The sequence below is a fragment of the Capricornis sumatraensis genome, chromosome 17, assembly GCF_032405125.1.
Source record: "Capricornis sumatraensis isolate serow.1 chromosome 17, serow.2, whole genome shotgun sequence".
NCBI classification, from domain to species: domain Eukaryota; kingdom Metazoa; phylum Chordata; class Mammalia; order Artiodactyla; family Bovidae; genus Capricornis; species Capricornis sumatraensis.
Genome location: NC_091085.1, coordinates 73,868,362 through 73,939,810, shown reverse-complemented (window position 1 = coordinate 73,939,810; position 71,449 = coordinate 73,868,362).

The following is a 71,449-nucleotide window of genomic DNA, read 5'->3' as shown; positions in this document are numbered from 1 at the left end:
CGATTGGTGAAAAAGCTGCAGCCGCATATTGGGAAATAGATTTTTCTGCCCTCCAGACATTAGCTTGAAATTCTTTGAAATGAGGGACCACAATCTGTGTCAGAAATGAAAGATTAAGGAGGTTAATATGCTGGGCCTCCCCTCCTCCTTTTTAATTTCCACGTCCCGGGTGCCCTTGGCCTCCTGAGGAAGACACACGGGCTCCTTATACGCTTTCCACCCTTTCTCTCATTCCTCAGGGGCTCACAGAAGGACAGACGCCCCATCACCTGCTCCTGGGGCTGCCTGCAGATGGGAAGACGAGGTTGGCTGGCCTGTGTTCCTGGGGGTGGACTTGGGATCTCCAGATTCGGAGAGCCGGGAGCCGATGGCTGGGCCCTTGTTGGGATTCCAGCTCCTCCCAATCCTCCAGGGTCTCTGGGCTCTTGGCAGCCCTAGAGCAAGCCCTGGGGAGGCCCTGTGCTGAGGACAAGCCTCCCTCCAACCCCCCAATTTTATGCTACAGATGGGCATGCATGATATGCAATTCAAATGTGTGAAAACTGAGCAATAAACTCGTATGTTATACAAAGGTGAAGATTTTATTCCCTGAGAGCTAAACTGAATTACTAAATCCCTGAGAGGACCATGTTTAGGCAAAGTCACTAATGGCCCTTTTTCAGGATTTTATAAGATCCACTTAGCTTTTGCGCCTCACAGTTCAACACATAGCCAGCCCACTTTTAATCCAGTAAGCAGCTGATGGAGGTGAGAGATTTGTCACTTAAAAAAAAAAATTTTTTTTAAAAACATTTTTATTTTTTGGCCATGCCACATGGCATGGGGGATTCCTTGATCAGAATTCGAACCCATGACCCTGCCTTGGAGACTCAGAGTCTTAACCATGGGACTGCCAGGCAAGTCCTGATTTGTCACTTTTGGCCTCTTCCATGGGGTTTCCTTCTGGGGTTTCCAAGAATGCCAGCTTTACAAGATCGTCCCTTCTCAGCCCTCAGACCAGCCCTTTCAGGTGCCTGCCCCCCATTCATTCTAAGGCCTTTACAAAGTCAAGGGCAATGTCACAGTCAACCAATCATGCAGAAAGCTTCACAGAGCACCAGCGAATAGAGAGAGAGAGGTTTCAGGGAACCCAGGGGCCCCAACCAGCCAAGGCAGCCACGTAGGGGTGGGCAAAGAGGTACACGAGGAAGAAATTCAGCTCTTGGCGTGCACAACCAGACACACGGGGGCTATGACACTTCCTCCGGTGGCCCAGGGAAAGGGCAATTCTGTCTTGGGTTATAGATCCAGGAAGCACCAAGACCAGCCTTGCTTTTCACTCTGTCCCCTGACCTGCAGCCACTGAACCTGTCCAGGGTGACATCTCCCAGTTCAGCAAGTTCCTCAACTCCAGGGTGGCTGCAGCAGCCAGGGGGAGAGGAGGACCAGCCCACGGATGCAGAAACAGGCAGGAACTGCCGGCTTCAGGCTGGTTCTGGGCATCCACCAGGATGAAGGGTCCGTGCACAGGAATGTCTCCCCTTCAAGTGCACCCCAGGGCAGACTGAGAAGTCAGAGAGACCGAGGCAGAGGATCCTTCCCCTCCACAGGCCAGGTCAAGCCCCCAGGGCTCTCACTAGTAGCTCTGGCACCGTCTACATAGCGCATACCACTTGGCAGCATCTCTTGGTGTCTTTCCTGGGTGGCATCCAGACCGGAAGCTCCGCCTGGGCAAGGCTGATGTCTGTTGTAACCCTCCACCTGGCTCTCTTGTTCATTATCATGCAGCGACACGCAGTAGATGGTAGAGGGAGGAGCAGGCGCATGGAGTCACCGTGAAGAGTGACAGCGGTAATGCCAGCAGTCATTTATTTAATGCTTACTGTGTACCAGGCTCTCACCCAGACACTTCCCTGGACTGACTCCTGGAGAAAGAAACCAGCACAGGGAAGGTGCTCAAAGCGTCCTGGTGCTGCCTTAGGGGCTAAACTTCTCTGGGGGCCCTGGAGGGACCCCAGGGCTGCCTCCAAACTTCCAGGCCTGCTGGATTCCAAGTAGAGCCCTGTGTGGGGTCATCCTCAGCAAATGGGTTCAATTTCCCCTTGCTCTGCAGGGCTGAGAGCTGTTCCTGTAAGCACCTCTTGGGGAAGCCCAGGTCTCTGGGGTTACTTTGACCTGGGGTCCAGAGGCCCCAGAAGCTCTGTCTGTCCCTGGGTCTGCCCCATTTCAGCTTGGAACTCTGGCCTTCTGTCATTCTGGCAGTGTGGATAAAATGGGACAGATTCCCTGGACATGCAGGACTTGGAATTTTATATCAGATCTTGAACTGAAAGATACATGAAAGATCATTCATTCATTCAGCTGCTCAGTTCTCTTACTCAGATTCTAGGTAACCAGCTGCCCATCTGAAACTTGAATCCTCTTCAAATGTCTCTGTCAAGTTGGCTTTGCTTGTCTGCCTCCAGTGACAGGGAGCTCACCCCTTAACGAGGCAGGCGATTGCATCTCTGCCCAGTTCTGATGGTTCCAAATCTTTCCTTAGATTGCTTCCTGGGGACTTTCACTTTCATTTGGTGGCCCTGGGTGTAAGTAGGGAAGTCACTCCCTTCTGTCTAATGGAAACAGGGTGGCTCCTGGGTGCCAGGTGTCAGGGACAGAAAAGAGAATAAAACATGCCCTTGCTGGCAAGTAGCGCAGGGTCTTTTAGAAGAAGTGAGACACACTTAGATTTCACATGGCATGTTATCAACACGCTATAAAACTAATTTGTAAATGCCAGGTTGCCTAAAATATGGTTTGTTGTTGTTCGGTTGCTAAGCTGTATATGACTCTGCGACCCCATGGACTGCAGCACACCAGGCTCCCTTGTCCTCCAATAACTCCCGGAGTTTGCTCAAATTCGTGTCCATTGAATTGATGATTCTATCTAATCATCTCATCCTCTGCTGCCTGCGTCTCCTTTTGCCTTCGGTCTTTCCCATCAGAGTCTCTTCCAGTGAGTCAACTCTTTGCATCAGATGGCCAAAGCATTGGAGATTGAGCTTCAGCAACAGTCCTTCCAATGAATATTCAGGGTTGATTTCGTTTAGGTTTCATCTCCTTGCAGTCCAAGGGACTCTCAAGAGAAGGGAGGAAGTAGAGGAACCATTCTTATTTGGGCAAACCTAGAAGGGCATCCTGGAGGAAGAGGTATTTCCGTTGACTGGAGGGCAGAGAAACTCAGATGAACTGGGGTGGGGTGGGGTCTCCTCCCTGAGAGGAGATGGTGGGCAGGCAGTTTGGCCGAGGGTGAGCTCCAGCTCTGTGTGGGAACTGTCAGGGTGATGCTTCAATACGTGAACCAATGTCTCCCTTGCTCCCCACCCATCCTTCCTCTATTTCAGGCTGCCACAGGACATTCTGTATTTTCTGCCTAAGTAGTGGATGTAACAGCAAAGAAAAATAGAAGAGTTAAGTTTGTGGCTTAAAATATTAAAAAAAACTTTTTTTTAGCTGTCTGGGTCTCTGTTGCTGCATGGGCTTCCCTCTAGCTGTGGAGGAGGGGCTGCTGTCCGGTTGCGACGTGCAGGCTTCTCAGCTGGTGGCTTCTGTTGTCCAGAGCACAGGCCAGGTAGCTGTGGCCGTGGGCTTGGTTGCCCCGTGGCGTATGCGATCTTCCCAGATAAGGGATCGAACCTGTGTCTCCTTCATTGACAGGCAGATTCTTAATCACTGAGACACTAGGGAAGCCCAAGTCTGTGGCTTTTTGATTTCAAAAGTCTGTCTTAAGTTACTAGAACCCGGCTTTTGAGCTTCAGTAGGCTAAGCCTTGAAGGACCCAGGGCGCAAAATTCCCAATTGACAATGTGGAAGAGTCTTCAGGCAAAAGTGGTTATTGTCCTCCCAGAAGAAAGGGCAGGAACTGGCCTGGGGGCAGAGGGAAATGAGATGGTGCCCCATGGAGGACAATGGGAACCTTGTCTAGTAAGCAGAAGTCATGGGCCTGTAGACAAACTTATTGTCTTTTGAGAGGTTGCAAAGATAGACGAGGGTGAAAAAAGCAATGGCGAATATCTCACAAATATCTTGTTACATGAGTCTGGGGATTTGTTTCCACCTCGTCATAGCCTTGTTGCTAATCAGAATTTTCTCATGTCAGTCCAGGGCATATGGAAAGATGTTCCTCTCTTCCACTGGATTTGCTAAGCTACCCTAAGGGGAGTTTGCCTGAGAACAAAGTCAATCAAAAGGAGAGTTGACTGGAGAGACAGACAGCCACTTACACAATGTTACATGTCAATGATGTCTCAATAAAACTGGAAAATAATGAAAGAAAAGAAAAAAGAGAGAGAGGAAGGTTCTTGTTGGCATTGTTGAAACCCTGGATCCAACCATACCTGAAGGTGTAGTTTCAGAAATTTTTCAGATATGTGTGAGAAAATAAATTATTCTCATTTGCTTATTTCTTAAGTTACTGTGAGTTGAGTTTCTGTCACTTGCAACCAGCAGTCCTGGTAATACCATTTATCAGTAAGGAGTTGAGTGGAGGGGGAGGGTGGCCAGGTATGGAGCCGGGCAGGACACGTTCTCATTCAAGTTTCCCCTCTGCTCTGTAAACTTGAGGAAGGCTCTTATTTTGTAGACAGGATGGCTGAAACTCAGAGAAGGCATGGCTCAAGCCCAGGACTCACGGCGCTGTTGTGGCACAGCCAAGGTTTGAACACGCTTGGGTTTATAATTCAGATCCTCTTGATACCCTGATGTGACCCTCCTGTGGGCTGCCCCGCTGCTGATGGTGCGGAGAGAAGATGGGGAAAGGGGGTGTCTGGGGTATGCATGGAGTCTTGGAAGTGAGCCACTCTGCCGCTCACATCTGGATGGGAGAGAGGAGCAGATGGCCCATCTGACTCCACCACATCATGTAACTTTATGGCGTCGGCAGGTTCTCCTCCCCGCTGCGTTTATAGGGATGTCTTCAGGATTTCCTTTTTGATATATGAGAGAGGCTCATCGGCTGGGCGCTGCCCCCGCCTCCCCCCCCCCACCCCCGCCCCCAGCCCCGAACCCCGTCGGAAGGTAATCTGTGAGTAAATCACATCAAACCAGCAGCAAGTGTTTGCACGGGACCCGTGCCCTGTGCGTGCTTTGGGATAAATCTTCCGAGTAACGTGCTTACACGGATGACCCTGGGGACCAAGTAGCATGAAAAGGTCAAGTGCAAGGGGCAAAAGGGAACTTGTCCTTTGTTCCTGCTCTGAACCAGAAGACAGAGTAGGAAGCAGATGGGAGGAGGGTATGTGTATTCATTTCCCAAAGATGCTGAGGCTGAGTACCCCAAATTGGAGAGTGTCAAACAACAGAAATTTGTTCTCTTATGATTCTGGAGGCTAGAAGTTCGACATCAAGGTGCCCATGGGGCTGTGCTCCCTCTGAAAGCTCTAGGGGGAGAGAATCCTTCCTTGTTTCTTCTAGCTTTTGGTGGTTGCTGGGACCCTTGTTTCTTGGCTTATAGACCCATCACTCCAATCTCTGCTTCCGGGCATTCCCTTGGTGTGCCTCTGCCAACCCCGCGTCTCTTCTCAGGACACTGATCACCGAATAAGAGCCTTGTCTTAACTTGATTACATCTGCAAAGGCTCTATTTCCAAGCAGAGCTGTATTCTGAGGTTCTGGGTGGACCTGAATTTTGAGGAGGGGGCACTAGTCAATCCAGTCCAGAGGGTGACAGGGCAGTTCTTGCATGAGGAAGGAGCTTGTCTGGAGGTGGGGAGGACTTCAGGCACACGCCCCTTTAAGGGATTTCCTGAAGATAAATCTCATAGCAGCTTCTGCTCATCTGGACAAATATATAGGCTGAATGAAAGCTCTCTCCATAACCCAGCACCTTCACCCCTAGGAACATCCCCACTCGGGATGAGTCCTGCGGTCATCAGAAGACAAGCACAGAGTGTTCACAATGGAGTTATTTATCTCGGCTGAAAACTGAAAATGACCAAATGCCTGCTTCAGTTGACTGCAAAAACAGCTTCAATTCTCGGCAGCCTATTCCGTTTAGAGGCAGGCTGTTTGTCCTCCCTCTGCACTGGGACTGGTCCCGTGGTATGCTGTGGCCAGTAGCGTGTGGCAGGATGTGCATTTCTTTCGAGCCCAGATTTCCGGGGGCCTTACACTTTTCTCCTTGTTCTGTCATCACCACGTGAAAAGTCCAGGCCAGTGGTCTGGAGGATGAGAGATGGGTGGAGCAGAGATACTCTTTCCCAGCTGACATCATCCTAGACCTGCCAGCCCCAGCTGCAGATGGCAGACACGTGAGTGAACATGTGAGCGAACCCAGCTGAGATCAGCCCAGCCCAGCCCAGCCCAGAAGAACAACCCAGCAGATTCCAGTCCAAATCAACCGACAGAAGCATTTGCTAATTAGGTGGCTATTGTTTTAAGACACTAAGCTTTGGGATGCTTTGTTACACAGCAGTAGCTAATTGATATATTGAACTGTGGTGTTGGAGAAGACTCTTGAGAGTCCCTTGGACTGCAAGGAGATCCAACCAGTCCATTCTAAAGGAGATCAGTCCTGGGTGTTCTTTGGAAGGACTGATGCTAAAGCTGGAACTCCAATACTTTGGCCATTTCATGCAAAAAGTTGACTCATTGGAAAAGACTCTGATGCTGGGAGGGATTGGGGGCAGGAGGAGAAGGGGACGACAGAGGATGAGATGGCTGGATGGCATCACTGACTCAATGGACATGAATCTGAGTGAACTCCAGGAGTTGGTGATGGGCAGGGAGGCCTGGTGTGCTGCAATTCATGGGGTCGCAAAGAGTCGGACGCGACTGAGCAACTGAACTGAACTGAACTGAACGCAGGATGTAGAGAGACCTCAGATACCATGCAGAGCAAAAGAAACTCAACCAAGAAGAATGCATGCTCTATGGTTCCATTTATACATAGAGTACAAAAATAGGTAAAAGTAATCTATGATGAGATAAGTCAGGAGAGTGCCTGCCCTAGCGGGATAGTGACTAGGAGGAGGTGTGAGGGGGACTTCTGGGGCTGGTCACCTGGGAATGTCCACCAGGGGAAACTTTGTTGAGCTGTGTGCTTGCAACGTGTGCATTGCTATGTAGGTTATACCTTGGTGGAGAGGAAGAAAAATGCCAATTCTCTTGCTTCTTTTCTCATTGCCAGTGAGCCAATGGGATTGCATCTCATGTAGAGGACAAGTGTGCAAGGGGAAAATCAGGCATAGTTTCAACGCCCTTGAAAGTTCTTTGGGAAGCCATCATGTTAGAGCCCATTGCCATCTCTCAATAAATCCAACACGGCTAGTTTTTCCTCCTGTGTGAAGACAGATCACGCTTTTTCTTGTTCAGACTCCACATAAAGAAGAAGTTTGTGAGGGTCACAGAGAGCCAGAGTCATTGGTGCTCACACCCAGAGGGATGTGTGGGACCGGAGGTGAGATCATGGCTCGCGGAAGACACACCTCAAAGCCAGGGGTGTGGGGAATCCCTCACCCTATAAACCTCCCCCACCTTGGGAGGAAGGGCGGCCAATGTGTTTCGATGTTGACCTTAACCAAACTGAACTAAAATCAGTTAAATGTACCTAGGATGCAAGGCCAAACATATGAAGGACTTAACTCTTGATTAACCAATTCTTCATTTATGCTCCCAACACCCCCTGTACCATCCAGAGCATCAGGGTTGTGTCAAAAAAATCTGAATGGTGATCCTAATGTGATTCCAGGCAGGTCATCTTATTTTTCTGGGTTTTGGGTTGTCATCTGTAGTCATCATTTGTAACATCATCTGTAGGGGAGGGGCATGGACTTGAATAAAATGGATGCCCTTTGAGAGTCTGGGGTTCTAGGCTGCCTTTGAGAGAGAAAACCACCCATGATCCAGGTCGTAAGGGCTGCCGTAGACTTTCAGGGCGGTTCTGGACCAGTGCTTCCTTGCGGGCCCATCTCCCTATCTGTGCAGTGGGTGGCTTGGTCCTGTGGGTGTTTTATTTTTGTGGCAGTGGACAGGGGTGGGGGCCAGGGCTCAGAAAAGGACGGCTGATGGCCAGGTCTGGGGGAGGGATTGGTCGGAATGAAGGCAGTGGCTGTTCTTCTGCAAGGTGGAAGTCCAGGTGCAGGCAGCGTGCTAACGGCTTCAGGGTGGGGGCGGGGAGGGGCAGCTTCTCCAGCCAATCGGCTCTCTCCTCGGCCCTGACCTTCCTTTCTGACCCCACTGTTGTTGTTGTTCAGTTGCTCAGTCGTGTCGGACTCTTTGTGACCCCATGGACTGCAGCACGCCAAGCCTCTCTGTCTATCACCAACTCCTGGAGTTTACTCAAACTCATGTCCATTGAGTCGGTGATGCCATCCAACCGTCTCATCCTCTGTTATCCCCTTCTCCCACCTTCAATCTTTCCCAGCATCAGGGTCTTTTCCAATGAGTCAGTTCTTCGCATCAGGTGGCCAAAGTATTGGAGTTTCAGCTTCAGCATCAGTTCTCCCAGTGAATCTCCAGGACTGATTTCCTTTAGGATGGACTGGTTGGATCTCCTGGCTGTCCAAGGGACTCTCATAGTAGCCCCCACACGGCTGGAGATGGAGCAGTGGTCCCAACTACTGCTGGTGGACTCAAGCGGGGCTCCCAAGCCTGGCTGCTCACCAGAAGTGCCTGGGAGACCCTCGAGGAGAACTGCCGAGCCCTGGGCCCCGTCTCTGGCAATTCAGTTGCAAGGCTGCAGTCCGGGGACCGGGAAACTGTATTTAAGCAGCTGTGGCCTCTGGGGCTGAGCGGACATGGGAACCCAGGTGGTGGACACGTGTCCCCGGGGGGCCTCCCCGGGGGCTCCTGCTGCTGTCACAGCCACACACGTCCTTTAGCAAACACACACGGCCCATGATTGATTCCCTCACAGCCCAGCGGGTCTGACTGAATGGCTGACGTGCTGCCCAAACACCCCACTGGAACCGCTTCCCTGCCCTCTGCCCCGGAAGTCGTTTGTTTGTTTTTAGACACAGCCTTTATGTCCAGCTGAAAGGCCCCCGGGGGCCTCCCCGGAGCCGCCCATCCAAGCTGGAGGGAGGCTGAAGGTTGTGCCGGGGCTGGGGGTGCTGCCTGGGGTCTGTGACCCCCAGGCGGGGCTGCTCACACTCATAGGTGGTCAGTCTGGGAGCCCAGGGGTCCACCCCATGCTCCTGCATCGAGGCAGCCCTGGGCTTGTCCACGCGAGGGCCCTTCCATCCACCCTCCACTGTGAACAACTCGTGGGCAGCCGTCTCACCCTTTCTCCTCCCTTCCTTCCTCTAACCGCCGTGTGTTAAGAACCTACTACAAGCCAGGTGCTTGCAGTGCCCGCGTCTTTGTTCTCTATGGGCACCCTTTTGTTGTTAAAAGACCAGGCTCTGAAATTCAGCAGGCTTGGGGTTGAATCCCAGTCCCACTCCTGCCCTAGCACTTGCGCTTCCTTATCTGCTAAATGGGGATGATAAAATCAGCCTCCAGGGGTGGCTGGGAGAGGTCTCAACATCCCGGATGAGAGAGAACTGGCCTGGCACACAGCAGGCGCTGAGAATCTCTTCCTCTCTCCCCAGACCCACCTCCATCTCCCCTGGTCTCTGTCACGCAGGCTTCTCCCCACCTGGACCTGCGCTGTAGAGAGGGGAGCATGGCGTCAGGAGTCCAGAACCCTGGGTCCTCATTCTCACTTTGCTGTGCCCTGCTGTGTGACCTTGGGCGAATATCTGTCCCTCTCTGATCTGACCAGGTCATCTCAAAGGCCCGTTCTCGAGCTGCAGGTCTAGGTTGTGAGTTCTTGGGAAAACTGGACTCAGTTCTATCTTTCTATCTTATCTAATGTGTAGAAGGTACTCCGGAAAGGAACGTGGAAATGAGGTGAGTGGGTTGTTAGTCAGCTATGTCTGCGTCCCAAACTGTGCAGATCTGGTTGGAGGGCTCTGGCTGTCCGAGTGGAGCTCATTCTCCTGGGAGAGCTGGGCCAGGGTCGGGGGTGGAAGGGGAGAGATGGTTGCACTTCTTATTTTCATGGAAACACGTTGGCCCCAGAATCTGCCACCGGTGAGGCAAAAATGGAGATAGGGTGGGATTGGGGGGCCAGTTCTGCTTCAGAGACCTCCCCTGACAACCTTTTGGTGGATTGGAGAGGTAACCAGCCCTCCCCTTCCCTTCACACCCATGAGACTTTACTGCCTTCCTTCCTTCTCAGGAAATAGGGTCCTGCAATTCACCTGTTACTTCATCCACTCATCCATCCATCCATACACCCATCCATCCATACATCTACCCACCTATTCACCCATCCACCCATCCATCCATCCACACCATCCACTCATCCACCCGCCCACCCATCCATCCATCTGTTCATCTGTCTATCCACCCATCCACTCATCCATCCATCCATCTATCCATCCATCCATTTATCCATTCATCCATCCATCTACCTGTCTGTCCATCCATCCATCCATCCATCTGTCCATCTATCCATCCATTCATCCACCCATCCACCCATCCACTCATCCATCCATCCATCCATCCATCCATCCATCCATCCATCCATCCATCCATTTATCCATTCATCCATCCATCCACCTGTCTGTCCATCCATCCATCCATCCATCTGTCCATCTATCCATCCACTCATCCATCCATCCACCCATCCACTCATCCATCCATTCACCCATCCATCCCCCCTCCATCCATCCACCCATCCATCCCCCCTCCATCCACCCACCCACCCATCCATGTATCCACCCACCCATCCATCCACCCATCCATCCATCCATCCACCCACCTATTCACCCATCCACCCATCTATCCATCCACACCATCCACTCATCCACCCGCCCACCCATCCATCCATCTGTTCATCTATCTATCCACCCATCCACTCATCCATCCATTTATCCATTCATCCATCCATCTAACTGTCCATCCATCCACTGTCTGTCCACCCATCCATCCATCCATCTGTCCATCTATCCATCCACCCATCCACCCATCCACCCATCCATCCCTCTGTCCATCCATCTTTTGATCCATCCATCTACTCATCCACCCATCCACTCATCCATCCATCCACCCATCCATCCCCCCTCCATCCATCCATCCATCCCTCCCCCCTCCATCCACCCACCCACCCATCCATGTATTCACCCACCCATCTATCCATGCGTTTGCCCACCCAGTTATTCATCATTCGTATATCCATCCATCCAACCACACCTCATCTACCTCACAACACTGACGGAGCTGGGCCAGGCCGGTGCCAGGTTCTGGGAATTGAACAGGGAACAGAACAGTTGTGCTTTCGCCCTTGAGAGCCTGGGGTGACAGTAGGTCCACAGATAGGATAATTCAGGACACTGGGGGCTGTGTCGGGGATGCACAGGGTGTGTGGGAGCCCACAGGAGGCCTGTAAATGTCAGGACAGGCTGCCTGGAGGAGGGGGTGTCTAGGGAAACACCTGCGGGAGTGAAGCGGGGGAGGGTGGAAGGGTGGAAGGGAGTGGATATGCAAAGCTCTGAGAGTGGACGGAAACCAGCTTAGAAGTAAGCGGAGATGGGAAATCAGCAATAACAACAATAATCCCCTTCCCCATACGCATCATCTCTCCGAGCCCTCCCAGACATCCTCCCCCATTTTACAGACGAGGCACCAGAGGCCCAGAGGGGAGGAGACCTGTGGAGGGACCCAGGCCTCAGCCACATGAGCCCAGCCCCTCACCAGGATGACCAGTGCAGCCCTAGTGGGGGCAGGCGAGGCCCAAGGCCCTGGACAGGCTTCCTCCCAGACCTCCCCCGGGCTAGGCTGGAGGCCCCGGGGAGGCCCCGCGGGTGGGGGCAGGGCGTGGGAAGGCTGCAAACTGGTTTGGGGCGGTAGGGCTTTCCTGTCGCTGCCGGTGGCCCCCGCCTTTGTCCTCATGTGTCACTGAGGAATGCAGCTACAGTCTGGATAAAGGCAGCTTTGTTTGGAGGCCTCAGAGGGGGTAGGGGGAGGAGGGTGGGAGGGAGGAGCATGGCCAGGAAAGGGTTACTGTCCCTCCCTTCTGGCTGGCCCTGGCCTCAGCCCTGGGCAGGAAGCACCTATGCCCTGTGGACACCCACATCCTCTGCTGCGCCCTGAATGTACTTCCTGACCTCGGGCGAGTAGCTTCCCTTTCTCTGAGCCTCAGTTTCCACATCTGGATAATGGGAAACATCACCCACCAATCTTTATGGATGGTTTTGAGGCTCCATCTAGACGAGTCACATGGTTGACTGCATCTGCAAGCCTCTTGATGAAGGAGAAAAGGGCAGTCCAGAGAGGCAGAGTGACTTGCCCAAGGTCACACAGCTTAGCCTTGAAGTGGGGAAGAAATCAGGTGCTCGTGAACGGCTGGCCAGGCAGGGAGACAGGCACCCGTTTGTCTCCAGCTACAAGGGCCTGGGTAGAGGCAGGCCCTTTGTCTTGGTGAGGAAGGGTGACTGGGTCACTTGCATGAGTGTGCTGGCCTCTAGACACCTTTTGAGGGTGATGGGTGCTGCTTCTGCCCTGGGTCCCCTCTCCCCTGCCAGTGTCTGCACAAGGTGGGCAGGAAAGCCCAGTTGTTCCAGCCACAGCCTCTGTCTGACCTCAGAATGGTCCCAACTCCTCTGCACATCTCAGTTTGCCCCCTCTGTGAAATGGGTCTAATATGAGCACGCACATCCCAAGGTTGGGTTGAGGGGAACGGAGTTCAAGGAGGTAACACACACAGCATTGGCTAAGAACCTGGCATTGGCCAGTGGGATGAGAGGCACAGCGGGTACCTGGTGACTGGCTGCACTGAGGATTTTCTCAAGGTCCTGGCCGAGGGTGAGCTGCGACCAGCCCAGAGCTCCTGCTCGCCCTTCCTGCCCAGGAAGGAAGGATGGGAGCCCTGGAGGGGCTGTGGTCATGCGGTGGGATGGCTGAGAAGCCGGCAGCCTGAACCACCCAGCTCTACCCTCTTGGGAGGAGGTGTCCTGCGGGGCTGGAGCTCAGGGATGCCACCTTCCACCCCTCCCTGCGGTGACGGATGGGGACAGACAGATGGGACAGGGCTGGGCACGCTTAGTCATGGCCCAGATATAACCTTGGCCCCAGGAGGCAGTATCTCTGTCTAGCTTCCTCCCAAGCAGCTGCGGCCAATCCCAGTGAATCTGAGGCTTCACTTTGCTCAGTGAGGGGTTCTGAGCTCACTCTCTTTGGACGTGAGAGGAAATGGAAGTCCAGAGATGGGCAGTGACTTACCTAAAGCTACACAGCAAACAAGGGGCAGAATCATTTACTTACTCACCATTTTGGCAAATATTGTTGGGCAGGTTAAGCCTTTCAGGAAGGGCATTTCCAGAGGAAGGCTTGACTGGTACTAAGGCACCGGGGAGGAGTTCTATGACGGCTAAGGGAGTGGGTGCTGGGCTGGTGCATGGGGTCGAACCCTGGCTCTGCCGCTTGCTGTGTGACCTGGAGCACGTGGAGGAGCTGCTCTGTACATGCCTCACCTGTAAGCCGAAGATGTCATGGTGCTTATATCCTGAGATGACGACGAGGTAATCCATGTAGGGGGCTTAGCTAATCCACAAGACCGGGTACACAGTAGATACTCAATAAAACATGCATGGTTGAGAGGGTGTGGGAAGTACAAGACACGTGGAACTTGGCACCTGCCAGCCGGTGGTTGGCGGGAACATCTAAAGCCCAGAATGGGAGGTGGTCGGCCTGGTTTGGGAGCCTGGGGAGCCAGGGAAGGGTCTGGGGGGCTGACTTGTCCCTGGGAGGTGAGCATGTGGGGATGGGTGCGGTCAGGCGGAGACCATCCAGGGGTGTGATACTGGGGGACTAGATCCGAGCAGGGGCGGCTGCGAGGAAGAGAAGTGGGGGGCGTGGAAGGACTCAGCTCTGGTCTGGATGTGGCCAGAGAAGAGGGGGCATTGTCCAGAATAATACAGGTTCCGATGAAGGTGAGGAGCCAAGTCAGATGAGGAAGGGGGAGATGGGGGCCTTGCCTGGTGCAGCGAGCCTTGTAGGTACAAGACAAGCCTGGGAGAGATCGTCATGCCCAGGGCCAGCTAAGTAATTTGCAGGGCCCAGTGGAAAATAAAGATGCAGGGCTTGGAATTCCCTGGTGGTCTAGTGGTTAAGAATCTGACTTTCAATGCAGGGGACACAAGTTCGATCCCTAGCCGGGAAACTAAGATCCCACATGCCAAGGAACAACGAAGCCCTCATGCAGCAGCAAAGAGAGAAAACCCGTGCACCGATGTAGCCAGGGAAGTAAATAAATATTTTTTAAAAAAACACAGGGCTCCTTGTTCAAACAGCAGGAGGTGTGCCCATAGAGGTACTGAAATAGAAAGCCTGCCTTTTCTTTCGCTCATGCCTACCCTCTACTGTCTCATTGGACTTCACTTTCAAAACACAGGTTCTAAGATAAAACTGTAATGAATTCCGAGACAATGTCAGCAAAATGTGAAAGCTGGTGTGGAGCCCTTCTGACCACAGAGACTGCACATGTCTAAAGCAGATCCTGATCACACCCATTTCACAGATGAGAAATCGTGAGGCTCCAGGGAGTGACATGATAGGGACTAGAGCCCTGGTATGCTCACTCCAGAGCGCGCTCTATTTTTCCCCAGCTGTGTCCACTCAGCTGATTTTTAGCTGCCAAACTCCAAAAACATGTTTGAGGCCGTGCTCCCCACGGGGGCTGTTTACACGGACACAGACCTGACCTAGGAGCTTTGCGACCTCGGACAGGATACGCAGGAACTCTGTGCCCATGTCTATTGGGAGAGACAGGCGTAGAGCCCAGAACTCCTGCCTGCTACCCCCAATCAGCAAGGCCTGTATCCCCCTCTGTGTCTGAGGCTTGACGCCGTCATAAAAAATTAAACCGCAGTCCCCCAATGTTCTTGCCGGCTTCTCGGGTCTTATTTTTTTTGGCCGCTAAGGAGACTAATAGATGGCTTGCCACTTGACGTAATCATTAAGGGCTCCACTGAGCTGTGGGCAGCATTTCCTCCCCTCCTTGGCCGGGCCTGGGGCGTCCAGCCTCTGAGGGTGACAGTGATGGATGGTGTCATCATGGGGCTTGCCCCGGGGGGAGTGTGGGCAGGGGGAGGGCACAGCTCTCTCTCCTGCAGGCTCCTGGGCTATTCATTATGGGAAGGAGGAGCTGATGTGTGGGGATGACGGCTGGTTTCCAGAAGGGGCACGAGCAGGACTTCCAAGGGGACCATGGGCCAAGGTGGATGTAAAGGCTAGTGTTTGGGTGCAAGGAATCAATCTCCCCCCAGTAAGCAGATGGGAGGGGAAAAAAAGGTCATCACAGCAGTAGGTGATCCAAAAATACACCTTAAAACAAAAAATTTTAAGTTACAAAATTGGTAGAAATTAAAAAATTTAGATGATTAAAAAAATATGATAAATTGGTTGCAAAAATATTCTCAGTTCTCCGGTGCTCCCTGTATCTATCCCTTTGGCAGTGAGCTTTGTAGTTCTTCCCATCAAGAGACAGAGTCTATTTCTCACCCTCTGAATCAGACTCGGTCATGTGACTTGTTTGGGCCAATAGGATGTGGCGGACATGATGCAGTGCCCATTCTGAGCCCAGGCCTCAGGAGGCCTTGCAACTTCTGCTTGGTCTCTTGGAACCCTGCTGCCACACTGTGAACAAGCCTGGGCTAGCCTCCTGGAGGATGAGGGACCATGTGGAGCAGAACCAAGCTCCAGACAAAGCTTATAGAGCCAACCGATAGTGCAGAAGTGGGCCTGGCAGAGCTGCCTAACTGACCTGTAGGTACAAGAGCAGTACGAAATGCTTACTGTTTTAAGCCATTGAGTTTTGTGGTGGTTTGTTACACAGCAATAGCTAACTGACAGAAATCAAGGCAGTGGCACCCCACTCCAGTACTCTTGCCTGGAAAATCTCACGGACGGAGGAGCCTGGTGGGCTGCAGTCCACGGGGTTGGTGGGAGTCGGACACGACTGAGAGACTTCCCTTTCACTTTTCACTTTCATGCTTTGGAGAAGGAAATGGCAACCCACTCCATTGTTCTTGCCTGGAGAATCCCAGGGACGGGGGAGCCTGGTGGGCTGCCGTCTATGGGGTCGCACAGAGTCGGACACGACTGAAGTGGCTTAGTAGCAGCAGCAGCAGCAAGCAATGGGTAGTGGTGGGGACAAAGAGGCTTTATCACATATAACTGTCAGGGGAGCAGTTAGCTAATATTTTGTATACCCATTAAAGTAACTAAACATGAACAGGCTTTATAAGTGCAAGGTGATATTGTAATCTTGTGGGCCTCAGTTTCCTAATCTGGAAAATGTGGGTGTTAGTCACTCAGTCGTGTCCAGCGCTTTGTGACCGCATGGACTGTGGTCTGCCAGGCCCCTCTGGCCACGGGATTTCCCAGGCGAGAATACTGGAGTGTGTTGCCATTTCCCTCTCCAGGGCATCTTCCTGACCCAGGGACTGAACGTGGGTTTCCTGCATTGCAGGCAGATTCTTTACCATCTGAGCCACTAGGGAAGCCCTAAAATGGGGAAAATGGGGGTAAGAGTACCCATCTCACAGGTTGTTATGGAGACTCAATGACTGGTCAGATGCAAAACATAACACTTGCTACTTAAAAAATGACCCAAAAGATTGCTCGCCTTCTCTGTTAGCATATCCTGGGGACAACACTCGGGAAAGCTGCTTTGTAGTCTCAGCTCTGAGGATTCGTTATCTCTGGAAATCCTAAAGCATTTCTTTCTCGTAGACAAAGATTTATCAACAAGTAGCCCATTGTTTATACTGCACAAGTGGGAACAAACTAAAAGATGAATACAAAAGAAACCATGGTCGCTTATTTGCTGCTTATTGACCATTTCTTACTGCTGACTAATTGTGACTAGTATCGCTTGAATGCATTATGATATGGCTGCATGCTGAAATGTTGTTCAGCGGTGGAAATCAGCTTTCAAAGAGAATGTACTGACATGATGACTCCCAGGTTGTTAAATGAAAAAAGGACCCAATGACAGAACAGAACTCTCCCATGATCCAATTGTTGTACAGCTTCATTTTACATCTCTATAAATCTGTGCAGAGAAAACCTATCTGGAAGGAAGCAGGCCAAAACATCGTCCAGATTTGTCCCTGATAGTGAAGCTGTGTGTCTCTCTTTTGTCTTCTTCACATTAACACATTTATTTTGAGTTTCTTCAGTGTCCTGGTGGCTCAGACGGTAAAAGCATCTGCCTACAACTCAGGAGACCTGGGTTTCACCCCTGGGTTGGGAAGATCCCCCTGGAGAAGGAAATGGCACCCCACTCCAGTAGTCTTACCTTGAAAATCCCATGGATGGAGGAGCCTGGTAGGCTACAGTCCATGGGATCGCAAAGAGTCGGACACGGCTGAGTGACATCACTTTCACTTTTCAGTGCCAGGTACCAGGCAGCTATCTGGATCTTTAGCTCTCACAGTGAACCATAGAGGTGGGTGCTAGGAATATACCCATTTCTCAGATGGCAATGTTAAGGTCAGGAGGCACTCCATGCATGTGAGTTAAGGGAGAAAATGAGTGAATGGATGAATGAATAAAACCAGAAAAGCCCGCGGGCAAGATGAGGGGAGAGTTCCACAGACCTCGAATGCGAAATAATAAAGGAGCATGATGTGTTGATGTCTGTCCCACCAGGCTGTCGTACTCCCTGAAATTTCCCCATCTGTGTTTCATCTGTTTTGAAAAAGACAAAGGTCCCTCCTGCCCACCCCCCCCCCCCCGTTTTTTTTCAGTTTCTCACAGCCTTTTCTAGACCTGGAGGAACCTTGAGACATTATCTGGCTCTACATTCTCAGATGACTTTTTAGAGTTTTTCCTTTAAATAATCGTTTATCTCTGATAAACAAAGAACTATTCATTGTGGGAAAATGAAAAAATGATCAAAGTATGAAGGAAGAGAAACCGCTACCCCCATATTTCTACCATCAGAATAATCAACATTGGCGTTTGGGTGTATTTTGCTCTCCATATTTCTCTTTACATGGTTGGCCTCATCCTGAATGTACAATCTGGTACTCTGCTAGTTTTACGTCATATCGATTAAAGTCCCTGCGGTTCCTAACTCGGCACTGGGATATTCCAAGTGCGGGGATCTCCGATGGATAGGATCCATCCCTGAGGTTCGAGAAGTCCCACAGTTTTGTAGGGAAGGATGGCAAAGGAGGGACTGGGCACCTGAGGCCCCAGACCCCCCTCCCAACTCTGAGCCCAAACAATTGTCTCTGACTGCTTTTGATATTGTGGGGCCCCCCAGAATTTTGATCAAAAGGGAGAATTCCTTGGCTTCAAAAAGGCCAGGCCTGTCATCTAGAGAGGAGGCGTGACTTGTTCAATGTTTCTCAGCAAATTAGGAGCAGCCCAGAGGCTGGGACCCAGGCTGCTTGCCTCACACATTCTTTGGACAATCATTAGTGGGTACCAGCTCTATGCCAGCAACTGGGCTGGGTCCTGCAGGATCAGGGCTGAACCAGACTCGGTCTCTGCTCTCCCGAAGCTTCTGTTCCACGAGGGCAGCTGCAAAACGCCGGTTATCAGATGAAGGCCTGAGCAGTTGGAGCTTGTGACTGGAGGGAGGGGAACTGAAGACAGAGTCAGGTGGAGAAGAGAGAGTGCTGGGGCAGATGGTCTCTCTGGGAGGTGACCCCTGAGCTGGGGCAGAGGGATGGAAGCAGTGAGAAAGTTGGAGGGACCCGCAAGGGTAAAGGCCTGGAGGCTGGCTCGGCTGGGTAAGGGCAAGGGCAGGAGGAGACGGGGTCAGATTTCTGGGCACGGCCAGGACACGCAGGCCACCGTCAGAGGTGAGCAGAGGGTTTCAGTAGGGGAGGGACGTGACCAGATCCACGTTCTGAAAGGTCCTTGGCTGCCGTGGGGCTGTGGCTGGCAGTCTGCCGGCCTCCTGATGCAAGGACCCTCCTCCGTGCCCTCCCTTCTGGCATCCTTGGGGTGGGGGGAGTGCCCCATATGTGGGTCCATCAGCTGGGCCACTTGTTGGGGTGGGGGACTGCCTGCCCCCACTGCAGGGAGTTGGGAACAGCAAATCCCTTCCTTGGCCAAGCCAAGGCCCTGCCCGCCTTCAAGGCCCTGTGTCACCCCCACGCCTGGGCATCACCCAGAGCCAGGCTGGCCGTATCCTGCTTTGCTTGGCCTCCCAGCGAACCTGTGACCTCAGCGCCAAGCAGGAGGAGGCCTAAGAACCACTGCCCACTGGGCACTGGTCGGTGAGCCTTCTTCTCACCAGCTCACATGTGCCCCCCATGCTCAGACTCAGCAGACCCTCGGGGCTACGAGGTCACTCGCCCAGGACATCACACAGCCCAGCAGCTGGTTGTCACAACAGGTCTCTACAGACCCCACATGCCCTACCTGAGGCTCTGCTTCTCAGTCCCCAGGGAATGTCACTATTGGTCAGAGGAAGGGAGATGGGGAAGGGTGTTTCCACCAGTGGGAATGGCATATGTGAAGTCCTAGGTAGGAGAGGACATAAATACATGGGTTTTTAAATTTGTGTTGTTTAGTTGGCTGTATGGAGTCTTAGTTGTGTCATGCGGGGTGCTTCCTTGCGGACTCTCTAGCTGTGGTACACAGGCTTAGTTGCCCTGTGGCATGTAGGATCTTAGTTCCGCCACCAGGGATCGAACCCAGGTCCCCTGCGTTGCAAGGTGGATTCTTAACCACAGAACCAGCAGGCAAGATCCAACGTGTGGGTTTTTATTGTAATTCCTTGATTGAGATATAACTCACAAACCACGCAGTTCACCCATTTGAAGTGTACAATTCAACGGTATGTTCATTTCCCTGGTGGCTCAGATAGTAAAGAGTCCTCTCACAAGGAGACCTGGGGTCAATCTCCGGGTCAGGAAGATCCCCTGGAGAAAGGAATGGCAACCTACTCCAGTATGCTTGCCTGGAGAATTCCAGGGACAGAGGAGCCTGGCGGGCTACAGGCCGTGGGGTAGCATAGCGTCAGACACGACTGGGCAAGTAGCACTTGGTGTGCTCAAGAAGGATGCGGTCATTGCCACAGTGAACCTCAGAACATTTTCATCAAAAAGAAACTGTGTACCCCCAGCTCTCCCTACTCCGTTCATTCCTTCCTCCCCCAACCCCTGGCAACGGGTCATCAACTTTGTCTCTATAGACTCGCCTCTTCTGGATATTTCCTATAAATGAAACCACGCAACATGATCTTCTGTGTCTGGTTACGTTCATGCAGCAGAAGGTTTTCCCGGTTCATCCAAACTGTAGCACGCGTCAGTACATCCTTCCTGTTTGTAGCTGAATAATAGTCCATCCTATGGATCCACATCGCGTTTAGTTTAGTATTCTTTCAGTGATGGACATATGGCTTATTTCTACCTTTTGACTATTATGAGTAATGCTGCCTTCAACGTTCATGTACATTTTTCTGTGTCCATGTGTTTTCATTTCCCTTGGGTGGATGCCCAGTCGAGGAATTGCTGGGTCCTTCGGTAAATCTAAGCTGAACTTTTTGTCGATTGTTTTCTGACTTTTGGACTGTATGAGAGAAGGTGAGGCTGGGATGATTTGAGAGAATAGCATTGAGACGTGTATATGTAACATATGTTTTCTGAACTTTCTTTAAAAAAGATTTTTTTAAAGTGTATTCAATTGAATTTTTATAATATTGTTTCTGTTTTATGGTTTGGTGTTTTGGCCTCCAGGCATGTGAGATCCTAGCTTCTCTACCAGGGATTGAACTCTTGCCCCCCTACATTGAAAGGCGAAGTCTTAACCCCTGGACCCCCAGGGAAGCTCCTGAGCTTCGTTTGTAATGGTAGGAAATGTGTTTGTGTATAGACATTTGCATTTGTACATGTGTGCTACATATATAAATATATTTGTATATGTGTTTGAGATGAATTGTCCTTGTGTGTGTGTGCTGAGTCGCTTCAGTTATTTCTGACTCTTTGCGATGCTATGGACTGTAGCGCCCCTAGCATCTTCTGTCCATGGGATTCTCCAGGCAAGAATACTGGAATGGGTTGCCATACGGTCCTCCAAGGGATCTTCCCGACCTGTGTTTCTTAAGTCTCCTGCATTTGCAGGCTGGTTCTTTACCACTAGCATCACCTGGGATGGCAGCTAGTGTGATAGTTTCTGTCCTGTGTCCATAGAGGTGTGTGGGTTGGGCATTCCTGGCAAGGGGATCAAATGGGCACAAGCTGGGAGGTGGGAGTGAGAGGTCTTTGGAAAGCGCTGGGAAGGGGCTGGGTCTATTCACAGCAGTCCCCCACATTGGATCTCACGTCTTCCTATCACCCTCCCAGCCAGGACTGCCAGACCCACAGTGGCTCATACGAACCTTATGCAAATCTACCCCCTGCTCCCATCAGCCCTGCGGCCCCCAGAGGAGTGGGAAATATTCTCGCCTGGGTCTTTGCCTTCATTAATTTCTGAGCCGTAGTACATTACTCATGGATAATTAAGAGTGAGCTATTAATACAACATTTAATATTCAAGTGCAGTGAAGAGGAGAGAACTGTAAGTCATAGAATCTTGTTCGACGAGACTTTGCATTTTCACGAGGAGTTTTTTTTTTTTCCTCCACCTTCCAGAGGCTCAGGAGTGCGTACATCAAAATGTGGGCCCGAGAACTTCGTTTATTGATAGAATATGAACAAGACTTTAAGTCACCGGGAGAACCACTGGCAGAGCCCAGTGGAGGTGGTCGGGCAGTAATTCCACCCCAAAGTGTAACTGTCTCCATGGGGCACGTTCAGAGGCGGGGCAGGGCACGCCCGCGCTGTCCCGTGGCTGGCAGGGGGATTGATGGCACGAGGGCTGGGCAGAGATAGAGACAAAGGGGGAAACGTGTGTCCCTCCACTTGTGGGCAGGGGAGGGAGTGAGACGTGGAGCAGCTGCCTTCCGGCTGCTGGCAAGCCTTCTTCATCCTGGCCAGAGGCTAAGGCAGCCTCGACTGTCCCTACTCCCTCCCTGCACGTGACCTTGAGAGTAAGCCTCCTCCTGTGTTTCCAGGACCTGGACTGGTGCTCAGTGCAGATGCTTCAGGAGGGCTTGGTGGATAATTGGGGGAATATCAGGGAAGGATGTGAAGCTTCCGCATCCACCCACCCATCCATCCACCCATCCACCTGTGGACTGAACACCTGTATCCCCCCAAATCCATACACTGAAGCTCTAAACTTCAGTGTGGCTGTATTTGGTGATGGGGCCTCTAAGGAAGTAACACAGGGCTTCCCTAGTGGCTCAGATGGTAAAGATTCAGTATGCAATGTGGGAAACCTGAGTTCGATCCCTGGGTTGAGAAGATCCCCTGGAGGAGGGCGTAGCAACTCACTCCAGTATTCTTGCCTGGAGAATCCCCATGGACAGAGGAGCCTGGCGGGCTACAGTCCATGGGGTTGCAAAGAGTCAGACACAACTGAGTGCCTAAGCACAACACAGCACGGAAGTAATAAGTTTAAATGAGATAATGAGGATGGGGCCTGATTCAATAGGATTGGAGTCCTTCTAACACGAGAGCCCAGAGAGCTCCCTCTGCCCCTGTATGCACAGAGGAAAGGTCCTCCAAGCGCCCAGCGAGGAGAAGAGTATAAACCAAGGCCTCGCCAGATGCTGAATCGGCTGGAACCTTGATCTTAGACTTCTAGCTTCCAGAGTGATGAGGAAATACATTTCTGTCGTTCAGGCCACCCAGTCTGTAGTATTTTGTCAGCCCAAGCTGACGGCACACCTTCCAATCCCTTTTCCTTCTTTCCTCTTTTCTTTCTTTCTCTCCACCTGCCTGTCCTTCCATCATTTCATTCTTCCATCCATCGTCCATCCATCATCTACACATCCAGCCATCACCCATCCATCCATATCCATCCATCCATCCATCTGTCCACCTGTTATCCACCCATCCATCCATCCGTCCATCCATCCGTCCATCCATCCGTCCACTCATTAGCCATCCATCCATCCATTACCTTTATTCTTTCCTCCCTCCCTCCCTCCCTCCTTTCCTTTTCCTTTCTCCATCCAGGAATATCTTGTTAATCATCCCAAACTTACACTCCAAACTTGATTAAAAAAAAAAATTAAACCAGCTATGTGTTTGCACCATGAGATAGCAAACAGAAATTTAGTTTCAATTATCCAAAGAGAAATGATTAAACCCCAGCAGCTGTCCAGGTATCTCGCGCTGCAGAGGCCGGGGCATTGAGGGAGACCTCCCGGCGGGGAGGTGGGCCTGGAGAAGCCTGGTACCTGGGGGAAGGGCCGCCAGGAGGTCTTCCCCGAAGCCTCTCCACCTGCTCCACCTCAGCCCCGCCCTGGCTGCCTCGATGCAAATCACCCAGGAGCCTCATTTGCATACCCACCAGCTCATTTCCATTTCCCCCAGCTCTGGGTGACAGCAGCCACTTTTGTTCTCAGATCCATCCTGGGAGTTGCTCCTTCATCCTTCGAACTGGGGAGAGGGGAGGCGGAAAAGAAAGCGGAGGGAAAAAAAGGGAAGGGAGAAAACCCCTCAAGACAAAGAGAAGGCACCATCTGGGTAGCAGGAAGAAAATGGCACTGTCTGGGGTTGGAACCCGGGGCGGGGGGCTGCAAGCAGGAACGGGGCACGGGGCCTCGGGGCTGGTTGGAGCCAGAGATGCTAGACCTGCCAGCCTCCTTGTTTACTTGGCTCTGGCACCCTGGGTGGGCGACTCTGAGGTTCGTGCTTTTGTTTCCCCGTCAGAGAAGTGACAGCCTCACACCAGTGTGTTGATGTGGTGGTATGTGACGGTACTGGTCGGTGGCCTGGGGGTTGGGGACCCCGGTCCTAGAGGACTTTTCCCTCCCCACCTGCAGGGCTGCCCCGGGAGCCCCCTGCCATGACTTACTGGGAGCCGGTGGGAAGCCGGCAGTGCCAAGGGCCGGGGGCTGGGGCTGCCCTTTCTCGGTGAGGGGGGCCATGCCCATAGAGCCCTTGTTTAGGTAGGGCAGGCCTGGTGGGCTGCAGTCCATGGGGTCACAGAGAACAGGGTCATGCTACTGAGAATGGTATTTGGTCCATGAGAAAGTGAAAGTGCCAGTCACTCTTAGGGGTGTCCGAATCTTTGCGACCCCGTGGGCTATATAGCCTGCCAGGCTTCTGTCCATGGAATTCTCCAGGCAAGAAAACTAGAGTGGGTAGCCATTCACTTTTCTAGGGGTCTTCCCAACCCAGGGATTGAACCTGCATCTCAGGCATTTCAGGCAGATTCTTTCCTGTCTGAGCCACCAGGGAAGCCCATTTGGTCCATAGTTAGCTCTACATGAATTACCTACGATGTTGATGGAGAGAGAGAGAGAGAGAGAGAGTGTGTGTGTGTGTGTGTGTGCAGAAAATTGGGTCCAGAATCTTATATGAGTACATATGTTGTGCTTATCACCTTTGCATGTTCATGTGTACCACATGGGTGAGTGTCTGTACACACATAAGCAAGACACACATGGGCACGTCCTTTTTTTATGTATTTGTGGACATTACATGTGAAATGTATGTTCATGATGAGTAGGTCAAACCTAGTAGATATTTGTAAGGTATAGATTTGTGCTTGCTCTGAACATTTCATATCAGTACTCATGAACTTAATATTTTAATTCGTGTGGAGACATTTGTAGGGAGAGATGCTCCTTTTACATTGCTTCAAGGGCCAGTAAAGAGGGTCTTTCTCTCTCTTCTTCCCTCTTCGAATCAGAAACAAGGACCTCCAGGCAGGAGCCAGAGAGCAGAGAGTAGCTCCGGTGACCAGGACAGGCTTGCAAAGCCCTTCGGACTGGGCGGGCTGGTAACTCTCCAACTGTCTGCAAGGCTGGCTTTGAGAGCCTCTCTCCGGGCCCAACTGGGAACTGCCTCGCTCTGCCGGACTCAGAGGGCCTGGAGAGGTGTCTGAAGTTCTCCCTTTGGCCCCAGATTTTTCCCCCAAGTGTTTTTACTGTGTCCTGAGGTTCACATTGCAGTTGTAAATTTAGCAACTGGCAAAGCCTTGTGTAACCCTGACCGATTCATCTTTCCAACCCTGGCTCTCGTGTGGGAACTGGGGAGTTCTCAGATCCTTTTTGGAAGGGATAGAATTGGCATAGTCAGGAGGGGGCGTTTCAGAGGAGGCAAGAGACTCTCAAGCCCTCCATCAGACACACCCAGAACACATTCCATTTCTTAGTCTATTCTCTGCCCACGAGCCTCCAGCTCACGCGGTCACTTGCCTCTCTCATGGTTAGATAAAGCGGATACCAAGCCTGACACTTCAGGAACAGCTGTAAGAGGCAGGTGCGATATGTATGCAACCTGGGGAGGAACTTCCAGCTCTGAGCACCTCAATTTCCTCACGTCTCCCTGGTTGTCCTGGGGGTAACATGAAGGTGAGATGAAAGAAGGGATGTGTGTGGTCTGAGACGATCTATGCTTTCACTTGGGTTTCCCCAGAAGCCCTCGCTCTGGAAATCTTTCTTGATTCATCTGTTTCTGGGTAGGATATTGGTGGCGGTGGGGGGGGGGGGGGTAGTCTAACAAGAAGGATCTCTTTTGTTCCCACTGAGTCTGGCACACAGAAGGTGCTGTGTGAACACAGGTCAACAGATGACACCTAAGGGTGATCTTTCCTGGAACGGGGCCCGCCCAAGGTCACGCAGTTGGCGAGGGCCAGCTGGGTAGCTGCTGTCTCTTCTCTGAGGGCATGACCTCTGGGGGTGTCCTGGGCCACCATTGTGTAAGTCCCGGGTGCGCCCGTCCAGGAGAAGGCCGGGGTGGGGGAGGGATTAGCACCCAGAGCACCGGCCGCTCGGGAAGGTCGCCTGCACTCTGAGCGGCCTGGCGCCATGAACACGGGGCCAGCTGGTTGCTGGGGCGGAGGGACTGGGGGAACCTGACACCGCCGGACACTTGGTCCTGTCACTCCCAGGGGATTTGGTGAGCTGGTGGGAACTTGGTCGGGTACACGATGTGCTGCGTGGCCGGGAGGTGGGGGAGTTGGTACATTCTCTCTGTGAGTCCAGTGCATGACCAGGCACATAGTAGGTGCCCCATCGAGCATTTCTCTACAGATGGAGGGAGAGGAGAGCGCTGGGCATCCCATCTGCAATCCCAGCCAGGCTTCCCCAGCCCCATCTCGGCTCCCACCACACTCTCAGAGCTGGAATCCAGAAGACTTGAGAGTCATCCCTGCTTCCAGCACTGGCCGCTCTCCATAGGTCACCCATCGCCAAGACCTGATGGGTCCCCCTCCAAACAGGCCCGAGCCCGCGCTCGGCCACCTCCCTGCCTCGCCACCCTCTCTCTCTTCTGCCTCTCTTGTTCCCAACCCTGCCCCTCCTCCCCCGGGAGCAACCGTGAGCTGGGTGCTGAGTCAGTGGTCGGGTCAGCCCCCTGTCTGAAACCCGTGGCATCCATCCCAGTGCAAACTCCGCCCGCGAGGCCCTCTTTTTCTCCTTCCTGCAGAGCCTCAGTCCCACGGCTCTCAGTTCTGCTCCTTAAATACCCTGAGTGCCGCTGAGTTCCTGCTTCAGGTCTATGCTTAAGCCACTCATTCCTCTTTATGTTCTCGAGGCTGGTTTCCTCTCATCTGGCAGGTCTCACCAGTATTTGAAGCTTTGTTCTTATCTCCTTGCAGTTCTTTCTTGCAGTCATTAGCTTGATGTTATGTTATAGGGATGTGTCTTGGACAGAATCGGGATGAAGAAGCTGGTGGATGATTGGAAGCTTTTGGAAGAGGGGAGGGGCACTCTTCATGAAAACTGTTTGCCAAGTAGTCATCCATTAAACTATCCTGTCTCTCTCCTTCTCATTCTTCCATCCTCACTACCCATCCACTCATCCATCTGCCTATCCTTCCATCCACTCATCCGTCCATGCACTGCCCACCACCCTTCCATCCATCTACCTGTCTGTCTATCCAGTCTTACACTCATCCATCCATCCACATTCTTAGAGTCTCCGAGCAACTGTGTACACTTCTGAGCCACTGAAGGCCTTAGGGACAGAGAAGCCTGGCATCAGAGAACCACAGAGCCAAGATCCTGGGTTCCCGCACCTAGGGCTCCTGAATCTGAGTCCATTAAATCCCGGACAGCAACAGAATATCAGGGTCGGAGGGTTTTAGAATTGCACGCAAAGGGGCTGGCTGTGCACGTTTTCAGTACCCAGCTCCTGTATGGCCACTGCCTTCATTTCACAGTGATTCATTGAGCATCTACTGAGTGCTGAGCACTAGGCCACTCGGGAGAGACCCCTGAACTAAGCCGGCAGCGATCCCTGCCCCAGGGAGGAGGCAGAGGCAGTGCCAAAGGAGCTGACGTGGCAGGAGAGGAGGCCAGGTCCGCAGATTTGACTCATTATCACCTGCATTACTTACCTAACAGTTTCTTTAAGTTGACTCACTTCAAACACATGAAGAGATTTCTTAAAAGGGAAGCTTTATCTCGCTGCACATAACAGGAAACCGATATCAGTGGCTGCCAACAGAAGGTGTCTTCAAAAATAAACACAGTGGGAAGAAAGTGCTGTCATGAGAAGCCTGCCTGGACGGCGCTCCCTGCTCTTCCTCGACATCTCTCGGGGTCTGCACCCCCGTTGTTGTGAAGGGTGGTGGGAGCTGCCAAAGACAGGAAGTTGTCAGGATATAGAGAGGGTGGAGAGGAAAAAGTTACTGTTTAAACTTCCTCTCCCCATACCAGACCATCCTCAGGCCTGGCCTCCGTTCGCCTCTTCTGCCCTGCTCAGCTGTGTGACGTGGGGCAAGGTCCTGAACTTCTCTGAGCCTCAAATCTGGAAATGGGCATGATGAAGGCACTTTCCTCCTGGGGCTGTTGTAGGGATTAGTTAAAGTAGGTGCTTCAGAGGGGCTGAAGGCGCAAAAGGGTTTGTAACTCTTCCCCCTGCCCCACCCCAACCCGAAATGTTCCAGGCCTATCCTATCTGGACAGTCTTCCATGCTCCTTGGGAGAGGGTCGGCCTCCCCGCAGCCCCCGCCATGGGAGCGGCTCAGGAAGCCTCCTCTGGGCTGAGCCTCTAGGGCAGCAGCTCCAGGCAATTTATGAGGCTGCAGCTCCCTGCTCCTTGGTTCCTCCCAGCAGCGCGGCTCTCGCCCACTCCTGGCTGTATTTCATGCCCATCACGATTTAGGGTTCCACCATTTTCCTGTAGGGAAATCAGGCTGAGGGGAATTTTAATGCAGTTTTATCAGCTATATCATGCTCACTTTACTTGGCGGGGGAATTACAGGTGGGGTTGGACAAGTGCTCGGAACAGGCGATAAACTCCTTACGTCTTTATTCCCTGCAAGAAGGGGCTGTGGGGCCAGGCGGACCCCCCGGGAGGCCTCGAGTTCAGATGGCTTTGAATCCCTGCGACTAGACCTTCCAAAGGATCCTGAGGCTTAAATCCAGGTGGTTTCTTCATTTGTGTACTCATCCACCCATCCACCCATCCATCCATTCATTCAGCAGGTATGTAACCAACGCCTTCCCCGGGCCCAGTACTGGGGGTGCAGTGATGCACAGAACATGGTTTCTGTCCCACTGCAGCTCACTCTTCTGAGTGCAACAGGAAACCCAGGGTGCTGGCAGAGTCCCAGAGAGGGTCTTCACCTAGGCTGGGAAGTCTAGGAAGGCTTCCTGATGGAGGTGGTGGGGCGTGTGCTTATAAGCTGAGTTATTGAAGACGGAGGAACGTTCAGTGGCCGGGGGTTTGGTGGGGGGTGTGTTGGGGGGAAGGAGGGAAGGGGCCGGTGTGTACAAAGTGGGAGGGGACCTCGGGGGAAGCGGCTGAAGCAGAGTGTGGGTGGGGGGTGGCAGGGATGACTCTGGGGAGCTGCAGGCAGGGCCTCTGGCTGCGGCGGAGACCGTGCCCCGAGTTCTGTGAGGCCCATGGAGGCTGGGCCAGGTGAGGGGACCTGGTCAACTGTGAGGAGAGGGCTGGGAGGGGTCAGAGGGGGTCTTAGGGAGATGAGCCAGGAGGCCGCAGTAGGGTCCGGCAGAGAGGGGGGCCGGGAATGGAGAAAGCCGGACACACCTGGTGAAAATTATTAGAGGGCGGGACCCTGGGGACCTGGGTTTGGGGGCACAGGGTGTCTGGCTTGGCGGGTTTAAGTCTGGTGGGACGTCTTGACCTCAGGCCATCGGGGGAGGCCATGGTGGCAAAGAACACGGTCATTCAGGGCATCTGTGTCTCTTGGGCCACCCTGACTCGGAGATGATGAACCTCTCCTACACCAGACAGGCAGACTCCCTGTGGCGCAGTGGACCCTGTCTCCTGTCTACTTTCCCAGCAGAGGAGAGAGAGGGCTCACTTCAGGCTCCCATCCCCCCAGCTCCAGGGAGAATGTCAGGTGCATGGGGACCCCTGAGCCACGGGGTTGGGGTGGCTGGAATCCCCGAAGGCAGAGGTAATAGAGGGGGTGGTCTTTCTCCATTTCCTCAAGCCACCCTCTGACTGCACCTGGGGTCCTGATGTTTTCCTTTGTATAAGGAAGTTGTGTGTGTGTGTGTGTGTGTTGCTCAGTCGTGTCCGACTCTTTGTGACCCCGTGGACTATAGCCCATCAGGCTACTCTGCCATGGGATTTCCCAGGCAAGAATACTCGAGTGGGTTTCCATTCCCTTCTCCAGGGGATCTTCCCAACCCAGGGATCAAATCCAGGTCTCCTGCACTGCAGGGAGATGCTTTACCATCTGAGCCTCCAGGGGAGTCTTGCATAGGAAGGCCTTGTGTTTCTCTCTGCAATGCTAATTTACTCCTTCCGGTGCTTCTTTCCTTTCCTCCCTCCTGCCCATTGAATACACACTTACAGAGAGCACCATTCTAGGCTCTGGGGACGCAGCACGGACCTAATCAGGCCAAGATCCCTGGCCTCATGGAGCTTCCATTCTAGTAAGGAACACTAACGACAAACAAGAAAGGTTACGATAACATGTCAGATAATCATAAAAATGCAGCAGAGGATGCTGGAAGGGAGCCCTGGGGTTTGGCCAGTCCCCCAGCGCTGCCCCCCACCCCCCACGTGGGAGAACTGCGCTCCTGAGTCGGTGTCATCACTCCCCCACCCCGCTGGCTTCTCCACCACCTACGTGCATATCCACACGTGGTCTACAGCGCAGCTTGGCATGTTTTAAAACTTTCTCTACATGCAAGCATCCCATATGTATTTTCGGTGATTGCTTTTTTGGCTCAGCATCCTCGTTTGAGACTGATCCTTGTTGATACGTGACGCTCCAGTTGCCACACTGTCACTGCGATAGACTCGTCCGCGGTACGAGGATGTCACTATTCATTGAGTCATCCTCCTGCTGATGGACATTTAGGCTGTTTCCAATTTTTTTTTTTTTCCTTCCTCTTACCACCCAAGCTGTAGGAACTCTCTCGTACCAGTCGACATCCCTGGCCTCCAGTGTTCTCTAAAAGAGAAGCACCTGGCGACAGAAAGCCGATATGATCTGTCAAAGCGCTCAGCGTGCTGCACAATGGCGAGGATGACAATGATGCAAAATAGCTCCCAGATCCTGAGTGTCTATTTCATGCAAGGCCATTCTGAGCCCTTTAGCCCGCCGCCTCTCTTCCTCCTTGTACTCCATGAGGCAGATCCCAGCGTGGAGCTCAAGGAACAGACAGAGCTGTGGAGAACCAGAGAGGCCAAGCAGCTTCCCAAAGACACCCAGCAAAGCCAGTCCCTTTGCAATGCCTAGCCTGCCTCCCTCCATCACTCCCCTCCACCATATCCCTCAAACACCAGCCCCCCTCCCCTAGCTTGATCCTAACTCTGAGCATCCACACCGCCTGTTCCCTCTGCCCAGAATGCTCTTCCAGGCTCATCTCCAACCCTGCCTCTCAGGACCCTTCCTGGACTCTTCACTCTTTCCTTCCCAGGAATTAACTAGTCATTTGGCTGATGGTCTGTGTCTGTAAGATTCAGGCCAGGCACTGGGCTGAGTGTTTTACAATGATGATCTCATTTTAGAGAAGTGAGTGGATGGTCTTCAGTTTACAGGCAGGAAGGAGAAGGTGGATTGCAAGCACTGAGTACCTTGCCTGGGATCTCACCTCAGGGGCAAGCGGACATGGGATTTGGTATCAGATCATCCAGCTCACATCATTCCCACCTTCACTTGTCTCCCCAAACCCTTGAGCACCACAGAATTCACCCACTGAAGCTGGATGTGACACCTTCATTTCACAAAAGGGGAAACTGAGTCCCCGAGAGGGATCAAGACTTGCCCAGGGTCCCACAGGGGGCTGGCATCAAGCAAGGCCAAGCTCTGGTCAACTCCCGGACTCCCAGGCCCCTGGGCACACCAGCTCAGGCTGCCCAGCCCCGTCGGAATGTCACATCTCTCTCTTCACACGGCGGGCTGGTGGCCGGGGCTGTGGCTGAGACAGTAACGCTCAGTGGCAGAGTGTGAGAGGCCTGGATCAGAGATGTGTCTGTCACTGTGGCCGGACGCTCAAGGCGGCTCCATTATTCAGGCCATCAGACTGCAGCCACCGGGTGGGAGGGGGTGGGGGTGGCCCGTGCAGCCGGGATGGTCAGCTGGCTGGGCTGCAGGGGGCCTCGGGGCCCCGGGAGCTGTCACTGCTGACTGATGGATGGGGACAGCTTCCAGTTGCCGGCCATCCCCGCCACGAGCCCCGTGGCCATCTCTACGGCCGCCCACGCTGGCCTCCCGCCCGGTTCCTTGCTTTGAACGTCCACAAGGCCTTTTGTTCTTGCAGCGGGGGCTGGGCCGGCAGTGTTGAGGGGCCCCTTTCAGAGGAAGGAGCTGCCTGCTGGGGCTTCCCCCTGCCCTCGACCCCCACCGCGTTCCTCTAATTACCTGTGGGCAGGAGGGGTCGGCGAGGGGGTCCAGCTGAGCTATTAGGAATCTGCTCGGAGGTAGGGGGGTGGTGGCGGCGGCTGGAGAAGCCTCAAATTCCAGCCCCTAGATCACAGATGGGAAACTGAGGCTCAGAGAGGGCAACAGCCTTGCTCGAGGTCACACAGGGAGTTAGAGGTAGGGCTTGGGCTTGACCTGGGCTTCCTTGGTGTCTCAGACAGTAAAGAATACGCCTGCAATGCAGAAGCCCTGGGTTCAATCCCTGGGTCAGGAAGATCCCCTGGAGAAGGGAATGGCCACCCACTCCAGTATTCTTGCCTAGAGAAGTCCATGGACAGAGGAGCCTGGCGGGCTACAGTCCATGGGGTTGCAAAGAGTTGGACACGACTGAGCAACTTACACACACTTGGGTTGGACCCAGGGGCATTTAGGATCCCAAGGCAAGGGATGGGAGAGAAACTGGCACTTAATATGTTTTGAACACCAGTTATGTGCCAGGCACTTGACACCCGCTCTCTTCTTGAATTAGAAGTTAACCCATTTTGGGTTACGCTCGCTTCCCAGCTCGGTGTCCTCAGGCAGGTCAGTTTCCTTCTCTTGAGTCCCCTTTCTTCATCCGTGAAATATATTTATTTATTGAGCACCTCCTACACTGAGGACCATGAGCAGACATGACAGGCGAGTCAGTAGGAAGCCCAGGGCACCTGATCAGTGCTGTGGTGGTATAGATGCCAAGGTGGGACATTGAGGGGGGACCCCCACCCAGCCTGGAGTCAGGAGGGCTCCATGTAAGCCATCACGTCCGAAGATTTTATCCAGAGAGCCATGGGGAGCCACGCATGGGTTCTGAGAGTTTGGAGAGGATCTCTCAGGCAGGAGGAGCTAAGGCAGAGGCAGGGGTAGCAAGGAGTCTCCTGGGAGGTCCAGACGAGAGGTGACCAGCTCTGGGCCCCAGTCCCTACATCTTTGTATGGGCTGGACCCCAAGCCAGGGGGCTGCGGACTCCTGGTACAGCCGTAGTTTGGTGGGTCCTCAAAAGGGAACCTGGAGTCACCCTGTGACCCAGCAATTCCTCGCCTGGGTACTCGCTCACCCAAAGGACTCGTAAACAGAGACTCCAGCAGGGTTCACTCACGTTCACAGCAACATTATTCACAGGAGCAAAGAGGCGGAAGCGGCCCAGGTGCCCATCACAGATGAAAACAGCACAATATGGCCTGTTCTTCCAACGGAGTTTGACTCAGCCTTCAAAAGAAATGAAATACTGACACAGATGACAATGTGGATGAACGTGGAAAACCCAAAGTGAAAGAAGCCAGACACAGAAGGACAAGTACCGTGTGCTTCCACTTAAATGTGCTCATTCATAGAGAGAGGGGTAGAAGCTAACAGGGGCTGTGGGGAGGAGGGGTGGGGCTAATCGCTTGATGGGAACAGTTTCTGTTTGGGGTGTTGAAAACATTTTGGAATTAGCGGTGATGGTTGCACAAGGTTATGACATTGTGAATGTACTTAATGTTACTGAATTGTTCACTTAAAATGGTTTTAAATGGTGATCTTAACCCTACATATATTTTACAGCAATTTAAAAATCATATAATATACCAAGACTTGTTGAGTCTACACTTCAAATGGGTGAACTGTGTCATATGTGAATGAAAAGCAAAACAAAATGAGTGGGAGCCATTCTCGGGGGTGGGGTCCCCGGACTCCCAGGGAAATAGGTAGAGGGAAGAGCTGCCCACGGGGAGACAAAGGCCACTCAGACTACACCCAGGTTGGCAAACAGTAGCCGGCTGCTACCTCTGAGCCCTTCCCTGTGGACGTATCATTTTCCCAGAGCCTTTTGAGTGATTCCAGCGCCACTCCTGTGCTGACTCGCTGTGTGCCCTTTGGCAAGTCACACAACCTCTCTGGGCCTCAGCTGCCTCAGCTCCAAATCAACCCCGTTTGCTGGGGGCTGACTATGTGCTGGGCACAGGGTCAGGTTTGGCCGTGAGCTATCTCTTGCAGTCCTCTCTGTCTTTGCAAGGAGGATGTGGAGGCCCAGAGAGGGTGGGAGCCTTGCCCCGGGGCTCCCGGCCTTGGAGCCTGGTCTGGGGCTGGCCCAGAGCTGGCCCGGGCCCCTCTCTCATTGGCCTCCCCCACCCCCACCCCCACCTCGTGCTCCCTGGCCAGCCCACCCCCCACTCCACTTTCCCTCCCCTCCGCTGGTCACGGATTCGGTCCTGTCTGCAAATGATCTCCATGTGTCCGGGATTGGGTTTCCCCTCGTCTGGCTCTGTCCCTCTGGGGACCGAGGCCCCCCGCGGTCCGATGCTGCCAGGGCGGGGCCTCCGCAGCAGCCCCGTGGCTCCTCCTGACCCGGGATGGGGCCCAGGCGGGACGAGGTCTGGGCATCTGGTTTAACCATCAGAGCGGGGGCTTGTTTCGGTTTCAGTGACCCATGGAGCCCCCGGGAGAGGGAGAGAGAGCCGACTGGCAAACGGGGAGCCAGGAGGCAGCAGGGGGCTGGGGAGGGCCGGAATAGAGCAAACAAATACCGGAGCGCTGATGGGGGATCCGCGGCAGGGAGAACGCGCTCCGGCTCACATGCACGCACAGGCACGGATGAAAAGCCACCTTTCACACACCTATTTGCAGACCTTCACACACCCTTAGCTCCAGCCGTCCAAACGCCTGGCTGTTCTCTACGCATGCCTCTCCCCGCGGCCTAACCTCTAGCCTCCACCCCACCGCCCTTTTTTAATGCCTTCTTTCTTAAAAAAAATTATTTGTTTATTTTTGGCTGTGCTGGGTCTTCGTTGCTGTGCGTGGGCTTTCTCTCGCTGCGGCGAGCGGGGGCTACTCTCTGATGCCGCGCACCGGCTTCTCACGGAGCTGGCTTCTCTTGCTGCGAAACGCGGGCTTTAGAGCCAGGGCTTCAGTAGCTGTGGCACAGGGGCTTCGTTTCTCCGCAGCATGTGAACCCTCGGTTCCCGGGCCAGAGACGGAGCCTGTGTCCCCTGCGTTGGCAGGCAGATTCTTAACCACTGGACCACTAGGGAAATCCCCTCCAGGCCTTTGCCTGTCCGGCTTCCTCCACCCAAGTGCTATTCTGGGTCATTCCTGCCAATGCCAGCCCTGCAATTTCCAGCACCCAGCCTACCGGGGGCCCTTCCTTGATCCTCATCTTCCCTACCCCGTCCTCCTGAGACCCATGGGCTGGGTGTGTTAGTCACTCCTTGCAAACCCATGGACTGTAACCCACCAGGCTCCTCTGTCCATGGAATTTCCCAGGCAAGAATGCTGAAGTGGGGGCCATTTCCTTGACTCCCCCTTAACTGTCACTGTGACAGTGGCATATAAAAATTTGTAAGGGCCCACTTGATCCCTGCCCAGCTAGGAGCCTCGGGCATCTCCCAGTCGCTCTCTGCTCAGCCTCCTGGTCTGCAGCCTGGGAAGTGTTTTCCCACTTGCTTGATCCAGTCCTCTATGCTGGGGGGTACATGGGGTGGGAAGAGACACTCTCACTTCTCAGAAGGGGAAACTGAGGCCCAGAAAGGCCAGAAATCTTTCTCTTTCTTCTTGATGTGGACATTTTGAAAGTCTTTATTGAATGTGTTGCAATATTACTTCTGTTTTATGTTTTGGCTTTTTGGCCATGAGGCACGTGGGATCTTAGCCCCCCAGTCTGCACCCCTTGCATTGGAAGGTGAAGTCTTAACCACGAGACTGCCCCGGAAGTCCCAAGGCCAGAGACCTTTCTAAAGGAACAACAGCCAGGCCAGAGCAGGGCTAGGATTCAAACTCAGGCTTCCAGTTTTGCCTATCGACCCCCACTGCCAGCTCCCACGTGGCAGGTATAACCAAGGCCTGGAGGATGCTGTATATCTTGTGTCTTGTTAACCTACTCTCGGGCCTCTGCCTCAAGGACCCATCAGAGAAGGCATTAGGGCTGGGAGGGTTTGGGGAGGTGGTCTGGGGAGGGAAAAGGTCACGGAAAGTCAGGGCTCCATAGATCCTCCGCCTGACTTCCGAGTTGGGTGGTGGCTTTATTTCATCTATCAAATGGGCATCCTATCAGTACCTGCTTTGTAGGTGGTTAGGAGGATGGAAGAAAACAAGATCCTTACAAAGTGTACTCAGTGCTTAGAACAAGGCCATGTGAACTCTGGATGTCACAATTATTATTAATCACCAGCTTGGAGTGGTGGTAGTTAGGCACCGATGTTGCCTTTTAAGCAAGAATCTAGTTCATTGTCACAGGATTTAGGGTTGAGTGTGCCTAAGATGCTGGCCTTGGACTCTCCAAGCCTCAGTTTCTGCATCTGTGAAATGGGGATGATGTCATCTGCCTCCCCATTCTTTTGCAACCAAGGAGTTTCAAGTTATTTGGCCCAGGTGACAGGTATGAGCTGACATGGGCTCTTCTAGCCCATCACTCACTGGAAAGCCCCCACCCCAGGCTTAGGGGGACCATCGTCTCCAGGGAGGGTGAAGGGTGGGGAGTTGTATTCGATTTCAGCACCTGGTTTCTCTTCTTGCAGGGCTGGCCAGCTAGGACGAGCCTGACCCTCCATCCGGACTGAAAATACCCGTGCAAATCCCCGTTGTAAAACATCCAACCTCCTCCCGTTGGGCCTCCCTGGGACACACCAGAGGCTAAAATAAGACCTGAAGTCAGCAGGAGCTGGTCCTGCCTGCCAGCGGGTCAGCTCAGCCCCTTGGGGGCTCAATGTTCCTGGCATGGTGGGTTCTGAAATGACAGTCAGCAGGCTAGTGCCAGGCTGAGCCCTCTCCCACCTCTGAGGGGTTTTAGGATCCAGGTTCTCTGCCCTGACCCCGAGAGGCAGAGTCAGTGACCCAAGGCGGGGCCTGGCAATCTGTTTGTTTCAAGGCTCCAAGTGATTCTGTGACCAGCTTGCACTGGGTGGCCACCTTCTATCACCCTGGACACCGATTTACATTTGTTTATGCTCACCTGTCTCCTTTGCAGCAACATGGAGACAGGTGAGTGCTGGGCTGGGCCTGAGTTACCTCTACCTGTCTTACCACTTGGGAGAATGAGTGAATGAATGAATGAGAGTATCAGCTTACCAGAGGAATCTGGACTTTCCTTGCCCAAACATCAGGGAGAACTTTGGGACCAATATTGCCCTTGACACCCGAGCTCAGTTTAGAAGTACAAGGAGGCATTTTCTAGATTGCTTGGAGCCCCCTCCTCCAGGCAGTCTTCCCTAATGCCGTTCCCACTGGCTCTCCCCATGACCCCTGGGCTTCCCTCTCCTGTCTCACGTGTTCCTTTGTCTGTTTCCCTGTTTCAAGCTCCCAGTTGGGTCTGGCAGGGAGTAGATAAGCTGCAACTGTTGAACGACCAAGAGGGTGAATGAATGAATGAATGAATGACCACATGACCGAGTCCCTCCCAGCTTTGCCTTCTAATGTGGAAAGTCTTGGACAAGGCCGCCCTCTCCTGCTTCTTTCTCTCTGCTCCAGTTCTGAGTTCTTGGCACTTTTTCCAGGTTGGGGACCTTTGCATGTGCTACTCCTCCTACCTGAGACCCCTTCCTTCTAGGTAGTTCCTCCACCTCCTCCACAGCGTGGCTTCAGTTCCTCTGCTGTGAGTGTTCCTGACGCTACCCGCAAAGCCCCTTGTTCTAACCAAAGCCACTATCTTCCCACTTGAAGTGTGAGCTCCTTTAGGAGATGCCTCTAGCTCATGTTTGTTGAATGAATGCACGACTTTGTAGAAAAATCTCAACTGTGGCTTCTTTTAATGTTGGTTCTAAACCATAATATGGCTGAGGGACCTGGGTTGGGGCCCCAGGCAGGTGAGTCATGAGGGAAGCAGGTGTGGTCTTGCCAGGCCCAGGAATGCAGGCCATCAGCCCAGGACCTCAGGCCGTTTGTCCGCTGAGCAGTGGTTCCTTGATCTGGGGCTGCACTGACACTCCTGGAAGCTGAGCTGCCCACCCCTCCCAAGTTGAGAGAGGCGCTGCGCTGGCCAGGAGTCACACGGCAAAGGGTGGAGAAGCAATGAGTAAGCTTGCCGAGTGTGGCCTCAAAGCCGTGCTGGACAGAGTTCTGGGCTCCCACTTCCCCTCAGGACTCGGAGGAGGAAGTGGAACAGCATCTGGGAAAGCTCTCGGTAGCTTTACAAACCCACGTGAATGTCAGGGGTTATTGTCATCATCAAGATGAGTGGCTCCCACTGCCAAGAATGGCCTGACCCATCTTTCTAGTAATGATGGTGATGATGACGGTGGTGATGGTGATGATGGTGATGATCGTGATGATGATGATGGTGATGGTGATGGTTATGATGTGATGATGGCGATGGTGATGATGGTGGTGATGGTGGTGTGTGATGGTGTTGATGGTGATGATGGTGATGATGGTGATGATGGTGATGGTGATGATGGTGATGGTGATGGTGATGGTGATGATGGTGGTGATGGTGATGATGGTGGTGATGATGGTGATGGTGATGATGGTGATGGTGATGGTGATGATGGTGGTGATGGTGATGGTGATGATGGTGATGGTGGTGATGGTAATGATGGTGATGGTGATGATGGTGATGGTGGTGATGGTGATGGTGATGATGGTGGTGTTGGTGGTGTTGGTGATGGTGTTGATGGTGATGATGGTGATGGTGATGATGGTGATGATGGTGATGGTGATGATGGTGATGGTGATGATGGTGGTGATGATGGTGATGGTGTTGATTATGATGGTGTTGATGGTGGTGTTGGTGATGGTGTTGATGGTGATGGTGGTGATGGTGGTGATGGTGATGATGGTGATGATGGTGATGATGGTGGTGATGGTGGTGATGGTGATGGTGGTGATGGTGATGGTGATGGTGATGGTGATGGTGGTGATGGTGATGGTGATGGTGATGGTGATGGTGGTGATAGTGATGATGGTGGTGATGGTGATGGTGATGATGGTGATGGTGGTGATGGTGGTGATGGTGATGGTGATGGTGATGGTGGTGATGGTGATGGTGATGGTGATGGTGATGATGGTGATGGTGGTGATGGTGATGGTGATGATGATGGTGATGGTGATGATGGTGATGGTGATGATGGTGATGATGGTGATGGTGATGGTGATGGTGATGGTGATGGTGATGATGGTGATGGTGGTGATGGTGATGATGGTGATGGTGGTGATGGTGATGATGGTGGTGATGGTAGTGATGGTGGTGATGGTGATGGTGTTGATTGTGATGGTGTTGATGGTGGTGTTGGTGATGGTGATGATGATAGTGATGATCGTGATGTTGATGGTGATGATGGCGATGGTGATGATGGTGGTGATGGTGGTGTTGGTGATGGTGTTGATGGTGATGATGGTGATGGTGATGATGGTGATGGTGATGGTGATGGTGATGGTGGTGGTGATGGTGATGATGGTGATGGTGGTGATGGTGATGATGGTGGTGATGGTAGTGATGGTGATGGTGTTGATTGTGATGGTGTTGATGGTGGTGTTGGTGATGGTGATGATGATAGTGATGATCGTGATGGTGATGGTGATGATGGTGATGGTGATGATGGTGATGGTGGTGATGGTGATGATGGTGGTGATGGTGGTGATGGTGGTGATGGTGATGGTAATGATGGTGATAATGATGATGGTGGTGATGATGGTGATGGTGTTGATTGTGATGGTGTTGATGGTGGTGTTGGTGATGGTGATGATAGTGATGATCGTGATGTTGATGGTGATGATGGTGATGGTGATGATGGTGATGGTGGTGATGGTGAAGATGGTGGTGATGGTGATGATGGTGGTGATGGTGATGGTAATGATGGTGATGATGATGATGGTGGTGATGATGGTGATGGTGTTGATTATGATGGTGTTGATGGTGGTGTTGGTGATGGTGTTGATGGTGATGATGGTGATGGTGGTGATGGTGATGGTGATGATGGTGGTGATGGTGGTGATGGTGATGGTAATGGTGATAATGATGATGGTGGTGATGATGGTGATGGTGTTGATTGTGATGGTGTTGATGGTGGTGTTGGTGATGGTGTTGATGGTGATGGTGGTGATGGTGATGATGGTGATGGTGATGATGGTGGTGGTGATGGTGGTGATGGTGGTGATGGTGGTGATGGTGATGATGGTGGTGATGGTGACGGTAATGATGGTGATGATGGTGGTGGTGATGATGGTGATGGTGTTGATTGTGATGGTGTTGATGGTGGTGTTGGTGATGGTGTTGATGGTGATGGTGGTGATGATGATGGTGATGGTGGTGATGGTGAAGGTGATGATGGTGATGGTGGTGATGGTGATGGTGGTGATGGTGATGATGGTGGTGATGGTGATGATGATGATGATGGTGATGATTGTGCTGATGGTGATGGTGATGTGCTTGTTTGTGACCAGTTGTTTCAGTCATGTCCAACTCTCTGAGACCCCATGGACTGTAGCCCGCCAGGCTCCTCTGTCCTTGCGGGTTCTCCAGGCAAGAATACTGGAGTGGGTTGCCATGCCCTCCTCCAGGGGATCTTCCCGACCCAGAGATTGAACCCAGGTCTCTTGTGTTGCAGGCAGATTATGGTATATCAATTGATTAGAACACATGAGCCCCTGACCAGGTGCTGAGTGCTTGAAAGGAGGAGAAAAGCAATATAATAAGGACCATACTCCTGGGCATCTGTGACGTGCCAGACACTCTCCTAATTGCACATCCTGTATTAACTGACTTAACCCTCTCCATAACTCATTTTACAGATGAGGCAACTGAGGCCCAGAGAGACTAAGGGAGTCTCTTGAGGTTGGTGAGCTGGGAGAGGGTGAAGGCGGGATTTGACTCAGGGCCTCTGTGTCCCCGGCAACAACACTGGGCGTCTGGCTCAGCCACGGTCCCTGCCTTGAGGGGGCGGGGCTCACAGATGCTAAACTCCAGCTCTGTCCCCTCTCCGGTTGCTCTGCTTCCTTCTCAGCCGCTGAGGCCGATGACACCCACTTCTCTCGGCCTCACCGTCTTTTCTGAAGCCCAGCCCAACTGGAGATCAGTGGGCCGCCTGGCCAGCGAGGGGTTGGGGGGAGTGGTTCTCTGGCTGGGAGCAGGTGGAGGGCCCGTGCGCAGGGCCTGCTGGCCGCCTGGTTTGTATTTTTAACACCCGGCTCTTGGGCGGTGACAAGGTGTCTGCTAAGTGAGGTAATAGGCAATTGAGTGGGTTCCGCTCTGCCGAGGGCCCTCATAAATCACGTCTGTCAGGGGCCCGTGTCACGGGCCAGGGCAGCGGCCGTGCGTCGGCAATTAGGCAGCCTGCGCTGGTGGCTGGACCGTAGCCTGCTCACCCGGCTCCGTGTCCCTGCCCGGGGAGGGGAGCTTCAGCCCAACCCCTCTCTGTGGCCTCCCCACCCACTTGTCTAGGACTCAAACAGACAAGGATGGGTGGACAATGGAAAGACCAGCCCCAGCGTGACAGCAGCCCTGCAGCTCAGGGTGCTGAGAGGTGACCTGGGCCCATAGTTTCATCCACCTGGCCTCAGTTTCTGCATCTGTCAAATGGGTGAGCTCATTCCTGACCGAGAACTAGTAAGTGGAAGGGACAGGAGGCGGATGCCTCTGAACACAGGGCAGGGTTTTATGAGCGATCACAGTAACGAGCACTTTGATGGCCCTCAGTCAGTGTCCAGGACTATTCATCCCTGCACCATCCTACCCCGGCTTGAAAGCATCCTTTTTTACAGGGGGTGTGTGGGTGCAGGAAAGATGCGCAGCAGTTCAAATAGCATTAAGGCAGCTGCTGAGGCGGACTGGCTTTCCTGAAATCATCTGAAGCTCTGTGAGTGAAATACCCCCATCTTATAGATGGGAGAACTGAGGCACTGCTGGGTTAGTAACACAGCTGGTATGATGAGAGGCAAGTCTAGAACCCAGGCAGTTGGGCTTCTGAGTCCATGTGCCTCTCTGTGTGACTCAACTGGCCAACTGTACAACCTGGTGCTTTTTGAGAGAGTGAGCTCCTCTTTGGGGGAGGTGTGTAAGCAGTGGCTGGGCAGGTTTCTCATGGATTAAGGGGAAGGAGGGGGGGGTTTCTATATTAGGAAGGAGAATAGAATGGGCCCTCCCTGAGTTCTAAGCTGTTGGAGGCAGCAGTGCTGATGGGGAAACAGACCAGAGAGGGTAAGGAACTTGCCCAAGGTCACACAGCCAGTTGGTAGCAGGTGTGAGATGGAAAGCCTGCTAGAGTTTCTTGGGTTGGGTTCACTTCAATTCCACACTGACTCATAAAATTCAGCCCCAAAGGGCACCAAGCACTCGGGAAACCTAAGTTCCCTCCTGTCTGCAAGGCAGTGTTCTCCTCAAGGCCTGACTGTATCCTGGTCTCGGCACCTTGGCAGCTCAATCCTGATCCCTAGCCTCCCCCAGCTTCATGCTGCCCATCTGTGAAGTGGACTTTTAGCAGAAACTGCCCTGCATGGCTGCGAGGTGAGCGCTTCTGCTCAGGCACATTTATAAGTGGTATCACGAGAGGTGATTTTTATTCTATTCTTTTTACGTCATTGTTTTTCCAAATTTGCATTTCACCTGCACTTGGGCAAGGATGTTCCCACATGAGGTGGCTGGGGTGCTCTGGGGCCTGGAGTCTCCCAGAGGAAGCAAACTCTTGAGTCTTTTCTTAGATACGCACACTGGCCCAGAGGGAGGGAGAAAAAATGCCACGTGGACGCACAATTACAGACACAGAGTCACATACTCTTATACATGGTCATCTACATTTGCACACATTCTGTCTCTCACACACATACATGCACACACACATGCACGCTCCCTCCCTCACAGGTCCATTCACACAGATAGTTCAGCAAATAGTTCTTAACGCCTCCTGTGTGTCCTCACAGGGGATAACGGGGTAATCCCAGAGAAGTCCTTGCCCTCAGGCAATGTTCCCCCCAACCCTCAACAATATCCCCCGACATCCCTACCCCCACCCCTATGCAGGAGGTTCTCCCCTAGTCCCGTCACCTCCCCAAATTTCCACACCCATCCCGGGGTCCAAAGCTTCCACCCCTGTTTCCTGGAGTGACAGCAGTTGTGTGGGGGATGGGGCAGCATCCTGGGTGGAATGAGAGACCCCCATGCAGGCTTCCTCACTGTCCCCAGATGGGAATCCCGCGGCCCCCTACTCCACGCCCCCTACCAGTCTGAACCAACCTTTGTGGCGGGAAGGGAGCCCAGGAGGCCCTGGAGAAGGTTCTTCAAAGAAACTCTGGCCCGTCTCTGTCTGGCTGCATCTGCAGGGGCTGCCCTGGGAGAGGGCACTGGGCCTGGTCAGCATGGGTGCCGTGGGGGGCATCCAGTGGTTCTGAGGAATGAAAGATGCTCCAGTTTGGGGGTGGGTACATAATGATACCCCAGCAAGGCAGTATTTCCTGAATATTTCTCATTCTTTTTGGAGACCAAATACCAAAGTCCAGTGTCCCAGGCTTGTTGGGGGGGTCCACCCGGAGCAGAAGCCTCTCCACCCGTCCGCTGGGTAGCCCCAGGTCGGGGTGGGGGCAGAGGGCCCTGGAGACCACCATCTGCGGGCCTGTCTTGGCTGCCTTGCCTCCCTGGGGGTCACCGGCAGCCGGGATCGATGCCGGGCCCAGCTGCCCAGCAGTGCCCTATTATGCGCCCAGCCTGGCCTGGCTCTAATTGATTACACTGGGGCATCTGCGTGGGCCCAGGTGGCAAGGCCTGCACAGCCTCTGGCTCCCTCAAGGCGCGGCCTGGCTGGGGACGGGGGAGTGGGGGAAGAAAGGAGGCATGGGCCAGGGGCGTCTGTGAGCCCCAATTAAGCCAGGAGTGGCGCAGTCCAGGCTGCTCCTAATTTGGTTTGGGATAATGAGCTGGGGAAATTGGCTCCTGTCTGGCTGGAGTTTAAGCCCCATCTGGGCTGGGCCCTGGGAATAACCTCTCCCATCCCTGCCCAGTGCGTTGGTAAGGGGCTGGTGGTAGAGCAGGCTCCTGGGGTGGGCACTTCTCTCTACAGTGAGTGAACGCTTTATCCTTTGTGCTGTCCACATCGTCTGTTTTGGGGGTTGGGGGAAGGTTGCTATTACATCCCCACTTTACAGATGGACAAACTGAGGCTCAGAGGAGGGACATGAAGGAGCCCCTGGCTAGAACTAAGACTTAGACCCAGAGCCTCCTATACAGGTATACATTACCTTATAGTTCCCTCATAGCTCAGTCAGTAGGGAATCTGCCTGCAATGCAGGAGACCCGGGTTTGATTCCTGGGTTGGGAAGATCCCCTGGAGAAGGAAATGGCAACCCATCCCAGTATTCTTGCCTGGAAAATCCCATGCACAGAGGAGCCTGGCAGGCTACAGTCCATGGGGTCGCAAGAGCTGGACATGACTTAGCGACTAAACCAGCACCACCACAGTTCTAGAGGTCAGAATTCCAAAATGAGTTGTTGTTCAGTCACTCAGTCGTGTCTAATGCTCTGTGACCCCATGGACTACAGCACACCAGGCTTCCCTGTCCTTCACTATCTCCCGGAGTTTGTTCCAACTCTTGTCCATCAAGTCAGTGATGCCATCCAGCCATCTCACCCTCTGTCGCCCCTTTCTCCTCCTGCCCTCAATCTTTACCAGCATCAAGGTTTTTTCCAAAGAGCTGGCTCTTCGCATTAAGTGGCCAAAATATTAGAGCTTCAGCCTCAGCATCAGTCCTCCCAGTGAATATTCAGGGTTGACTTCCTTTAGGATTGACTGCTTTGATCTCCTTGCTATCCAAGGAACTCTCAAGAGTCTTCAACACCACAATTCGAAAGCATCAGTTCTCTGGTGCTCAGCCTTCTTTATGATTCAACTCTCACATTCATACATGACTACTGGAAAAACCATAGCTTTGACAATACAGACCTTTGTTGGCAAAATGATGTCTCTGCTTTTTAATTCACTGTTTGTCATAGCGTTTCTCCAAGAATCAAGCATCTTTTAATTTCATGGCTGCAGTCACCGTCCACAGTGTACCAGCCACAGTGATTTTGGAGCCCAAGAAAATAAAGTGTGTCCCTGTTTCCACGGGGCTAAAATCATGGCGTCATCAGGGCTGCATTCATTCAGGACATTTTAGGAGAGAATGGCCTTCCTGGCCTTGTCCAGCTTCTACAGGTCACCTACATTCCTTGGCTTGTGGCTCCTTCTTGCATTTCCAAAGCTCGTCACTCTGACCTCCTTCTCTGTTTGGCCCTCCCACCTTCCTCTTATAAGGACACTCATGATGACATTGGGCCCACTGAGATAATCCAGGATAATCTTCCCAACTCACGATCCTTAACTTCAAAGTCTCTTTTGACATGTAAGGTAACACGGTTCCCAGGGATTAAGACATGGACATCTCAGGGACGTGGGTAGGGGGCATTATACTGCCTTCCACAACCACAGGGAAGGAAATAACCACACCAGTTTGAAACCAGGTCTGACTTGCTCCAAAATTTGTTTCCACTACTCCCAGACCTCACAGGTCCCTTTTGCGTAATTTCTTTCTGAGACTTGGTATCCCTGGATATATATAATGTGGAGGATCATCTTCTAAGCTGACATCATTTTGGAGAGTGTGGTACTGTGTTCTGGGAACACAAGAGACTTTGAGTCTCCAAAGTTGTTTGCAGGAAGGAGATTGTCCCTGTGGCAGTGACGGGGTTTCCTCATCCTTCACTTCACTCTTCGTCTCCTGCCTCTTAGAAAATGGCCTTTAACCCATGCCTCCAAGGTCTTGGGAACAATCTCCTACTTTTGTTTCTTAAGATTGAGGAACTCTGGACTTCCCTGATGGTCCAGCGGTTAAGAATCTGCCTGCCAATGCAGGAGACATGGGTTCACTCCCTGGTCCAGGAACATCCCACATGCCTCGGGGCAACTAAGGCTGTGTGCCACAACTCCTGAGCCTGTGCTCTAGAACCCGGGAACCGCAACTACTGAGTTCATGTGCCCTGGAGCCTGTGCTCGGCAACAGGAGAAGTCACTGTAGTGAGACGCCCACGTCCTGCAGCTAGAGAGTGGCCCCCACTCGCCGCAGTGAGACAAGGCCTGCGCTCAGCAATGAAGACCCCGCACAGCCCCAGATGAATAAATAAATAAAAGACTGAGAAGCTCCTTAACTTTCTCCTGTCTAGTCTAAATAAATCCACTCCTACCCCGTACCCTCCTTCCTTGCTTGGCAAGCGTCCACATGGATAGAATTCATTTCGGAGGGCAATTTGGAAGCAGACATCCAAAGCAGTGTACGTAAACAGGTGGTTATTTATCTCTCTGCTCAGCCCTTTCATCTTCAGGGCTTCCTCTTTAAGAAATCAATGATCACACTGTCTCAGAAAGATTCAGCCATAAAAGCATGTTCATCTCATCAAGAGAAGAAGCAACCTAACTGCCCAACCACAGGGGACTGGTTAAATGAATAATGCTACATCGTCACGGTGGAATATCATACAACCAACTGGTTGGTTAGCAGAATGTAACAGCAGAAAGTTCCAAGCGGACAAGGTTTTAGTTCTCCCGAATTTATTTAAATTTTTTAAAAAAAGTTATTTGCTTGACTGCGCCAGGTCTTAATTGTGGCATGCAGGATTGCCTACCTTCATTGCGGTATGGGGAATCTTCACGCGAGCCCTTAGTTGCAGCATGCGGGATCTAGTTCCCTGACCCCCTGCATTGGGAGCGTGGAGTCTTAGCCACTGGACCACTAGAGAAGTCCCTACCCATTCATGTTTAAACTGTTGCATTTTCAGGAAACAGGACAGTGCCTGGCATACAGTAGGCATTCGATTATTTGTTGGAGGATGAACAAATGAGTGAACGCTGAACAACATGGAAAGAGCATTTTACGGATGTTAAATTATCCGTGTTATCCCATTTTGCATAAATATGCAGCTCAAATGTATGGAGAACAAGTTTAAAGGTAATAATATGATAAGCTTGGTGATTTCCAGGCTTGATAATTTTAGGTGCTTTTCTTTCCTGACTTCACCGCTATAGGTATTTTCTAAAATGTATTCAATAAGTGTATTACATCTGATATAAGAAATAACACATGTTATTTCTTGATGACTCTGAAATCACATGTGGGTGATGACGAGGCAGCCCTCCAACCCTTCTGGTGAAAGGTCTCTACTGCCTAGATTCAAAGTTCTCCAAAGTGAAGAGCTCACATCTTCCAAAACTTAGAGATGACAGCTCCTTGAGAACACGTGGTTTCAGGCCCTAGGAGCCCAGGTTCCTGCCGTCCAGCTCTGGGTTAATGCTTTGACCGTCAATTCAAAGCTCCATGACCAAGATGTCAAATCTGGAATGTTAACCCATGACAAAGCGGGAGATTTCTCCTGTTTCACTGTGGAAATTCTGGACTCTGAGTATCAAGGAGCCCAGCCACACTCGTCTGGATGCAGCGTTTAGGATCCATATGGTTCTGGCCCGCATAGCCTCTAACCTGCTGTCAAACCAGCTTCTCCAAAGGCTGGGATGCCGGCAAAGACCCCTGATGTCCTCAAGGGCCCTCCAGGACCCATAGGAGAAGATGCTCTGGGTGGCAGGGATGGGGGGTGGTGGGAAGGGTTAGACCTGGTAATGGCCAGTGGTACTTTGTAAACAAACAAACCATACTGGTGAAAGGAGTTTCAGTCATCAGTGCTTAAAGGGGAGGGGAGGGGAGGGGAAGGCTTTGTAGGCAGGGGGTGGGATGCCGAGGAAATGAAAGAAGCATTCCGAGCCCACCCCAGATGGAGGAGATTTTTTTTTCCTTTGTGGGTACGATCAACTTCATCAGACACACTAGAAATTGTTAAGAAGTAGGAAAAGTCCCTGTCATTGTCTTGTTGACTTACTTGTTTGTCTTTCGGCCATGCTGGGTTTCTGTGACAGCGCTGGCTTTTCTCTAGTTCCGGTGAGTGGGTTTCTCATTGCAGTGGCATCACTTGTTGCTGAGCACAGGTTCCAGGGTGACCGTGGCTTCAGCACTTTCAGCTCATGGTGACCGTGAGCTTTAGCACTTTCAGCTCAGGGTGACCGTGGGCTTCAGCACTTTCAGCTCCCGGGCTCTAGAGCACAGGCTCAGTGGCCATGACACTCTGGGCTTCATTGGTCTGCAGCATGTGGGATCTACCCGGATCAGGGATTGAAGCTGTGTGTCCTGCATCGGTAGGCGGATTCTTTACCACGGAGCCACCGCGGAAGCCCTCTCATTACCTTTTCATTCTCTTCTTTTTTTCCATCCAGTTCTTTCCCCTCTTGTAATTTGAATAAACTGCAGTGGTGTCTCATCCAACTCAGGTTTAACTCGACGGCATGTGGGGTCCCATCACGGGGCCTTCGCAGGAAATCCTCGAGGGCCTTTGGACGATTTACAGCAGTGTCAGAAACTGGCCCCCGTTTCTAACAGGGCGGGGGCCTGGGAAACCTCCCAGGCCCTCCAGCACCCACACGGTGGCTCCATGATGACCCTCAGCGAGCCCGCGGGTCCTCAGTGACAGGGTCACAGAAGCGGCATCATTGATTACAGTGCAAGAGTTTGAGCTGAGGCCCGAGTGCCAGGGTGGAATGGGAAGAACGTGATTTGGGGTTGGGGAGGCACTTGAGGAAGCCTGAGGGTCACCTCTGTGCATGTGGCTGGGTCCAGAATGCCAGGCTGCCCTCAGGAAGAATCCCAGACATCAGAGACCACCCAGCTGGCCGCCTGTGATAGGGGGACACCTGGGGACCTCGGTGGATATCCTCTAGCTGTTCCTGGAATTCTGGGTTCCTGGCTCAGCCAGTGTTTTTAGGGTGATACCCCCCCTCCCAGTCAGGGTTCAAGTGGTCACCCTCGATTCTTCCCTCCTAGTGCCGGGCGCCCTTCCCACTCCTGGGGAGGGGGAAGGAGACAGCTCTCCAGCTTGTCTGTCAGGTTTCAGCAGCACCAGAGCCTGTGTTATTGGGTTGGAATGGGATCGACTGGTTTCCCTCTAGGAACCAGGAAATTCAAGCCTTGACACATTGAATGCCAGCGCTGACTCCCCTGCATTTCCTTGCAGAAACACACATTTCCTCTCCTGCTCTCCCTTCCTCCCATTCTGCCTTGCTTGGTTGTTACTCTCAATTTTTTTCTACTTAGCCATGATGCGGTGGTTCAAGAAAACTCTTCCAGGACCCCAGAGATCAGACAAGAAGGACTGCCTAGACTTGTGGACACGGTAGGGGAAGGAGATGGTTGGATGAAGTGAGAGAGTGGCGGGGAAACATACACTGCCATGTGTGAAAATTAGATAGCCAGTAGGAATCTGCCATACGACTCAGGAAGCTCAAACCGGTGCTTGGTGACAGCCTAGAGGGGGCGGGATACCTATCCCTGATTCAGGTTGATGTACGGCAGAAACCAACACAATATTGTAAAGCAATTATCCTCCAGTTAACAATAAAGAAAAAGAAGGATGGTCCTATCTTGGGAGGGGAACAGAGTGGGGCCTGGAACTCTGTTCTGCTTCCTCCCATCAGCCCCAGGGAGGCTGGAGGGGCTCCAGGGAACCCCTTCAGGGTCTGAGGGGAGTCTCATACAGGGAAGAATCACTCTCTCAAAGCTCAACAAAGACAACCCTCACCCTAAATAGAGAAGGCTTAGGAGGAGACCAAACTTCTCGTTGGAGCTGCCTATCACACGTGGCAGGGTTGAAAAACACTTTGAAGGTCGTTCAGCTCATCTTTTTCACCCGCATTGAGCAGATGAAGAAACTGAGGCCACCGGCTCACAGCCCCCTGGCAGTTGCACGGCCTCACGGGGACCTGGCCCACAGATGGGTGCTGTCACCTCTTAGCCGGGAGGCCTGGGGTCAGGGGGCCCCAGAGGCATCCAACAGCAGCGAGCCGTGGCGGATTTCTGTCACGTTACATAATGGCGGGCAGGTAATAACCCCTCCGTCTCTGCCATCTCGCCTCATAATGGGGAGGAAAATGAATTCAAATGTCATTCGCTACAATAAAAGAAAGTATTCTTAGTGCTCACAGCGTTCAGCGGGGCCGAGGCGAGGGCGAAGTGCGTTCTCAATGAATCACCTGGTAAAGCAGGAGCGAGGGGATCTCAATTATTCCCTGCCAGCGTCAGCCCGATGCAGCGTAATCACCACGATTATTTTTACAGGTGAAGCCGAGGACTGCGTGCATGTGTGCACGTGTGCAACGGTGATGGGGGCCAGGCGTGTGCACACGGGCTCCTGGGGTACGCATGCCTGTGTGCGTGTGTGCCAGGGGAGAGGGTGAGAGTCGGCTTGTGCACGTGTGACACTCACAGCTGTGGGCGTATCGTGTGAGGTCTCCCCCTCCCCCGACAGCCAGCCCCACAAGGACCAGATTCCTTCCCAGTGTCACTCACTGAGGTTTCCTTGGTGCCCAGCCTGAGGTCTGGTACACAGTAGGTGCTTAATAAATACCTGTCAACTGCATACACAAGTCATCCAACCCCACTGCTCCTTCCTCCAGTATCACCTCAGGTCTGACTGCTTTCTGGCACCAGCTAGTACCCCCACCCCCATAGACACAGCCCCCTCATCTCGACCTCCCTTCCTCCACGGTGGCCCCTGCAAGTCCATGATCCTAACACTGGCTACGGGGTCTGCTTAAAACTCAAATGGGAGCAAGCCACTCTCCTGATTAAGAAAACAAAACAAAATAAAAGCAACCCAGGGGCTCCCCATTATACCCAGAAGTGGAGTGAAGCGTCAGTCACTCAGTTGTGTCTGACTCTCTGCAGCCCCGTGGACTGCAGCCCGACAGGCTGCTCTGTCCATGGGATTCTCCAGGCAGGAATACTGGAGCGGGTTTGCCGTTTCCTACTCCAGGGGATCTTCCCAAACCAGGGATCGAACCCAGGTCTCCTGAACCCAGGTCTCTGCAGCCCTGTGGACTGCAGCCCGACAGGCTGCTCTGTCCATGGGATTCTCCAGGCAGGAATACTGGAGCGGGTTTGCCGTTTCCTACTCCAGGGGATCTTCCCGAACCAGGGATCGAACCCAGGTCTCTTGGATCAGGCAGATTCTTCACTGTCTGAGCCACCAGGGAAGCCCAAATAATAGCCAGAACAAAGCCCCAAATCCTCTCTGGAAATTTCCAGGTCCTGAGTGGGCTGGGACCCGCCTACCTTCTCTCTCACTGCCCCACGCCCTCCCCCCATCAGTTCTTCCAGGGAGAGGGTGGTGGTGGTTTTTCCTGCCTCAGGGCCTTTGTATCTGCTGTTTCCTCCGCTCTCAGCACAGCCTATACCTTCTCGTCCTTTGGGTCCCCCTTAAGTATGGCAGGGAAAAGGCAACAGCACCCCACTCCAGTACTCTTGCCTGGAAAACCCCATGGACGGAGGAGCCTGGTGGGCTGCAGTCCATGGGGTTGCGAAGAGTTGGACACGACTGAGCGACTTCCCTTTCACTTTTCACTTTCATGCATTGGAGAAGGAAATGGCAACCCACTCCAGTATTCTTGCCTAGAGAATCCCAGGGATGAGGGAGCCTGGTGGGGTGCCGTCTATGGGGTCGCACAGAGTCGGACACGACTGAAGCGACTTAGCAGCAGCAGCAGCAGCAGCAGCAGCAGCAGCAGTAAGTATGGCAAGCCTTCCTGTCCATCCGCCCGCCACGTCCCACCACCCTTTGCTTTTCTCTAGCACAGCTTGGGGTCCTCAGGACATTCATCTCCATCCACGAGGATCTGATGCACTGGTTTCTCTGCTGGACTGTAAGGTCCAGAGGGCAGGGCCTCGTCTGTTTGCAGAGTGTTATGAGCAGCCAGCCCAGCACGGGGCACGTGGCTGGTACGCATTACCTGTTAGCTGATGACTGGTGAACGGGCTGGGTGCGGGCGCCCCCCGGGGGAGGGGCAGGCCCGGAAGCCGCCCATCTACTGAGCTGGGAAGACACACGCTTCCCCAGCTGCCTAGTGTGCTTCCCCTCGGCGCCCGTTCCACCACTGTGTCTGCACTGGTTCTTACTTCATGTGCATTTAAAGGGACTTGCTTTTCATTTCAGTTCGAAACTTTCTAACACTGCTTTGAACTGACTACTTGCCGGAAGTGAAAACTCAGTCCTGAGTTAGAAGTGCAAGCGCATTTCAGACTAGCTGGCCGGCGGTGGGGTGGGGGTGCTTGTTCTCAGAGCCCAGGCTAACAACTCCCTCCGTTAGATGTTTAAGACCCAGCAGCCTCCGGGTGCGCTTTTCTGTGCCATTATCAGGAGAGCTGGAAGATGACCACGAGGGCTGGTATCGTCCTGCCCTTCAGTGGTGTTTGCCTCGCTGTCTATGAATAGCCCCCAGCCCACTCTGAGGCATCTGAATCCACAGTCCAGTCCCCAGGAAGGCGAGCACATTTCAGCTCCCTCCTGATCACCCCTGCGACCCCTCAGCGTCCTTACATTACACTCCAGGGGGTAACTCTGGGTCTAGGGCACCAGACTGGGGGCCACTGGCTCCGGTCTCAGGGCCTCACTTTTCTCTTCCAATGAATGGAGGTTCCCCACCCTGAACCATTTTGCCTGGCTCTCTGCCAGCTGTGAGGATGAGGGGGGGGATCCCGAAGGCCCAGCCCCCATGCCCTGGGGGAGGAGAGGTCTCGGCTGGGGTCTTTCCTGAACCTCCAGCAGCCTCCTGGGACAGTGTGGAATTTTTATTTTTCTGTCTTTGTCTGCAAGGGAGAAGTGTGGGCCTCTTTACATAATTTTCATTCCATGGGGCCAGGGAAGGGGGGTCTGCACAGGTGTTCTCAAGAGGGAGGGGGGAGCTGGGAGCCCCCCGGGTGGCTGTTATTGGCAAGAGGCCAGACGTGCCTGTTTTTCAGGACAGAGGGAAGGGAGCATGACTGAGCGCCGACTGTCTACTCACCTGTGTTGGAGCTGTCACACAGCCCCCAGCTGTTAACTCCTTCCAACAGCCCACAGGCAGGGACAGCTGCCACCCATTTTACAGATCTGGAAACTGAGACTCAGGGAAGGAACGTGCTCGAGGTCACACAGCTGGCAAGCGGCAGAGCCAGGATTGCACCCAGGTCTCTATGGCTCCGAAGCTGTGCCCTTAATTATGGTGCTTTCAATCTTTGTCTTTTTTTCTCAAAGGACTGACAGGAGCCTTCATACCCCTTCCATCTGCAGTATGCTCAGCTCCAGTCCCCTGCTGCCTGCTGTAGGTGATCTGAGCCTGAGGATCAGAGAGATTAAGCGGCTGGCCCCAGGTCACACAGCAGGTTGCCAGGGGTCCTGGGAGTGGGGGGCTGAGTCTGAGCTAGCTGAGATTCCTCTGGGGGGCCCCCTGTCCACTCTCTGCCTTGGGCCCCATTGGGTCCAGGGGCAGTGCCTGTGACATTGGCTGGAGCGTCCAGGCCGGTATTTTAGCCGGCCGCCGGGGGTGCACGCAGTTAATTAGCGGGGCTCAGAAAGTTCATCAATAATAGATCTGGCGGCTGCAGCTGATTGCCGGTGCGTGGCGGGCGGGGAGGGCCCGTAAATCAGCCTGACGGGTCCTGACCACGGCGGCCCCGCGCCACCAGAGCGCCACCTCGAAGCCAGAGTGCGGCAGGGCTGGCGGGGGAAGCGGGTTCCCAGCCTGACCGGGGAAGGGGCCGCCCCACAGCCCTGCCCGCCCCCTCGCAGGTTCTCTCAGTCTGGTCCTTCTCATTCCCCTCCCCACCGTCAGCCCGGTCCCCGGCGGGCCCCTCATTCCTTGCTTGTTCTCCATGCAGCCTTCACAATGGCAGTGAAGGGGGGCTGGAGCCCCCTTAGAACTCTTCCTTAGCCCATCCAGCTTTGGATGGGGGTGCTGCACCCCTCTACAGTCAGGGTTCAGATCCCCTGGCCAGATCTTGGATGCCTAGGTTTCTGCCTCTATGAAACGTAGATTAAATGAGTAACCCTGATGTCAGGTTAGTGGGCTCACTCACAAATAGGCCATGCAGTGCTGGGGACCTGTCACCCCCTAGAAATGGGGGTACCGCCCCCTTTCCCTCCCACCGGGGGCCACACCCAGCACTTGCCACACAGGCCTGCACCCCCACCACCTGGCCCTCTGGTTTTCCTGTTCATGAGGCATGCTGCAGGCATCAGAAACCCACTTGTGCACATAAGCATCGTGCACACGTGTGCCTACCCACATCAGCTGTTCACGTGCGTTCTGGCTCACTGCGCAACTCATAGTTTGGGGAGAAGGTGTCCTGGCAGAGGAAGCAGCGTGTGCAAAGGCCCTGGGGTGGGGGAAAGATGCATTCAGGGACTACAAGAGACACTTGCGGCTGCTGTGGCCACATTCCTGTCTTTTCCAAAGAGATCTTGGATAAGAGCGTGTTTTGTAACCTCATGTAGAGTGTGACAGTCTTTTGCACAATCTTGACAAGTAAATGCTTCTCAGATCCAGGTCTTTCAGCTTGCCTCTGTGCTGCCTTTGACCACAATGTTTTCAGTTCAGTCGCTCAGTCGTGTCCAACTCTTTGCGACCCCATGAATCGCAGCACGCCAGGCCTCCCTGTCCATCACCATCTCCCGGAATTCACCCAGACTCACGTCCATCAAGTCCGTGATGCCATCCAGCCATCTCATCCTCAGTCGTCCCCTTCTCCTCCTGCCCCCAATCCCTCCCAGCATCAGAGTCTTTTCCAATGAGTCAACTGTTTGCATGAGGTGGCCAAAGTACTGGAGCTTCAGCTTTAGCATCATTCCTTCCAAAGATATCCCAGGGTTGATCTCTTAGCCTCTCCCAATTCAGCCCCTCTTCCCCTATCCCACTGAGGGGCTCAGCTCCCTGTGGCTAAGCCCAGAGCCTTCAGTTTTGGTGAGAGCTGGGCTGAGGAAGGGCGGGCCAGGAGGGAGGAGGCCAGTCATAAATTTCCAGAGAGTTGCTGCTGGCAGCTCTCTGCCTGTTTTCAGAGGCCATAAAATTTTACTAGAGTGAGAGCTTCTGCCCACGAGCGAAGCCACGCGGGATTAGAGCCCGCCAGGGTGTCAGGCCTCAGGACCTCCATCACCTGCCAGGCTACACCACGCCAGGCCTCATTCTCTCTGCCTGCCTCCCCAGGAGACTCAGAACTGGCCACCACCTGCCCAGGGCAGCGCACTTTACAGTTTAGGAAGGAATTTCCACCAGCCTCACAAGGAATCTTCCAGACCTCCCAGGGAGCTGCCAGAGCAGAGTCGCCAGGTTCCTTTGATAAATGAGGAAACAGGCTCAGAGAGGGTGACTTCACTGCCCAAGGCTACACAGCAGAATAAGCTGAGAGGGCAGACTTGAATCTAGGACTTCTGAGTCCTCTAGCCAAAGAGTGCTTTTTCACCCTTGGTTTCTTTTTATTTATCCACTCATCCACTCATTCTTTTCGTTTGTTTGTTTGAAAATTTAATTTAGTAGTTTTGGAGTGAATCCCACAAATTTATTCGCATCTTTTCTTCAAATATAAATTGATTGAAAAAGTAATATATTCTTGTTGTAAAAGATCCAGCTACAGATAAATGTAGCACCACAAAATGTCATCCACTCATTTTCTTTCCAGCTCCCTATCCACCTACTCTCCCATCCATCCCTCCATCCATCCCTCCGTCCATGCATCCTTCCACCCACCATCCATTCAATAAATACTCGTGAATATTTGCAAAGCACAAAGGTAAATAAAACACAGCCCTGCCTTCAAGGAAACAAACAAACAGTGACAAGGTGACGAGGGAAAAGGTCAGCACACACCCCAAAGGCACCCGCTGTTCACAGAACCGTGTGCTCCATGCCGAGGATGGGAGCGTAAATAGGGCAATGGGGCCACTGTCATCCACCATTGCTCTAACACTCCCTTGTGTCTGAGGCTTGCTGTGTGCCAGCAAGTGTGAGACGTATCGACAGTCAAGCCACTGATTTGAAGCATGAACCTACCATGTGCCAGGCCTCACTTGGTGGATGTTATTTATTAAGCGTCCCAGCCTCGTGAGGTCTGGGTGTTCTGACTCTGGTTGGGGCACAAGGGAACTGAGGCTGGAGGGATGGAACGGTTGAGGGGTGCAGCGGGAGCCAGGCAGGCTGTGCGGGGCTTGGTCCCAAGGTGGCCGCAAAGCAGAGGCTTCTGGGAAGAGCCTGCGGTGGGCACCAGGCAGGTTCAGCCTGGCTGCGGCCAGCACAGGAAACATCTTTGCCTGGCAAACAGGATGGTCGTTTGCCGTCTGAGCATGGGTGCATGGGTGCAGGGCGGGAGAGGGGCCCAGAATAGATCCTGCCCTTCCTCTGCCCCTGCTCTCTGCCTGGCCCCCTCCAGCCCTTCTGCACCCCCATTACCTCGCCCCAGTGGCCATAGCCAGGAAACTTCACGAGTGAGGCATCATCTTCTGAGCCTTCCTTGGGCCTGAGTTTGCAGAAGGGAAACAGGCTCAGAGAGGGGAAGTGGCTGGCCTGGCAAGACCTTGCTTCCATCTCCAGGCCCAGGGCTCTTACAGGATCTGGAGTTGGGGGAAAAGGAACTGCTTTTGGGGGTCTTCCCTCCCTCTGACAGAGCTGCCATCTGAGCAGATCTAGGTTCCCCTGCTCTGGGCGCCCCCAGCCCTGATCTCTGCACCCCGCTCCCCCAGGTACTGCTCTCAGCAAGCTCTCACCCTGGGGAGGAGCCAGGGACAGGCCTTCTGCAGGTATTTCAAAGGCCCTTCCTAAAAGTAGGGACTCCGATGGGAGATTCTGGCAGAGTGCAGCTCTGTCCAGGTTCTGGGGTGAACTGACTACCACCCCAAACTGCACCTGTGGTGCCAGGAAGCCCAACCTCGCCTGCTGTGTGATCTTGAGCTGAGCACACAACCATTCTGGGCTTCACGATAGCTCTGGAGTTGGATGTCTCTTCTTGTTCTTGAAATTCCTGATTTTAAGATTCTCTCACCTTCAATATTCTAAGACTCTGGGATTCTCAGACTTGATCTTTCCAGAATTTTCTCCACCATGTGCACAGTGAGTGTTTTGAGAAGCATCGCAGGGTGAGCTAAGACTCCGGGAGGGTTAATGGTCCCCCAAGGTCACGCATCCTAAGTGTCCCCACTTCAGCCTTGTTCCCCACCCCAAAGGGGTTTGTACTGTGGCTGGTCAGTCAGCAGGTCTTCCTGAGAAAAGGATGACTCTGTTGATGTGATTGATGTTAAACCAATTCCTTCTTCCATGACTCTTTTCCAGCAAGGTGTGATACATTGTGAGAGGGAGGTTCTTTGGAGTCATCCAGCTCACCTAAAATCCCTGCTCCACTTTTTTAGGCTGTGTGAGCTTGGGTGAATCACTTCCTCTTTCTGGGCCTCAGTTTCCTCATCTAACAAATGGGGATAATGTGCCCACTTTGCTCCCTTCCCCAGCCTGCAGGGGGAGTGCTGGTGTCACTGGGGGTGTTTCTCTTCTGTGGGAGACTGGGCCTTATAAAAGCACTTGCACCAGGGCTACTATTTTGGTGGGGAGACCGGACATCTGTTGGGCACTGGACAGTCCTGGGAGCCCAGCAAGGGGCCTGAGGGCCCAGGAGGCACCTTGGAGATCCCCAGCCCAGCCTCAAAGGCCCATGTGGGCGTGAACTGCAGAGCTTCTGTGCTGCAGCCGCCTCGAAGCCAGGCGTGAAATCTGGGCGCACGCGGTGCGGCGAAGCAAGGGCTGGGCGGACGCGGACCGTCCTTTGATGTGCTTTTGGGGTGTGTAATTAACTGTAACTGAAATATTATTTGATCTTTTATGTGGAAAATCAAATTGTGTTGTGTCAGACATGAATAAATACACACCGGTCCGTTTCTGCGGCTGCCGCAGCTCCTCCCCAGGCCCAGCTCCCCGGCTTCCCCGCTCCACCCCCTTTGCCTTGGTGGAAACATAATTCTCGCCTTTTAAACTTTTTCCCTTTGTCTGGCTGTGAAAGGCCCTATTGTCCTGGGGGAAAGGAGGGGGCTAGGGCCCGAACTGAGGGCTGGGGAGGGGGGTGTCCTGCCCATGGACAGGGCTGGGGCTCAGGGACCTGGGTCCTGGGACTCCACGTCTCTGTCTCCGGACATTGGGTGACCTTGGGCAAAGCCTTCAGCGGCCTGAGCCTCAGTTTTCCCACCTGGGTTCTCTCTGGACCCCTTGGGGTGGGGGCGTCATATTTTATAGGCGATGGGCCTCATGACTCTGCTAGAGGCATTTGAGGAGCTGGCTGTTGCTTTTATACAGAGGTAATGGCCTCTCTGGAGACCCTGAAACTAGTCCCAGTAGGTGATCTGGGTTCTGACCTTTTCCTCCAGTGAGGCTGGTTGAGGATGGGGATGTTGGAAGGATGGAGGATGTTGTGGGGAGGGAAAGAGCATAGCCTAGTAGTTACCAACCAGCTTTGGAACCAGGCAACCCTGAGTACAAGTCATGCCTCTGCCAATTACCAGCTATGTGACCTCTCTGAGCCTCCATTTCCTCATCTGGAGAATGGGATGGAAAGCACCTTAATCTTCGCACATTCTGTTCCACCTGCCTTGGGTGCCCTTCCTTCCCCGTCCTCCTAGTTGACAGCTGTGCACGCATCAGTGATGTTTAACCATCACGTACTTTTAGGGGGGACCTTTGCAGACTCATCTGCACTTGTCTTCTTAGGCGTTTCCTTGTCCCTCTTCCCCTGCCTTCCCCAGCCCCCTCTCATGAGGAGGAGCACCTTACTTGCTCTATGTCTGCCTCACTCTCTGCCTGGAGAGTGGAGGAGTTCCCCTACCCTCCACCCCCTATCAGAGATGCCTCTGATCTTCAGGGCCTGGAACAGCATCGGGCACAGAGTGGGTGCTTGGGGAGTGATCACCTTGGTGACACTCTGCAGACTCCATCGGGAGCCTCTCCCAGCCCAGACGGTGCCCACCAGCCCCCTGGAAGATGCTTGACCTGTTCCTACAGGGAGCTCTGATGATGAGAGTGGAAATCAGAGATGGCCCAGGTGAAAACACCAGGCCCTGGGCCCCAGCCAAGTCAAACATCCGGGAATTAAAAAAAATAAACAAAAAAAAAGAGAAGCCACAATTATTGTCTGAACCTGTAATATTTACCTGGCTGGGGGGACGAGACGATTTTGAAGAGTGGGCCGTCCCGCTGCCACTGCCAGCTGGTCTGCCTCCCCCAGGGGTGGGGTGGGGCTGGGGCTGCTCACTTCCCCAGGTGGAAAGGCAGTGAAGAAGCACAAAGAGGATGCCAGACTTCAGGACCCTCACTGAGCAGTGGGGGAAACTGAGGCCAGCCCAGGGACAGCTTCCCAAGGTCACACAGAGCGGGGACAGAGCCCAGAACACCCCGAATCCTGTCTTCTACACCAGCGCTCACCACTCTAAGAACACCGATGAGAAGAACAATAGAAGGTTTTGTTGGATCCATCCCAGGTGCCGGGTCTCTGGCCAAAGGCTTTCCACGCAGGTGCTTTTACTCTTCCTCATTTTACAGAGGCCACATTATTATTATTAGTTGTGGGTCTCTTTCTCTGTTGAAAAAATTAAAAATTACCTTATGATTATTGGTCTAAAGATGAAAATATTAATTTTAGAAATTAAAACATGATCTTCAGAAAGCCTCCTTCCCCCTTCAGATTTAAAAAAAAATGACAACATTTTAAAATAGTTTTTGAAAAACTATTGTTTTTCAAAATGAGAAAAACTAAACCCTAACACTGCTGTGGGCCCGAGGCTCCGGGACTATTGAGGCAGGAGGTAGATGGCCCCCCCTTCCTTCCCCCAGGGTAAAGCGATTGGAGATTTATTCCCTGTGGATCGACACTCCAAGCTGAGAATAGCAGGACAATTAAGGCGAGGAGGGTGGGCCCTGCCCAGACCACATATTTCTTTTCTGGAAGTCAGGGGACCTCCCCCACCACACGTGCGCAGAAAAGGCCTCTTGGAGGCCAAAGGGGATTTAGGTCAAGGGATGTTCTACCCAGATGCCTTTGTGGTAAAATCCATCTTGAATTGGGAGGATTGTGAGCTATACCAAATACGGACTGTGAATCAGGCAAATCAAAATGATTGGCCAAGGAAAACCCAGAAGAAATACCCCATAAAAGTAATTCAAACCGCCACGACGGTGCGACTCAGGAATTCTCCAAGTCTGCCGTGCGTGTCCATCCACACGCACTGTACTCTTTTTCCCTCTTAAGAAACGCTTTACTTGTTTCAGTACTTTCCGTCTTGGTGAGAATTCTTATCCACAAAGCCGAAGGGCCAGGGCCCTAGTCACTGACCCCTGGGCTCGTGGCTAGGATCTGGTGCTTTTACCGCCATGACCTGGCCTCAGCCTCTGGCTGGGAACCCAAGCCCCGCTCCATGCCGTTTCAGGCCGAGACCACCCGAGATCACTATCATGCCTGATGGATAAATTGGTTCTGTACAGAAGGGAAACTGAGGGGGAGAGAATTGAGTTTCAAAGAGGAATGAGAGACACACATCCTGTTAACAAAAGAGCTGGATAAACCAAGCCCCAGTGAGTGCCTAGGTGGAGGGTGGGGGATGGGAGGTGCTTGCCAGGTTCCCTCTGAAGGACGGGGTAGCCCCTCGCGGTCCCCCAGGCTTGCCCCTATCCAGAGCCTCCACTGCCCACTTGTTCTCCTGGAGCCGGGCTGTAGCCATGCTGACTGGTGGCCAGTGCCTGTGTGGCCGGTAGCCATCCATTGGGTGACTCATCCCCACTGTCCCCAGGAAGTCATTCTTGATTTCTGCAGCTTGGGGACCTTCTGCCCCTGCTTGGACTGTTGGGAGGGGGAGGTTGGGGCAAAAAGCCATTATTGTGACCCCTTAGATCAGCTGCTCCCTGCCTCTGTCACCGTAGGTCAGGACCTCAGGGCTTCCAAAGGCTGGACCACCTGCCCTGGCCAGGAGGGGTGCAGCTGCTTCCCAAACCAGTGATGAGAAAGTGGTTTCCTGCAAACTTCCCTTAACACCAGAGAGTCCCCGTTGGGTGCTAATGTGTCTTTAACACTTCTTTCTAAGGTTTGCTAATCTCTCTTTGAAAAGCCTTGTTGAGGGGGAGGGCGGAGAGGGCAACAGGGTTTGTCTCTAACTCACCAGCATTGGTTTGTTTTTTTTTTTCATTTTTAGGGTACCTTTTGATTTATGGCATCTAATGATCATTTCCCATTTAAGATGGTGATTAAAAGTTTCTTTAAAAATGTTTATTTCTGCAGAAGGAGGAGATCAATTTAGAGAAAAAAATACTAAGTAGGTCACCTCAGATAGGAAGGTGGGAGAGGGCAGAAAATAACCTGGAGATACACAAACTGGTGAAGTTTGGAAAAGCTGCTGGAGGCCACAAGCACACGCTTGTCATTTTGGCATTGATTGCTCAGAGAGGGTCAGTGACTTGCCTGAGGTCACACAGGAAGTGCGTGTCCCTTAGAAGGGACTCCAACTCTAGGTCTTCATGACTCCAAAACATTTATTTTGGGAGTTGTTCCCATTTAGGGGTGAGGTGGAGGTTAGGACCCCGTTGGTGAGCTGTTCCCACAAAAGAACTTGTGGCCACGTAGGCATGATTCTGCTACAATTTCAGCCAAATTGTGGTGACTGTGGCTCAGAAGCTCTATTCTGCTTACACTCCCGCCATGTGACCTCCGTTACCTCCACCCCTGAGTGATGACAAATGTCGCCCCTGACTGTGACTCCATCCCTTCCTGAACACACGCATAGCTTCCAGTGGCCCTACCTGCTCTGTTCTCTAAGGACCACCATGGATGTGGGTGGAGATGGAGGTGGTCCGGGGGACACGGGTCCCTGTCTTGTGTTCACAAGGTCCCAGAGGGCAGTGCAGGGAGGCAGGCCTCCCTTGGTGGGAAGGAGGCCATCCCCACAGCCTGTTCCAGCAGGGCTGCCTGGGCTAGGGAGTGATCTCCCCGTCTCTGGGAGTATGCAAGCCAAGGCTGGGGGCTTTGGGGTTGGGAGTTTGCATTCTGGGAGTGAGACTACTTGTAAGCTCCTCTTTCCTCAGCTGATGTGTCCCCAGCATGTCCATGGGGTTGGTTAACATATCTTGGTCCCTGGGATCAGGCAGGGCTGGAATGGAGGTTCAGCTTTGCCATGCTCCACCTCCCCCTGCTTCTCATCTTGACTCTCCTTATCTCCTTGCTCAGTCGGATTCTTCTTTCTAGCACTCATCACTACCCTCCACTCATTATTTCATAGGCTGCTCTCATTATCTGCAGCTGTGTAACAAACTGCCCCATAACTGAGTGGTTTAAAACAGCAAGGATCATTTATTTGGCTCACAACTCTGTCATCTGGGTAGGACTCAGCAGAAAAGACACCTGTCTGCTCTACATGGGGTTGGCTACGGAGACTGGGAGGTTCCTGTCCAAGCTTGCTCACTCGTGTGTCTGACCGGATGACTGTTGTCTGGGGACTTCTCCTCCCCTCCATGTGGGGGCCTCCACGAGCTGCTTGGGCTTCCTCCTAGCATGGTGGCTGGGCTCCAGGACAAGTCTCCCCAAAGAACTCGGTGCAAGTTGTGATGCTGCTATGACCCCACCTTGGAAGTAACAGCAAAACTTCAGGCCTACTCTGTGGGTCAAGCCGTCACGGAGGCCTGCCCAGTTTCAAAGAGAGAGGAGACAAAAGACTCACCTCTTAAGAGACAGAGGAGATTGTGTGACCCTCTTTGGAAAATATAATCCACTCCATGTGCTTCTTCATTTACTGCCTGTCTCAGAACCACAGGGACCTGGTCTTACTCGCTGCATAGCCTCAGCTTCTTGAAAGTGAAAGTTGCTCAGTCGTGTCCGACTCTTTGTGACCCCATAGACTATACAGTCCATGGAATTCTTCAGGCCAGAATACTGGAGTGGGTAGCCATTCCCTTCTCCAGGGGGGTCTTCCCAACCCAGGGATCGAACCCAGGTCTCTCCCACATTGCAGGCAGATTCTTTACCAGCTGAGCCATAAGGGAAGCCCAAGAATACTGGAGTGGGTCCTATCCCTTCTCCAGGGGATCTTCCCGACCCAGGAATCAAACCCAGGTTTCCTGCATCACAGCTTCCAAGTGTCTGGCAAGTACTAAATGCTCAGTGGGTTTCCCAGGTGGTGCTAGTGGCTAAGAACCCACCTGCCAGTGCAGGAATTGTAAGAGACGCAGGTTCAATCCCTGGGTCGGGAAGATCCCCTGGTGGAGGGATGGCAATCCACTCCAGTATTCCTGCCTGGAGAATCCCATGGACAGGCTCCTATGAGCCTGGTGGGCTTCATAGGGTCTCACACAGTCAGACACGACGGAAGTGACTTAGCCCAAGTGCTCAATGCATATTTGTTGAATAAGCAAGCAGAGAGATGAATGAAAAAAGAGGCAGAGATGGAGACAGACAGATAGGTTTGGCAAGACGTGGTCAGGGCCAGGCGGAGGGGGAAGCTGATGTCCACTGGCCCGAAGGCCCGGGCCTCTGGGGGGCTTCAGCTGGGCTTATCACAGGGAGGTGGGAGTAGACCGGGGCTCTACAGCTGGGTGGGGGTGGCCAGCCCGAGCAGGGTGACAGTCAGGGTGAAGAAGCCTGGGTCCAGCAGGGGCCGGCCTGCCAGCTGGGGCCAGATCCCGCCGTGGCCAGCGGTTGCAGGCCGCCTCCCTCCGCTAACAATTTCCCTGTGGCCAGAGCCTCGGAGACCAAGAGTAATGAAACAGAAGAATGTCGGTGACATTTTTCTAAAGAGGAAAAATGTAGGGTTTCAAGTCAAACTGAAAGACTTATTGGGTTCGCAGCGAGGCTAGAGCTCCCTTTCGAGAACAAACTGCCAGATAAGGGGCACGATTGAGTCCCCGGTAATGTTCACTCTGGCCGGCCTGACGCCTGCCGACACTGTTTTGACTACATTGTTCACATTGATTTTCCTCCAATTCCTCGCAAATAGAGGCTCTGGTGTCTCTGGGGAGCGTCGTCATCGGGGAGGCTGAGGAAGTTCTCCGTGGAGCAAAGCCAAGGTGCCGGGGCACCGGGGGGCCGCTGGGCTGCAGCCCGGCTGGGTGGAAAAAGGCCTGGCACCTGGGAGGGGGGTCATTGACAACATTGAGAACCGTACCCAGCATGATTCACCCACCGTTTTCCACGATGCCCCTGAGAAAGTTTTTTTTTTTTACTCTCACACACTCCCCATTTTATTTCTGATCCTCCTAGCAACCCCAGGAGGCTCAGAGAACTAAAGGGACTCGCCCCATGACACAGGCAACCCACCTCAGCCCAGGTGAGCCAAGGTCTCTGGTTGAAAGCGAAGCCTCCTGGCCAGTCTTGGGGGCTTAGACACCCAGATTCCAGAATCTTCATGGAGCCCCTGTCCCAGTTTCTTCTTGCATATGCCCGTCCTTCATCTACTGAGTCATCTGATGACGATGAAGTCAGCGTCTTCTCGTTTGTTCTGGAGCATCTGCTGTGTTTAGCTGTGGACAGCTGATGTCTTGAGCTCAACACACTCCAAACTGAACCCACTGTCCCCTCCCTTCCCTCCTGCACCCCCTCTGGGGGTCGCTGCTTGTCTCCTGAAGAGAGGGTCCTAGAGCCTGCCCAGGACTCTCCTTCCTCCCATCACCCCCAGACCCTAACTAGCCTCGAGGCCTAGAGAGTTCACCTTCCGAGTCTCCCCTGAGTCCATATACATCTCCATGCCCCCACTGCCCCCAGCCCCGTGAGGCCTCTGCCTTCTCCCTCTACAGTGGTCTCCCCGGTCCTTCTCCGCCCCCACAGCCCGTCTTCCCCGCGGCAGCCAGAAGCATCGCTGCTAAATGCAGCTCACTCCCTGCTTCACATCCTTCCTCCGGTTTCTCAGGAGCCGCGGCGTCTGGACCATCAGCACCCGCCTCTTCCACAGCCCCCACCCTCACCTGTCCACCCTCACGACCAAGCCACCTTCCCCTTCCCACCGCTTCTCCTGTGCTTCCGCCTGTCCACTGCTCCCTTTCTGCCTGGAAAGCCATGATGTGTTGGAATGATCTGCTTCCCCATGCTCCTGCCCCAGGCTGGGAGCTCCTTGGACACTGGGCTGGGCTTTACCTGATTTTGCACCCCTGGCCCCCCGTTCCACACCTTGGCACATCACTCAGACTATGTGTGTTCTCTGAAGGATGGAATGCCTCCAGCCTGCTGGTCAGCAGAGCCCTCGGAAGAGGTGGTCTCAGGCACAGGGGACTTGCCCAAGTACATGGTAATCCCAGGGGTCTGGAGATCCAGCCTAGCAGTGTTGCTTGCCCACCCATGCAGAGATGGTCTTAGAGGGGATGGCCATCCCTTAGATGTTGGGGCTCTTCATCTGGGAGCATAAGGTTGTTTAGGGGTGATTCTCAGGCAAAGGTGGGTGGAATCTTGTTTGAGGGTGGAGGAGACAAACTTGCCTGGGGAAGGCATTCTTTGGAAGGTATGGTGGTCTTTGCAAAGGCACAGGGGCCTGAAAGGGAAATCCCTCCAGGCTGGGAGGTAGGAGGTAACCAATGTTGGGGTTGTCTGAGCCAGGACCAGTGCAGAATCAGAAAGGCAGACTCAGAGATGAGAAAACTTGCCTGTCATCTTATAGCAGAGCCAGGTTGAAAGCCAGGAATTCTGACACCGAGCCCAGCTCCTTTCCTTCGGGACCGGCCTTGTGATACATTCTGGGGAGGAAAACGAGAGATTCTTGGCTGACAAAGAGGCATACGGAGCCAGGTAGGGAGACGCCAGTTCTCAGACCTGTTCAGGTCACCTCAATTTTTCTTGAAGGGTGGGGGTCACATATGCACAGACGGCAATTTCCTCTTAGGAAACGAGCTGCCATCTAAGGGGAAAAATGTCTGGGGCCGAACGCTTGGAGAATGGACAGGTAGGAAGGGGGGACAAAGTGAGGTGAACCTTGAAAATATCTAGGTCACATCTCCTGCCAGCAGCGGCCCAGCCCTCTGTCCATAGCCAGGTTGGGAAAATGCTTTCTTTCTGATCCCCTTCCAACCCTGTCTTGAAGAACAGGGTGGAGCTGATGTCTGATCCTTTCATCAGCTGAGTCCCTGATATAATAATGTTAACAATAAATAACAAATGCTACCATCCATGGAACGCTTGCTCCAAGCCCTGCGTTCATTATACATTGCCTGTTTTACTTCACTGAATCCTCAGGAGTTAGGAACCGTGGTTCTACCCAATTCACAGATGAGGAAACTGAGGTTCAGTCATTGGGTTTACGCCCAGTTCTGCTGGCTTCAGAGCTCTGAGGTTTTTTTTTTTTTTCTTTCAATTTGCCTGGGGTCTTGGTTGTAGCATGTGGGATCTGCCATCTTCGTTGCAGAAGTGAGATCTTTAGTTGAGTCATGTGAACTCTTAGTCTGAGTAGGTGGGATCTACTTCCCTGACCAGGAATTGAACCCGGGCCTTCCTGCTTTGGGAGCTCGGAGTCTTAGCCACTGGCCCACCAGGGAAGTCCCAGCTCTGCAGTATTAAACTGAGTGTTAGGAAGAGTCCCAGGTGCTGGGCTCGGGGGCGTGTTAGAAGCTGGACAGCCCCAGCCTCTGTTGGAAGGTGTCTGAGTCCTGTGGTCTGAGAAGTCTGATAAGGCACAGTACGTGCCCCTAGATGCTTGGTCCAGTGGGGAGGCAAGGTAGCCCTGTAATGCACCGTACAGAACACCCCCAAGGATGCCTCCCCGGAGCCCCTGGCACTGCACAGCTGGGCAGGGTGCTCTGCAACCCCCAACAGCTCTGGCCCACAGCGGTTTGCAGGATTTGCTTGATGTCCATCCCTTCCATCAGATCTGAAATTCGAGAGGGCCGAGATGCATCCCTGGCACAATGCCTGGCCCCTATGGGCCTGCCCGTGCGTATTTACTACTGTCACACATACACACGCAGCAGAGCCAGCCGAGGCATGTAGTGCAATAAGCCAGCACAGGTCACGAGTGGGTCACAGCAGGAAAGCGCTATGAAAAATTATTTTTACACAAGTGAACCATGTTCATTACAGAAATACTAGAGAACAATGACAAACATTACAAAAATCACCCCTCCGCAATAGTCACTATTACCATTTTGGTAAACAACCCATCATGTTTTTTAAGTTATATGCAGGGATGGGGCACCATCCAATTCCATTGGGCATCTTTCATATTGCATTCTGAGTGACTGTAGTTGTCCAGTGCACAACCTGCGCAACTGTGTATGGCAACCTTGGGTGTATATGTGTGTGTGTGTGTGTTTTGCTATTTATTCTTTATAGAATTGACACCAAGCAACATATGCTGTTTGTTTAGTGCTGCTCTCACTAAAAACATACCATGATCAGTTTTTTTTTAATGTTAACAAATATCTCATTTTAAATGCATGCTCAGTCGTGTCCAACTCTTTGCAACTCCACGGACTGTAGCCTGCCAGGCCCCTCTGTTCATGGAATTTTCTGGGCAAGAATACTGAATTAGATTGCCATTTCCTACTCTTGGGCTCTTCTTGAACCAGGGTTTAAACCGGCGTCTCTTGCGTCTCCTTGATTGGCAAGCAAATTCTTACCACTGAGCCACCTGGGAAGTCCAAATGTTTTTAAAACAATAAGTTAAATTATTAGGCTATTTCCATTTTATTCCCATTTTATTTAAAACATAGCATGATGAACATGCTTTGGGGACATTTGTATATTTAAGTTTTGGGATAACTTTTAGCAATTTCAAGCAAGAGCATATTTGATGTATGAGTCTTTTGAAACACAAACTGTAAAATTGTTCTCCAGGAGATTTCCAGCAATAATGCAGGGAAGAAAAGGGTTAGTGTAAATTGGATAAAATTGCAGGAGGAGGAAAAAGAGAGGGGATATTGGGATATTTGATCCACTAGTGGCCTGTAGCTCAGATGTTCTCTTTAGGAGGTTGAAAGAGGAGCAGTTTGTCAGTGAGAGGTCAGCCTCCTGGTCTATAGCAATAAAGCCACATCATCCCAGCTTCTACCTTAGACTCCAGCCTGAATCTCTGTCTGACTTTGACTAAGCCATCTCCCTCTCTGCAGCCTAGTTTCTCTCTCTGTAAGCTAGTGAGATTGGACTAAATCACAGTCACTATCATCCTGTGATTGTGTTGAGTTTCCAAGTTATCTACACTTGGCAGGAAAACGTGCTGTGATCAATTAATAATGTCTGTGATGGGTGTGGGAAGGGAGGTGATGGTTCCTTTGCCATGTACTAGCTATTCCAGGACTGGACACTTTCGGAGACTATTAGAGCTCTGAAAAGGAAGGCAATTTTTCCTGCCATCTTGTTCCTCATAGATGTCTAGATTTTGAGAAATGCCTCATTGAGTTAGCCAAGTGCTCTCACCCTGTCCTGTCTCATGCTGAGTGTGTTAAGAGGCAGATGACTTTCAATTTCTGTCTCTCGACCTTATTCAGCATCTCATGACATTGTCTTCAGCCTGCAGAGGGAGGATTGGGAATTTCCTATGATTTCAGTATTCCGTTCGGTTTTTATCATTTTAAGGTTCATGCGTTTCTAATTGTTATGAATACCATGGCAAAATTAATAGTTCTATGGTTGGTTTATTACATTTAGTAAAATTACGTGCATGCAGTGTTTGCCAAGAGAAGACGCGGCAGGCTCCTTAATCATGTAAAGATGATAATTTAGTTGTTACACTTGTTGAAATGATGGGATTAATTTTTAAAAAGTTTGCAAACTGGTGGAGAAATGTAAAACATTAATTTAGTTAGACAAGCAAGCCGACAACTGACAAATCCTTTTAGCCAAACCCGCTATGGAGATGCCACAGACCCAGAGTGGGAGGAGATTCATCCAGGACCCAATAGGCACTTTCAAGGAATTGGGACTGTGATGTTGGAAAGTGCTGTGTGACTTTTGGGGAGCCACTTTCCCTCTCTGGGCCTTCAATTTTTTTCTATAAAATAATATTAGAGACATGATTTTCAAATCATGTCCTGCAGAAGTCCTAAGGATTCAGAACATGTCTTGCAGGCTAAAAGGAAGGCAGATGGATGAGAATGGCTGAGGTTTCAGTGGGGTGGGTATCATTTTGGAGGAACCTGTCCACATTCCTTTTTCCTCCCTCCTTGTCATCAGTTCATGTAGTTCTGAAGGGATTAACCAACCCCTGGCTCCAGATGGTGGCCAGTGACACAGGATGGGCCGGAGAGATCAGCGTAATGATGTGACAGTGAGTGGTTTGCACCAAACCCATGACTCAAATCTGGCCAATCAGAACCAATAAAACTTTCTCGTGGTACCTTTGCTGGAACTTCAGAACGAGACTCTTTTTCCCTTGGAGTGGCTGAGCCAGGGGATGGGAGATCAGGCTTTGGAGACCATTCTTGATCATGGTTTGGAGAAAACCTGTCTGAGAATGAAGTCAATGGAAAAAAAGTGACCGTGTTAGGTACTCAGTCGTGTCTGACTCCTTGTGACCCCATGGACTTTCGCCCACCAGGCTCCTCTGTCCATGGAATTCTCCAAGCAAGAATACTGGAGTAGGTAGCCATTCCCTTCTCCAGGGGATCTTCCCGAACCAGGGCTGGAACCCGGGTCTCCTGCAGAAAATAGAACCAAAATACAAAACAGATTCCCAAAGTCATCCTTTCAGCTCCTGGATCCAGCCATACCTGATGGCTTGCAATTTTTTCTTTTCTCAGTTGTATGAGCCTATACATTTCTATTTTTGCTTCAGCGAGTTTGAGTTGAGTTTCTGTAGCTTACGACCCAAACAGCTGCAATTAATGTGGGACTAGGGCCAAGCTATGTTTATCCATTCTATATGTTGGAATTCCATATACAAATTTTGTTTGAACAAAAGATTCTGTTGCTAAAAAGTAGGCCTAGGACTCCAAGATTCCTAAGGGCCCTTTTAGCTGTGATATGCTGCGTCTCCAAGGGTGCTGCTGTAGGCGTGCCTGTCCTCGGGTGCAAGAAGCAGGTGAAGGCACGCGCAGAAGGAAGACTGGGCCGAGGTCACCGAGAAGGCACCATTGGGAGTGGGTCTGGAAGGCTTAGTGAGAGTTCTCCAGAGCGTAAGGGAAAAAAGAATGGAATACAAGGCAGAGGGAAAAGGCTGTGCAGGTGGCCTGGAGGTGTAAAGACTGGGAGGCCTTTGGGGGAAGACTGGAGAACCTGATGTGGCTAAAGCAGGGGGCTTGTGGGTGGTGAGAGGGAGGAGACTTGAGGAAATGAAGTGGAAAAGCAAAGGGCCACGCCTGGGAAGGGTCTCGAGTGTCAGCATGAAGAGTCGGCCAGTGGTCGGCAGGCAGTGGGCAACCGTGGACCGTTCTCGGGCAGGAGAGAAGAAGGGCCCAGTGGGGGCTGGTTGCTGGGAACGGGACAGACGACAGACGCTGGAAGAGAAATCGGTCTCCCGGGGAGGTTATGCCTGAGGCTGTCGGTGCTTCCGTCTGAGGCAGGAGGCGAGGAGGGGTCTCAGGTCCCCCCTCCCCTGCCTGCATTCCAGAGCCAGCAGGGCCTCACGGTTCCCAGCCCTGGAATCTGGGCGCTATTTTGAGGAGGGAGGCCTGGGGAGGCGGCTTGGTGGAAATTGAGAACGAGTCCTCGACTCTGCTGGCTCCATTTAGCAGGGGTGATTTACGGGAATTTCGCCCTGGTTCCTGGGGGAAACTGATCTTTCGTCATGTTGCAGACCTTGATCATTCTTACAAGTTCTGAGGGGCCTCGATGGTCCCTTCCCCAGATGCACCGTACACGCCGTGTTCCATTACTCTTCGGGACTTTCACCCGCACTCTTCCATCTTCCTGGGTCACCCTCCCTGACTTTTTCTTGCTTGAGGGTAATAGTAACAATAATGTACGAAGTCCCTTCAGTCGTCTGCGACTCTTTGCAACGCCATGGACTGTAGCCCTCCAGGCTTCCCTGTCTGTGGGATTTCCCAGGCAAGAATACTGGAGTGGGTTGTCATTTCCTCCTCCAGGGGATCTTCCCAACCCCGGGCTCGAACCCGGGGCTCACGTGTCTCCTGCATTGGCTGGAGGATCCTTTACCCCTGAGCCACCTGGAAAGCCCCAGTAATAGTAATAGTAACAATCCTGAAAGCAGGAGAACCAGCAACCCCCACCACAGCCACAGACGTGTATTGCACACTCACTGTGCACAGGAACGTAGCTGAAATCCTCGTGTACACCTTCTCAAGAAATTTTCTCCACCATTGGAAAAGGCAGAAACTTTTAAGATCCCGAGTTTAGAGAGAAGGAGGCCTGGAGAGATGAAGTCATCTACCTAAGTAAGGTCTATCCCCGAGAATAGGAGGAGGTGGGATTTGACCCCAGGGCTCTTGGGAGGGGACAGGCCTTGGATCTGGGGAGGGCTGGCTGGGCATCTGGGAGAGGGGAAGAGTGAAGAGAAGGGATCAATGACACACAGAGGTGAGGCAAGTGGAAGAGGCGGAGAGAGAAACAAAGACGTTTCTTGGCAGCCCTGACTCAGAGAGTTCAAGAAGCAGCAGCAGAACCATGTGTGAAACGGCCATGGGGCTCCAGGTCCGAAGCGGAAGGGGAGGACAGAGATTGGAGAGGAAAGACTCGGGGACCCTGCGTCAGGAGTGACTGCAGTTCTCCAGTGCACAACCTGGGCAGCTGTGAATGGCAACCCTGGACATGTATATGTCTGTTGGTGTTTATTCTTTATAGAAATGACCCTAAATGACATGTGCTATTTAAAAAGCTCGGGGAGGGGGCCCACTGCAGGTGAGTGATGGGGAGCAGTGAACTGCAGCTCCTGGGGACCCCA